Source organism: Miscanthus floridulus, chromosome 10, assembly GCF_019320115.1.
Source record: "Miscanthus floridulus cultivar M001 chromosome 10, ASM1932011v1, whole genome shotgun sequence".
NCBI lineage: Eukaryota > Viridiplantae > Streptophyta > Magnoliopsida > Poales > Poaceae > Miscanthus > Miscanthus floridulus.
Genome location: NC_089589.1, coordinates 89,618,987 through 89,684,877, shown reverse-complemented (window position 1 = coordinate 89,684,877; position 65,891 = coordinate 89,618,987). Strand labels below are relative to the sequence as shown.

Genomic DNA, 65,891 nt, shown 5'->3' with positions numbered 1-65,891 from the left:
TTTCTTGCAATAATTAAATCCTACGGTTAGCCCAATTAACCTCTTGTGCCTAGAAAAGTGTTTCTATCAATCTAACGCACAAAGGACTTGCAACCTACGTTCCAAACTTACTCTAGCATGGCAATTCTATGAATGTAAAAACAAGTATTGAATTGCTTAAAGTAAATGCTCAAAGTAAATAGGGAGAGAGGAATGCGGCGATGTTTTGCCGAGGTATCGGAGAGTCACCACTCCCTAATAGTCCTCATTGGAGCACCCATGCAAGGGTGTAGCTCCCCCTTGATCCACGCAAGGATCAAGTGCTCTCTACGGGTTGATTCTTTGACACTCCGTCACGGTGAATCACCCAAAACCGCTCACAACTTGAGTTGGGTCACCCAAAAGCTCCGTCGGGTGATCACCAAGCTCCCAATCACCACCAAGTCATCTTGGTGATGGCGATCACCAAGAGTAACAAGCACGAACTCTCACTTGACCACTCGAAGCCTAATGAGAACGGTGGATGCACACTTTGCTACTCTTGATTCACTAATGAGGCTACTCTCTTGGATTCTCAAATCTCAATCACCTCACTAGGACCTTGCTCTTCTTGGCACTCACAAACTTGTTTCTCAGCTGTTGGAATGAGCAAAAGTGATTCCACACACGAGTGGAGCTTCTATTTATAAGGCAGCCTGAAAAAATGAACCGTTATGTGCCTCTGCGGGGTGACCGGACTCTCCGGTCATGTTGACCAGACGCTACGGTCAGTTCAACCCGCACACCAGTGTTTAAGTGTTGACTGGACGCTAGCAGGGTCCGATCACCACTGACCGGACGCATCCAGTCGCATTAAACCCTCACTGGATGCTTACTATACTCAACCGGACGCTGGATCCTTAGCGTCCGGTCAGTATTGACCGGACGCATCCGGTTGCAGATTTCCTTCCTGGAACCTTACTGGAGTCGACCAGACGCTGCCTCTCAGCGTCCGATCACTTGACCACTCAGCGTTCGGTCGCACCGAACGCAATCTCCTTGATCAAATGAACTGACCGGACCCTATGGCCAGCGTCTGGTCACACCGGAGCCAGCGTCCATTCAGCATTTGACCCTCCATTCACTTCCAACTCTCTAACATATGTGAATGAAGTTTGCTCCATAGGATCATAGGGCTGTTGTGGAGCTACCTAGTGCTAGTTTTAACAAGTATGCACCACACCTAACTCACTAGACTCATCTAGGTCAAGCTACCCGTCCATACCCCCCTTAATAGTACGGCCAAAGGAAAAACAAAGTCCAAAACTTCTCTAAGTGTCACTCCAACTCCAATCGACACTTAGAACTAGTCATCCTTAACCTTGTCGTCCATCCTTTGAAAACTAAAACGATTTCCATCGTAGGGGCATGACCACCTTGATTGCCCAATTGATCTCCATTACCATGACCCAACTTAATTGCCTCTGCAAAACACATGTGAGTCATAGTAATCTTGTATTGTCATTAATCACCGAAACCCAACTAGGGGCCTAGGTGCTTTCAAATACCCCCTTTTTGGTGATTGATGACAATACCACCTCGAGTATGTGAAAGAGTGAGGTTTTTGATATGCTTGGTTCATATAAGCTTTTGTCAATAAGAACAAGAGCGTTAGGCAAGCTTATATGATCCAAGCCAACACGATGTACTCAAAAGATATGAAATAAGCATGAGTACAAGTAATAAAGCTCATTTACATCGGAGTATAAACGCGGAAGCAAAAGCAAATGAGCATAACACAAGTGATATGACATATCAATGAATTCAAAGTAGAGAGCACACATGTCATATATCACAATCACGTAGATATCACTATCACATAGATATAATAGTATGCATGAATGCATAATAGTAATAATGTATCACACAAATAAAACTCCAAATATATATAAAAGACTAATAGCAAACTAGACTCCCCCTAAAAGTCGCTCCCCCTGAGTCTACAAACTCAAACCCTCTCCCCCTTTGGCGTCAAACACCAAAACCTAAGGGTCGGTCGGCGGGGCTGTAGCGGACGAGTCGGGCGCTGAGGTACGAGGAGCAAGCTGAAACTAGGTGCCATCATCACCTGACCCTAAGCTCTGTACTGACTGACCCTCTGTGGCTGAAAGTGTCTCTAAAGCGGTCTAGGTCAGAGCTGGGGCAGGTGCTACCTGTGATGCTGCTGGTATATCTATCGTAGGATCTGAAGATGCGACAGAAGAAGGAAGCCTCTGAGTAGTCATGGTGATAGGAGCTGCTATAGAGGGACCTAGGGCATACATATGTGGCGGTGTAGGCATCCCTGTCAACTTGCTGAAAGATGCTCCAAGACTCCTGGAGACTGACGTGTCAGGTACAAATAGCGAGGGTGACTGATCCGGTGAGAAGCCCGTATGATATGGTGTGAACTACGGGGCTACCACTGGCGAGGATAACCACTGGGACACCTATACTGTGGGAGAAGCAAATAGAGCTAGAGGCTGTCCCTAACTCTGAAGCCCAATGGGCTGTACTGCTGGAGTCGTCGTAGTGGTGGCAGGCTGAGCAAGCTGGGGTGAAGGTTGTGACTGTGGAGCCCCAAGTGCTATTACTACATGCTGCATAAATCCCATAAGCTGCTACTACATGAGTAATTGCTGCTGATGCATCTGCTGATGCTGCTGGAGGACCTGCTGCTGTCGCTGGAACTCGTCCTGATGAGCCTGAAACTGTGCAAAGTTGGCAGTGGTCTCTTGAGCCTGTCGTGCCTGATCCTGCTGCATCTGCTCAAGGATAGCAATCAAAGCGGGGTCCGTCTGCAATGCAGGTGGAGTAGAGCTGGACTTGCCGGCCTCTGCATCGTGTCTGCGTGGAGGCATCTGAGGAATAGGTAGGTAGTCGTCATCCGAACTGTCACTAGACTCGCTCCTCTCCTCCTAAGCCTCAAGCTGCTCCTCCTCAGTAGCAGCTATGCCTCTGATAATCTCGTTCTACTGAGCTGCGGACTCTAGTAAATCTGGACGACAGTGAGGCTGAGTGGGTGCCTATGGAGTGCTATGCCTGATCCTCTATGCCATGTTATAAGCTAGAAACTCTGTGGTGGCACCTCTATACTCTGCAACCATCTCTGGTGTCCTAACATGCACAGCCTTAAGCATAAGGAATGTGATCCAATGTGCATATGGAAGCTGCCTACGACCCTTGAAGCCCTCAGCTATCGTGTCCTCCATCTCAGACAGAAGAAGATCCCAAATATCGAACACTGTCTGCTGCATCAGGGCGTTGAGGAGCCAAAGCTATAGGCGAGTCAGACCCTCTCTATATCCCATCCTGGGAAGTAGTGTCCTCCTAATGATAGCCTCTAGGACTCTAGCTATAGGAGTAAGGTCGCTAGAGTTCCTCCTCGACCCCTCAGCAAAGGGCTCCTTGAAGCAATGGCGCACAAGATCTGTAGGGGGCACCAAACCACCATGAGGGCACCTGGGAGGCTGTTGCTGTCCATAACATACCTCATGTAACCTAATAGGCTGCTCCTATAACCTTAGTATCTCCCTAGCCCTCTGACTCATCATCCTGTAGTCTCTGCCTCTGACTGCAAAGTGAATATATCTATGGTGTGGGTCAATATAGAGAGATGCATAAAACTGACGAACCTAGGATGGAACATATACTCTAGTCCATCCAATCAAATCTGTCAGCCCCGGCAGATATGCAAGGTAGGGGCGAATATGCTCTCTAGCTGCTGCGACAATAGCCTCAATGCTACAAACCCGCTGAGATCTAAAAACTGCTCCACTGTTTAGATATGCATTGTAGAAGTCTTCCTGGAGCGGTGTATAGAATCCCTCTAAAGCTCTCTCATCCCTCCTGGGTGGAAACCATACATCAAACTCCACAAAGCGAAGCTACTGAACCTGCTTGGCCGTGGCGGCCCTCAAGTCAAGGTGGGTCACTGGAGGCGGGCCCTGTGGATGAGGTGGTGGATGTGATCCCCTCCGCTGTGTCGGCAGCCTCGGTGACACTGGAACCCGGGTACGACTAGAGCGGCGTAGCAGTGGCTGGGGTGCCTGCTCGGTTTCCTCGGCCTGCTAGCCCTCCTCACCCTCTTGAGGCTACTATGACTGCTGTCCCTCCTGTGTCTCTTGAGCTGGTTAAGGCTCTGCTGGTGGGGGCTGCTACTATGACTCCTGCTATGACTCCCCCTGAGGCTGAGGATCCATAATGGGAAGATGTCGTCCTGCCATCATGATAGTCCTAGGTGGACTACCATGAAGATGCTCAATCTGCTCAAGTCTACCCTACGCGTCTGGTGCTAGATGATCTACAATGACAACTCCACTGCAGGCACCTCCTCTCTCGGCACGCTCTATGGCCTTAGCAACTGCTGCTGCTCTCGCTGTCTCTGCATCAGGGTACTTGCGCTTCTTTGATGCAACCTGCTTCGTCGCCTTGCCTTTAGGTCCTACAGGCTGGCGAGACGAGGGCCTCCGATCCTCATCTCCTGGACCACCACCAACATTCTTGGTGCGAGCCATCTGATCTGACTAGAACCACTGTCGCTGAAAAGACCAACTGTCCACTGACACTTTTGAGGCTTGGCCTCGATCCGTACTCGCGAGCTTGGCTCCGAGTTGACTGTCAACTGCCACTGACACCTCAACGGCACTGACTCGCTACACGATGGAATAGAAGGATATACAAGTAAATATGATATATCTAATAGATGCGAAACCCTATAAGAACAAGCAATTTAGATGCGAAATAGAAGCGACTGGCTTGCTACCTGACAAAACGGCGATCCGATGAAAAGAGAAGTGACATGCGGGGAACCACCGAATCTAGGGTTAGGGTTGGCGGTGAGCAGTGAATCGATGGCCCTGTGAAATTGGCATAGTGATGTATAGCTAGGTCACGAGCAAGTTGCAAGGAGGATGCACTGGCATAAGCAGGGTCTTACCAGCGCTGGACGGTAGAAGGTCGGCTTAGGACCACGGCGGCGCAGAACACGGCGGTGCACGGGTGGAGCTTGTGCTGACGCGCGGACTAGGGCATGCATGATGGTGCGGGGAGTGCAGGCGACGGCGTGCGCGCGAGCTGGCGGCGGCGTGCTCGTGGGCTTGCGGCGGCGGGCGCGCTGTGGTGGTGGTGCAGAAGGCGGTGTTGGCATAGCGGCTCAGGAGCGCGGCTTGGCCAGGAGTCACGCGTGAGATTCAAGGCAGCACGGCGAGATGTACGGCAGTGGGGAGATGCGGTGGCTCGGCGATGCTGCGGCGCTGCGTGGAGGCGAGATGCGGTTTAGGTCAAAACGCGATTAGATTTTATAGTGGCCCCCCCCCCACGAATCAGAGAAGGAAAACAGGAAAGAGACCAGATGCCGCATGATATCTACTGACCGGACGCTCCGATGGTAGCGACCGGACGCTACCACCCAGCGTCCTGTCGATTCCAGAGAGGTCCAATTCCTCTGGAATCACAACCCGACGCATCCGGTGGTCCATGACTGGACGTGGCCAGTGTCCGGTTAGTTGCCTTTAACGCCATGTAGATCAACCGGACGCTGGAACCCTTCCTGACCGGACGCTCAAATGTAGAGTTCGATCACTCCTTCAGCTTCTGTTCACCTCCTATGAACTGACCGAACGCTGGACTACAGAGTCCGGTGCAGCGTCCGGTCACTCTTTTCCAGCAAATCTTCAAAGTTCCTCCACGCTGCCTGTTCCCAATCAAGTTCCAACTTGAATAAGATCCAAATAAACATCAATTGGGACTGATGTGAGTGACCTCTCTCAAACCCTCAAGTTTTTCAAAATATTTTACCTTAGGCTATAATTCTTTTTATGAAAATAGGCAATAAAAGGGCAAATAGAACAAAATGACAAAACAACATTCATGCATATGCAATACTTGTAAGTAAATCTAGTTGTTTGTCAAGTTTGATCCAAGGTTAAGCTTCTTCACACGCTTTTTCGGCGGTTATCCTAACCATGTTAGACAAGCCCTATATGCATTATAAAAGCGTTAAACATGTTGTATATTACAATGCAGTGCAAGGGACAACACAAGCTCAATTTTTAGTGAAGTTGCTAAAATCAAGCACATTGAGCTCATTCCGCAATCTACAAAATGTAGCCTCATCTAGCGGTTTAGTGAAGATATCCGCTAATTGATCTTCGGTTCTTACACCTTCTAGTGATATATCATTTTTAGCAACATGATCTCTTAGAAAGTGATGGCGGATATCTATGTGCTTGGTGCGAGAGTGTTGAACCGGATTATTTGCAAGTTTTACCACACTTTCATTGTCGCACAAAAGAGGTACCTTTTCTAGAACTACACCATAGTCTAGCAAAGTTTGTTTCATGTATAATATTTGTGCACAACAAGCACCCACGGCAATGTATTCCGCTTCGGCGGTGGACAAAGCCACACTATTTTGTTTCTTGGAGGACCAAGACACAAGTGATCTACCAAGCAAATGGCACCCTATGGATGTGCTCTTTCTATCAACTTTGCAACTGGCATAATCCGAATCAGAATAGCCAACTAATTCAAATATAGCTCCTTTGGGATACCAAAGGCCAATGCTTGGTGTGTTCTTAAGATACGTAAGGATTCTTTTTATGGCAATTAAATGTGTTTCCTTAGGATTAGCTTGAAATCTAGCACACATACACACACTAAACATGATGTTGGGCCTAGATGCGGTTAAATATAACAAGCTACCAATCATGGAACGGTAGAGAGTTTGATCAACCGGGTTACCTCCCTCATCTAGGTCGAGATGTCCATTAGTAGACATTGGTGTCTTGATTGGCTTACATTCATCCATCTTGAATCTCTTGAGAAGATCTTTTGTGTATTTCTCTTGAGAGATGAAGATGCCTTCTTTCATTTGCTTGACTTGAAAACCAAGAAAGAATGTAAGCTCACCAATCATGGACATCTCGAACTCCTTCGACATCAATTCACCAAATTCTTTGCATGAGTCTTCATTTGATGATCCAAAGATGATATCATCAACATATACTTGACAAATGAAGATATGCCCATCAAGCTTCTTGGTGAATAGTGTGGTGTCGACCTTCCCAATGGTGAAGCCCTTCTTAATGAGGAAGTTCCGAAGGCGCTCATACCAAGCTCTTGGGGCTTGCTTAAGCCCATATAGTGCATTGGACAACCTATAAACATGATTAGGATATCTAGGGTCTTCAAACCCGGGAGGTTGATCAACATAGACTAGTTCATTTATAAAGCCATTTAAAAATGCACTTTTCACATCCATTTGATATAGTTTCATTTCATGATGTGATGCATATGCAAGTAGGATACGGATGGCTTCTAATCTTGCAACCGCTGCAAAGGTCTCTCCAAAATCTAAACCTTCAACTTGGGAGAACCCCTTTGCAACTAGTATTGCCTTGTTCCTCACAACAACACCTTGATCATCTTGCTTGTTACGGAGCATCCACTTTGTTCCAATGACTCTTACACCTTTTGGTCGCTCTTCAAGAGTCCAAACTTCATTGCGAGTGAAGTTGTTCAACTCTTCATGCATGGCATTTATCCAATCCAGATCTTTAAGAGCTTCTTCTACCTTGGTAGGCTCATAGCAAGAGACAAAAGAGTGATGAGCAATAAATGAAGCAAGTTTTTGAGATCGAGTCATTACACCCTTTGATGGACTCCCTATGATGAGATCTTGTGGATGATCTTGTAGGAGAGGTGTATTTCTTCTATTGACCACTTGAGAAGGAGGTTGTGGAACATCAACATCTTGTGCTTGTACCACCATTTGCTCATGGGAGACATGAGTATCTTCATTTTCTACTCTCCCATCTTTTTCACCATCTTGTGGCACACTTGATGAAGAAGGTTGATCAATGGCTTGAACATCATCTTCATCATCTTTTGGCTTGATGTCTCCCACTGGAATATTCTTCATAGCCTCCCTCAATGGTTCATCACCTACATCATCAAGATTCTCATGTGCTCCTTGGGAGCCGTTAGATTCATCAAATTCCACATCATATGTTTCTTCAACCAAGCCGGTGGCATGATTAAATACTCTATATGCTTTGGACTTTGATGAGTAACCAACAAAAAAACCAATATCACAACATCTTTGGAACTTCCCTAGGTGTTGCCGCTTCTTGTAGATGTAGCATTTGCAACCAAACACCCTAAAGAAGGAGACGTCCGGCTTCTTCCCATTGAGCAACTCATAAGGTGTCTTGCCAAGGAACTTTTGAAGGAATAGGTGGTTTGATGTATAGCATGCAGTGTTGATTGCTTCCACCCATAGAGCTTCGAGGGTGTTGTACTCATCTAGCATTGTCCTTGCAAGAGTGATCAAAGTCCGGTTCTTCCTATCAACTACACTATTTTGTTGAGGAGTATAAGTTGTGGAGACTTCATGCTTGATCCCCACTTCATCACAATAAGCTTCAATGTTTGTGTTGTCAAATTCTTTTTCATTGTCACTTCTTATCTTCTTGAGCTTCACTTCAAATTCATTTTGAGCTCTCTTGGCAAACTTCTTGAAGCAAGATGTAACTTCAGATTTGTCATGAAGGAAGAATACCCATGTATACCTTGAATAGTCATCAACAATCACAAGATAATAGAGATTCCCTCCCAAACTCTTGTATGTTGTTGGTCCAAATAAATCCATGTGTAGGAGTTCTAGCACTCTTGTGGTTGACATGAAAGCTTTGGTTGGATGAGTATTTGCAACTTGCTTGCCGGCTTGACATGCACTACAAAGCTTGTCCTTTTCATACTTCACATCCTTCAACCCTCTCACCAAATCATTTTTCATAAGCTTCTTGAGTGAGCTCATCCCAACTTGAGCAAGTCTTCTATGCCATATCCACCCAAGTGTTGTTTTGGTGAATAGGCAAGTCTTCAAATTTGCATCTTCAGAGGTGAAGTCCACTAGATATAAGTTGTTGTATCTAAATCCATTGAATATCACTTGATTATCATCTACCTTGGATACAACAACCTCCTTCTTGGTGAACAAGCATTAGAAGCCAAGATCACACAATTGTCCAACGGATAGCAAGTTGAAGCTCAATGAAGCAACATAAAGCACATTAGAGATGGAATGATCATTTGATATTGCCACTTTGCCCAATCCTTTAACCTTGCCCTTTGAGTTATCTCCAAATGTTATTCTCTCTTGTCCATCTACCTCTTCATCTAGTGAGGTGAACATACGAGGATCACCAGTCATATGTTGAGTGCAACCACTATCAATAACCCAATGACTTCCACCGGTCTTGTAGTTCACCTACACACAAGAGATTTAAGCTTTAGGAACCCAAACTTGTTGAGGGCCCTTCACCTTCTCAACAAGTGACTTAGCCACCCAAATCTTCTTAGGCCTATTCTTGTTAGGGGGTCCTAAGAACATGACTTTCATCTTTCCACTAGAATCCTTTCTAAGCATGTAGTGAGCATTGAAGGCAAAGGGTCTAGCATGCTTGGGCAAGGGTTGTGGTGGTGGAGTTTGGCACTCATGAGCAAAGTGGCCTTCTTGTCCACTCTCAAAATATCTCTTTGGCTTTAGCTTTGGCTTTGATTATTGTTGTTGAACTTGAGCCTTCTTCTTTTCTACACTTGCCACATATCCAATGCCACTTCTATCTATCTTCATGATGGTGTTCATGAGTAGCTCACTTTGGAGGTGCTTGCCTCTAGCAAACTTGCTCAACCCAATCTTGAGATGCTCTTTCTCCAACTTGAGCTTCTTATTTTCTTCCTTTAGAGCATCATCTTTCTTCTCTTCCATGAGCTTCTTGTTTTCTTCTTTGAGCTTCTCATTCTCAAGGATTAACTCTTCATCATGATCAAGAGTTTCTAGCACAATGGCGTTGTGGCTTTTGATCTCTTCAAGATCTTTCTTGAGCTTCTCATTATCACTCTTGAGCTTGATATACTCATCATTGTCATTACACTCAACCACTTGCTTGCCTTTGCCACTAGATCCTTGCTCAATGCTCTCATCAATTAAATCATCACATGATGTAGCTATATCAATCTTAACAACATGGTTAGTAGCATCATGTGGCTCATTTGGTAAAAATTCTTGAGCAATAACAAGAGTATCATGATTGATCTTAAGAGAAGTGTATTCATCTTTTAGCTTGTTGTGGCTAGTGATGAGCTCATTGTGCACCCACTCAAGTTTATTATGTTTATCTTTAAGCTCTTTCTTAGAAGATTTGAGCTCCTTGAGTTTGGATGATATAGCATCATTTGTTTCTTTAAGCTCAACATTAGCCTTTTCCAATGTATCGCATTTAGCATCAAGCTTTTCATTCTTAGCTCTACTCTTTCTAATGATCTTAGTGTATTTTCTTAGTATTTTGACAAGATCATCATATGAAGGTGAATCATCATCATCGCTATCGCTATCATCATCGCTAGCTTGCTCATCATCACTACTATCATCATTATTAGTTACCTTGCGTTCACCCTTGGCCATAAGGCATAGGTGTGTAGAAGATGATGGCGATGGTGGCGGTGAAGATGAAGGATCAATAGCAATGGCGGCCACCTTCTCATCTTCACTATCATCATCGGATGATCCACTAAATGAATCACTGTCCGTGAGCCAATCACCGACGATGTAGGCCTTTCTACTCTTCTTCTTCTTGTGGAAGTCCCTCTTTTTGCCATCTCTCTTCTTGTATGGCTTGTTATTCTTCTTCTCATCTTCATCTTCGTTACTTGAGTCATCTTTCTTGCCCTTGTTCTTGTTCTTGAACTTGTTCTTCTTGGGCTTGGTGCATTGATGTGCTAGATGATCAAGTTCACCACAATTGAAGCAATCCATTTCAGAGATTGGCTTTCTTCTAGAACTTGTGAAGAACTTCTTCTTCTTGCCATCGAACTTGATGCCACTCTTGTTTAGCTTCTTTAGCATTTTGGTGGCTTTCTTCACCATGAGAGCAAGATCTTCATCTTCATCTTCTTCATCACTTGAGCTCTCATACTCAAGTCTTGCTTTGCCCTTATCTTGGCTAGCTTTGAATGCTAAGTCCTTCTCTTTCTTCTTGGTAGAGGATGAGCCATCTTATGGCGTGATGTGCATGTACATCTCATGAGCATTGATCTTTCCCAAGATTTGTGTCGGTGTAGCGGTGGAAAGATCACCTTGGTGTAGCACGGTCACAATATGCCCATATTTGTCAATGGGGAGGACACTCAAGATCTTTCTCACAACGTCGGATGGTGACATTTGAGTAAGTCCAAGCCCATTGACTTCCTCTACAAGAACATTCAAACATGAATACATCTCATTAGCACATTCATTGGGAAGCATCTCAAATGAATTTAGCTTTTTAATCACAAGATGATAGCATTCCTCACGCTCACTCTTGGTTCCCTCATGGAGCGCACAAACATCCGACCATAGTGCATGGGCGTCTTTGTGGTTCCTTACGTGGTTGAACACATCTTTGCAAAGGCCTCTAAAGATGGTGTTTCGAGCCTTTGCATTCCACTTTTCATAATTAACTTCATCGCCTTGTAAGTTAGTAGCATCCCGAGATTTTGGGAAGCCTTGTGAGGTGGCTCTAAGTATACCAACGTCTAAAGCTTCTAAGTACGCCTCCATGCGGATTTCCCAATATGGAAAGTCATCTCCCTCAAAGATAGGAGGAGGTCCATCCCCATGAGACATCTTGCTCTAAGCGATTAAGCTTAAAACATGAGCACAAGGCTCTGATACCAATTGAAAGGATCAAGATGCCCAAGAGGGGGGGGTGAATTGGGCTAATTCTAAATTTTCTTGCAATAATTAAATCCTACTGTTAGCCCAATGAACCCCTTGTGTCTAGAAAAGTATTTCTATCAATCTAACGCACAAAGGACTTGCAACCTATTTTCCAAACTTACTCTAGCATGGCAATTCTATGAATGTAAAAACAAGTATTGAATTGCTTAAAGTAAATGCTCAAAGTAAATAGGGAGAGAGGAACGCGGCGATGTTTTGCCGAGGTATCGAAGAGTCACCACTACCCACTAGTCCTTGTTGGAGCACCCGCGCAAGGGTGTAGCTCCCCCTTGATCCGCGTAAGGATCAAGTGCTCTCTACGGGTTGATTCTTCGACACTCCGTTGCGGTGAATCACCCAAAACTGCTCACAACTTGAGTTGGGTCACCCACAAGCTCCGTCGGGTGATCACCAAGCTCCCAATCACCACCAAGCCGTCTAGGTGATAGCGATCACCAAGAGTAACAAGCATGAACTCTCACTTGACCACTCGAAGCCTAATGAGAACGGTGGATGCACACTTTGCTACTCTTGATTCACTAATGAGGCTACTCTCTTGGATTCTCAAATCTCAATCACCTCACTAGGACCTTGCTCTTCTTGGCACTCACAAACTTGTTTCTCAGCTGTTGGAATGAGCAAAAGTGACTCCACACACGAGTGGAGCTTCTATTTATAAGGCAGCCTGAAAAACGAACCGTTATGTGCCTCTGCGGGGTGACCGGACGCTCCGGTCAGTTCAACCCGCACACCAGTGTTTAAGTGTTGACCGAACGCTGGCAGGGTCTGATCACCACTGACCGGACGCGTCCGGTCGCATTAAACCCTTACTGGATGCTTACTGTACTCGACCGGACGCTGAATCCTCAGGGTCCGGTCCGTATTGACTGAACGTGTCCGGTCACAGATTTCCTTCTCTAAAACCTTACTGGAGTCGACCGGACATTGCCTCTCAGCGTCTGGTCACTTGACCACTCAGCGTCCGGTCGCACCGAACGCAATCTCCTTGATCAAATGAACTGACCGGACCCTGCGGCCAGCGTCTGGTCACACCGGAGCTAGCGTCCGGTCAGCATTTGACCCTCCATTCACTTCCAACTCTCGAATATATGTGAATGAAGTTTGCTCCATAGGATCATAAAGCTGTTGTGGAGCTACCTAGTGCTAGTTTTAACAAGTGTGCACCACACCTAACTCACTAGACTCATCTAGGTCAAGCTACCCGTCCATACCCCCCTTAATAGTACGGCCAAAGGAAAAACAAAGTCCTAAACTACTCTAAGTGTCACTCCAACTCCAATCGACACTTAGAACTAGTCATCCTTAACCTTGTCGTCCATCCTTTGAAAACCGAAACAATTTCCATCGTAGGGGCATGACCACCTTGATTGCCCAATTGATCTCCATTACCATGACCTAACTTAATTGCCTCTGCAAAACACACGTTAGTCATAGTAATCTTGTATTGTCATTAATCACCAAAACCCAACTAGGGGCCTAGATGCTTTCAACGCGGCAGAACAGAGCTGGAACAGATGAAGGGCAGTCAGACTGCGATGCATGCAATGCAGCTACAGGGAGGCACCCTCTTTGGGTTGTCTCTAGGGCACTAGTGTGTATTGAGATTATCATAGCCAAAGCATAAAAGATCACACACCAAAAAAGCTAACTCTCTCTACACCTTTTGGATGAAGATGAATGCCACTATCTACGCTCTACAAATGTCTATTCACGAGATCTGGAAAAACATAAGCATCCAAATAACTAGAAAACCTAAGCATACTACACGCAACATTCCTAATTCAAGAACAACTAGACACCAACTCATGATTTTGTCAAAAAAAAACAGTGGCACATATATCAAAGGACGAGGCCATCTATTGGAATAGGCGTTTTGAATAGCTGAGAGGGAGAGTGGAGTGGAGAGGAGAGGCGGTGGCTAGGGTTTACAAATGAGAGTGGAGGGAGTGAGCCCCTTTGCCGTCATGCTCTTGGCACATTATATAGGCACCAACAATTTACATGCGGACCCTTCGTGGGGGAGGATTTCACAAGCTACTACACTAACTCCTATTGGGTCTCTTCTAGGGGAAAATTGGGTCATATATTATATGGGCTCGCCCAACAGTAGCCCCTCAGCTACTAGGTTATGGCTAGTACTTTATGACCTAGTGGATGCTCATACAAGAATAGACATAATACAACTTAAACCTTAGTTGCGAGGATCGCCCTTCGTAACCTACATGTGCGTGACTCACTATAAACACCATCCCAAAAACCCTATGGGAAAAAAGCATGGAGAAAAGAGCACGCGCACGACTCTACTGGCCTATATATATGTTCTAATTCCCGAGGCTTCTAGCTCTAAGTGCCTTGATCTTCCCGATGTCTTTGTCTTTGGGCTTTGGCTCCTTTCATCGCATCTATGACACGGTTTGTCGGCTTTGCTCAGTGCGCAAGTCTTCAGCTTTAGGACCTTCTTGATGCACAAGTCTTTGTCTTTGAGGCCTTCGTCTTTGTTATCTTCTTAGTATGCAGGCCTTCATCATCGGTATCTTCTCAGCGCGCTAGGCTTCGTCTCTGGGACCTCGCTGGAAGCTTCGCTTTGACGACGCGTCATGGTTGAAGTAGTCGATGTAGTCGAAGTAGTCGTAGCCGAAGGTTACTGTGAGGCTTCCAAATCTTCTCTCATGAATACCGAGCATAAATTGTCAGCCTCCGGAGTGGCTAGCCCTCTAGTATGGTCCCCTAGCCCCTCTTGGCCGGTGCTTGTGACTGAATCCTCAATCATGCTTGGGTAGTCATGGCAGTGGAAGTAGATGTCCAGACCAAAGTTGTCGATGAGCCCCTCGAGTCGAAGTGGCTGGCAAAGGTGTAGCAGACCTTGGTGTTGATGTAGCCCTTCAAGCTCAGCGATGGAGGCGAGTCGTCGTAGGCATCGATGCTGAAGGTATCGATGAGGGCTCTCATGTCATTGTAGTGGGTGAACATGATGGTAGAGCACCTTTTGTCGAACGAACACGGCGGCGAGAAGACCGTTGAGGCGACGAAATGTGACTCGAGTGGTCGGATCTAGATGGCCGGTGGGCGGCGAACTCGTCGGGCCCCTCACTCCTCTGGAACCTGGACGGCCCTCATGTCTCCGCCTCTGCCTCCACTTCAGCCTCCGCGTCAATAGGGAGAACTGTTGGTGCTCCCCAAATCGAGGTCACGCTAGTGTCGACGGAGCTTCCACCTCCACGTTGACAGGGGACACTAGTCGCACTGGCATCGACGAAGCTTCTGCCCCCATGTCAACAGGAGAGATGAACTAGTGCCACACCAAATCGAGGCCGCGCCCGCATCGCCACTCGCTTCCACCTCCACCTCTAAGGAGATGAGAAACCAACATAGAGTAGGGACTTGGGAGAAAGGGAAAAGAAACGGTAGGTGCTGTTTTGAATTTTTTAAATGACCAACACAACGCAATGCGTTTCTGATTCAGAGGGCAAGCGTGACAAAAGCGAGTCGGAAACGGATGGTGGCGGACTGAATGGGAGGCGGCTGCCGAAAATAGGAAGAGCGCGTCGCTAGCCCGCGAGGCGCAGGCGCGCTGAATAAAAGTTTCTTCCAACTTTGTGGAATCCATGAGAAGAGTATATATTCTGTTTGAGAGATCAGCAAATAAATGCTGCCGTTTAGATACATCAATTTTGCAATTTGCACCCACGCCCCAATATCACGGGGCGTACAAAGAAGCCACCAATAAACATTCGTATTAATTCACACATTGATCACTTGTAGTAAATGAAAGGAAGAGAAAAGGTAGAGAAAATGAAAAAAGAAAGAAAGAAAGAGAACGAACAAAAAATACAGTGTTGATCGGACGCACCTATTTCAATTTCACCCAGCCGGCCCCATTGATCCCTCCCGTGCTAATCCAACAACAGAGAACAGACCATACATTTATATATATCTTTATCTTTGTGGCTAACTTGTTGACGAATTCAGTCAGTCAGTTAGCTGCCATGGCGTCCTGGGAGCGGATGGTACTGGGGTAGAGGAACTTCTTCCCGCCGACGGCCTCCAGGATCTTCTTGCTGAGGGCGGCGCCGCTGTCCTGCTCGCCGGACTTGGAGACGTAGAAGGCCCGGGAGAACCAGTCCAGCAGCTCCGGCGCCGCGCACATCACCATGTGAAAGGGCCAGTACCAGCCGGGCCACGTCACGTAGTAGTCCCCCCGGCGCACGCTAGCCACCACCACCTCCGCCAGCGACTCCGTCTTGCCCACCGGCATCGGCCCCACGTTGATCTGCACGCACGCACAAATCAAACGTTAGTTCAACTCCTCAACGGCTAAGGGCTAAGGCCGGCCGACCATTTTGTCGCTGTAGGAGGAAAGGAGGACGGATGAGGAGGAGATGGAGCTCACGTCGCGGGCCTCCTCGTCGATGCCGACATGGCCGTCCTTCTGGAGGCCCTTGCCCTTGGTGAGGTTGGAGACGACGTAGCCGGGCATGAGGATGGTGACGCGGACGTGGGACCCCAGCTCAGCCCTTAGGGTCTCGTAGAAACGTATCACCGCACCTTTGCTTGCCTGCAAAATTATATATACAAAAACCAAAACCTGAGTTTGGAATCCATGGCTAATCTGGCGAAAGAATTTCATTATGTTCATGTAGGGCCGCCGGCACCCTGCTGATTCCTACCGGCTGACATAGCGTGCGACACATGGATCTGACGACCTAGCTTGGTAGCTGAACTACATTATGTAAGCTCGACCATTCTAGATCGCCAACCCAGATTCATCTATCTGTAATTGGTGGTACACCCACAAGGTGTTTGGTGAGCTGAATTTATGCTCACCTCACCTATGTTCTTAGATTGAGTGATAGGATTAATAGGTTGCTTACGTTGTAGAAGCTCATCCGTGCTGTCGGGACCCTGCCGGCGACGGAGGCGGTGACCACGATGTTGCCCCGGCTGGCCTTGAGGTACGGCAACGCGAAGTAGGTCGGGTAGACGGCACCCCAGAAGTTGAGGTCCTGCAGCGGCCAGCCATGCGTAAACAATTAAACGTGCACGGACGGCGACACGCAACAGAATGTTCAGAATTCAGAAAGTTGGCCATGAAAAACAAGTAAGCGCGCAACAAATTCTTGGCAATGAAAATGATTGACCAAACTACTAACTCCAAAAAGAAGTGTTTTAATTAGTCGAATTTGAGAGCTAACTGATTAATTCGCTGTCTATAGCGTTGCAGGCACTAAAGCGAAGCACTGGACCATTAGCACCATTATCAGTATTGGAAAGAATACATATCATGGCGGTTAAGAGAATATAATGCACCATATAAAGAAGGGGTGTGCACGAGTGCGACGCATATCTAATCTAATAAGACTAAATAGGTCAACCTCTCAAAAGAAATAGAGGGGCCATTAGTCTTTTCAGCTTCGGAAAAATCCTACTCTTTGCTTTTGCAATGGAGGGAAATACTTTATATGCGTAGCAATCTGTTATTTTCTCATGTCAAAGTTTCTACATACAGTATAATAATTGGCCGGCCGGACTGATTGAGTTGATGTCTTACAATCACATTATGGAAGGCGGTTATGTTGGTGATCTCTTCAAAAAAGCAGCTGGACCAGATCCCCGCGTTGGCCACCAGGTGATTCACTGCGGAAAATTAGAATTCTTCAAAATCAATATTTGATGAGTACCACGCGTCGCCATATGAATCAAGATATTTTAAGTCAACTATAAATATAAAAGCTATAAACAGAATGTGAAACATGTTTTAACTTGGCAGCTTTGTTTCACTATCAAACAAAGACAAAGCTGCTGGCCAATTATTTTTGCTAACTGTGTATTCAAAACCAGTTTTGTCCATTTGTCCACTAGACTGACAAAGGACAGTGGTCAACGCATAGGTGGTCAATGACAACAGTATTTAGACTATTTCTGATGTTCTTGTTGATAATAATGTTTTAAATTACCTTGACAGAATCAATGGAACAAGAATTCACAAGTTATGTTCAGAAACAAAATAAAAGTTGCAGGAGGTAGCCATGACTTGCTACATTCTGTAAGTAGCTCTAACGTTGCTTTCAACCAAAATAGGCTGCTATGACATTGATTCATTGCACTATCTCTGAAAGCGATTTGCTGTCACGTACATGGTCATGGACCATCAGCTACCAGTGAGAGAACCGTATACATTTGTAAGGTTTGGTATGACTGCTGCGGGGAGGAATTTCATTAGTTAGCTTAATTTCTAACTGCAGATAAAAAAGTCAAAATCTAGAAAGTCAGCTTCTAAGCGAAAAGCCAAAAACTGCAGATAAAAACCAAATAGGCTCGCAGATGTGTCGCATCAACAGGGAGCACTAAATTAACACACTACACAGTTAGTTAGTTAATTATGGACCTACGTGTTTAATTTACATTTTTTTTCCGGTCTGCCAATAACATTATTAGTAGCAGAAGGCTTGATCTAGTGTCTCTCCTCCTGCTGATTCATTCATTTGGCAGATCAAGTGTTCCCCTAAGAAAGAAAGAAAGTAGTCTTGACAAGCTACTGCAGTACCTATCGCTTAATTTAGTGACGACTGGGAGAGAGAGAGAGCGAGCAGCTGGAACGGAACATTCGAGACACTTGCATGTTATGTTGTGCAGTCCAGACGGTCATATAGTAGTGTTATTACTGATCACTGCTGCCTGCAATTAATCCCAGCGCCGGTCATGTGTCACCGACCGGTCATATAGGAGGAGGAGTACTTCTACCGGCCGGCAGTGACACTTCCGGCCGCGGCCGGGCCAGCGTGCATTTACTGCCCACGTGACGTCCTTGTTAGATTCGTAAATGTGTTATTAGTTCCACTCCTACGCACTTGCTTGGAAAGCAAAAGCAAATTAAGATAATATAAAGCACAGTGTCGTCACAGGATATATAAAAAGAGAAGCGTATGCTATGCTACCTTTATACGTATTATATATATATAGTAGTATATAAGTAAGTACTGACGTTTGCCGAAGTGTGCGACGGTCTCCTCGACGGCGCGCTTGGCGTCGTCCACCTTGGTGATGTCGGCTGGGACGACGAGCACGTCGGGGGCGCCCAGGTCGCGCGCCGCCTTGGCCACGGCGCGCAGCGCGATCTCCGTGCGCGCCACCACCGCCACGCACGCGCCGTGCCGCGCGTACTCGTACACCAGGTGCTGAAAATCAATATAAGAACCAGGGGAATTAAACATATATACAAATAGATAGTAGTAAGTGTTGCTGAGTGGGTTCAGGGGGCTATGAATGGGCTTTATTCCAGTGACTGTGGAGCCACGTGCAGCTGGAGCGAACTTCCCGCAGCCACCATGCTCTATATCCTGGCTTCCCGCAGGGGCCGGCGGGGTCCACCATGCAGCGACACTGCAGATAACAGCTGGGCGCAACATGCATCATCTTCCAACATGCACGTTAATTACTCCCACAGTCGACACTTGTTTCGGTTCTTTTGCACACGACAAGAAGCGAAAAAATACATGTGCGACGACGATCAACCTTCGACAAGCTAATAGCAGTTGCCTGCCCGTGTTTTGACACGTACGCTTCCACATAGTCTGTCATGCATGGCCGCCGTGGACCCCACCCTAGCAGCCTTTATTTGTGAAGAGGATAGGAGTCAGCGCGCGTTTAGTTCGCGAAAAGTGCGAAATTTGGCTACTGTAGCAATTTCGTTTTTATTTGGTAATTAGTGTTCAATCATGGACTAAGTAGGCTCAAAACGTTCGTCTCGCAATTTCCAACCAAACTGTGCAATTAGTTTTTATTTTCGTTTACATTTAATGCTCCATGCACGTACCGCAAGATTCGATGTGACGGGTACTGTAGCACTTTTTGGGAAAATTTTTCGCGAACTAAACAAGGGCTCAATTTGTGGTCTTAAAGGGACAACCACCATTTCATTGGCACGCACACACCAGGTGGTATAGAGTTGGTGCATGCTAGCTATACTACAATAGATTTGATCCGGCGCATGCAGTCGCAATCGCTACGGATGCAAATAAATTTTGAATTTATACTACCCTGCTGCAGCTAGGTTGTGTACGTGTCCACAGAGAGTGTTAGTTCTAGGAACTGTACTTGCATTTTCTTAAGACAAATGCGACTAGCTATAGTCGTATCGTACCCACTAGTACAACTTTGTTTAGTTTATTTATCTTCTTCTTCGTCCAGATTCAGAGCGCACAAAAGTAGCCAACCCAACCAATCAGATGCTAGCATGCGATTTGAAAGACGCATGCATTGCACGCAGTTGAACAACAACCACACGCCACCCTCTCTCCGGAAAGGTCACAACCATTTCGTGGCACACGCCCCCGAAGTAACCCAAACACTAGTAGCAAGCACACTCTTGTACCGTATAGTACAGGTGCAATTCGTATGCATGTAAAAAGAAATACCAGCAACGAAAGTAAAAGTTATACACAGGAAAGTTAAACACACAAAGCTAGCTAGATATATACGTAGTTGCCAAAAGAGAAGCGGAAGAGAGATGTACGTTTCGAAATCCATAAAAGGTGTGCCTGTAGTACATGCATGCAGGCGTAGTAAAAACTCGATGGGCCACTGCCATCCGGATGGCAGTCGCGTGCAGCTCGCAGTCAATACTCAATAGTAACTGAGACTCACACAGCAAAAGGCCAAAGGCCAATATCACGGAAGAAGAGTTGAGTAGCTGGCTGGCTGAGACGACTGACCTCGCCGATGCCGGAGGACGCGCCGGTGACGAGGACGACCTTGCCGCGGAGGTCCTCGTCCTTGGCGAAGGGGCGGACGAAGAGGCGGTTCAGGAGGCGGAAGACGAAGGCGACGGGGAGGTAGACGAGGAGCACCAGCGCCAGGCCCACGTGCATGAAGCAGCTCAGCAACGCGTTCACCACACACTCCTTGCTCATCTTCCTTCCTTTCCTTGGCTTGGCTTGCAGGCTTCTTTCTTATCGATCTCTTCTTGTTGCTCGATCGATTGCTTATGGCTGGCTGGCTGGCCGGCCGGGCGGTCTTGTTCCGATCCTTGGATCTTCTCTCCTGCCTGCCTCTACCCTAGCTAGCTCCGATCCCACCAGCTGCGGGCGGGCGGGCCGGGGGTATATATAGCTGCAGAGTAGGCTGGAGGTGGCGGACACGTGGGAGGCCGTGGCGTGGTATTTATGGGTGCCAGTGCCAGAAGAGGTCTGGGCACTGGGCAGGGAGGGAAATTATTATACTGATGACGATGGGTGGGTGGGGGTTGCTGCACCTGTAGGGGAACATATACTATATACAGTATAATATAACAAAAATATGCTAGTATTAGTCCACACTCTTTCTCTCTTCTCTTGATGTTACATACAAGACGAGACTGCTCCTAGCCCTGGACCTGGATGCATACACAGTATGTGCATGTACAGATTTGGTGGCCGATGTGGTCGATGGGATGATGATGCAGCGACCTGGTGGGCGGCTAGCTAGCTAGCTCAGACCGGGTCCAGATGGGTGTGAGCCGGTGGCCGGAGTAAATGCCGGCGCGGCGCCGATGGTATGTACGGTCATCATCCGCCGCCGCTGTCACGAGCCATGCTGTTAGTCCACTACTACTCCTCACCAAGTCACCGTTCGCGCCGCCTGATGATCAACGCGCGCGGCCCATACTCGCCCACGCTAGCTCCAGCTTCAGTGGATCGAAGCTTCAGTGAGTAGTGGCTAGTGCTACAAAAATTAAGCGACCGGAGATCGGAGTAATTAAGAGTCTCTGTATAGTGCCTGCATTGCCTGCACATGCGGCATGGTATATCCAGATCTTGCACTAACTACATTTTTTCCACCCGAGAAGTTCTCATTTCCATTAAACGGAATTAACGGAAATACAGAGTTTGTGACAGACTAGACAGAGTACAGAGGACCATTCTAACAGTTTTAACCTGCAACCAGGATTTAACAGAAAAAGAGACTAAGGCTCTGGCTCAGAGCAACACCTTAAGGGTCTACACCTAATAGCCTGGAACTTCAGAAACCTTCAACAGAGAACAAAAAGAGAGAAGACAGTAACAGTAACAAGGGGATTCCTCCCAGACATACAAAACTGCCTACAACCAGCGAAACTGACGGCAGACATCTTTAATCACCGAACAAAAGACTTCAGGCTATCCAAACTCCTTTAAGCTGACGGTCCATCCTGTCCATCAGGTTCTCCATCCTGTAGACGATTTGCAGCTTCAGCTTCAGTATCTCCACGTTTGCGCTTCAAAATCTTCTCTGCAATCTTCAGCATAGTGTTGATTCCCTCAACAGGTTGTTCCCTGTCCATTTCGCCATACTGACCTGCCCAATATGTCATTAGCGCACATGCATGATATATAATGTCTAAAGGGCTTTTGATGATAACTTTGTCAAAACAAGCCTTGTTCCGCGCTTTCCAGATTGCCCAGAAAATAGCAGTGACTCCACATACATGAAACTTCTTCCCAAAGGGAAGCCACTTATCACGCCACCTCCAGCATTGATTCAGATATCTAGGAACTGTGTCTGCACCAAAACATTTTGCCACCACTACCCAGATGGTTTTAGCCACAGGGCACTAAAAAAAGAGGTGTTGTATATTTTCAGGATTTGAACAGAAATAACAGACCCACCTTTCCACTTTCGTTTAATGAGATTGTCTTTAGTCAGAATTGCCTCATTAGTCATTAGCCAAAGAAAGATCTTTAACTTGGCAGGTACCTTCCTTCCCTTTCCAAATCCTTTTATGATATATTCCGGCATCACTGCTTGTTAAAGCATTATAAGTAGACTTAACAGAAAATTTCTGATTTTTTCTAATGTCTAAATGATCTTATCAGGTTCATTTACCAGAATAAAAGATGAAGCATCACACCAAATTTCCTCCCATCTACTTCTTAATTCTACTGGAAGCCATCTTCTAAATGTAACATGAACTTCTCCACTTCTAATTCTCTCAACAGAGGCATCTTTGCATTCACATAGCTCAAAGAGAATAGGTTCAGTAGTACACAGTGCCTGAGGATACAGCCATCTATCTTTCCAGAATCTAGTTTGACGCCCATTTTTAATGCATATTTCTCTCCCTAGTAAATAAACATCTTTGATTTTCAACAGATCATACCAAATAGGAGAATCAGTCAACTTGTGAGAAACACTAAAGATATTGTCCTTCCTCAAATACTTATGTTTGATAATTGTTTGCCATAAACCCTCTTCTTTTTCTAGTTTTCACCATCATTTGCATAAAAGACTGATATTCATTTTCCTCAAGTTCTTAATCCCCAAGCCACCTTTTTTCTTGCTTTTACATATATTTTCCCACTTAAATAAATGATACTTCTTTTTTGTCCTTCCTCCTTGCCAAAAAAAGATTCTCCTTAATTTGTCTAATTTACCAACCACTGTTTTAGGCTAAAGATAGACAGACATATGATATATCGGTGAATTGTTAAGACTAGCACTAATCAAGGTAGATCTGCCCGCTATAGACATGCAGCTACCCTTCCAAACATCTAACCTTTTACTGCTTTTCTCTACAAGGGGGAGCCAGTCACAAACATGTAACCTACTTGGGCTAACAGGAACACCCAGGTACTTAATTGGAAAGAACCCAACTTGACAGTTGAAAAGATCAGCATATGTCTGCCCCAAATTCTCCTCATCATTGATCATAATGACTTCACTTTTATTAAAATTTATTTTCAATCCAGCCATCATTTCATACATGTACAGTAGAAATTTCATATTAACAGCTCCTTCCATTTCATGCTCAAGACATATGATTGTGTCATCTGCGTATTGCAAGATGGCTACACCATGAGGAATAATGTGTTCTATCAAACCAGTGAACACTCCATTTTGCTGTGCTTTGATGACCATTCTAGTTAAACAATCAGCTACTAGATTGAAAAGGATGGGTGATAGGGGGTCCCCTTGTCTAACACCTTTGTAGCTTTTTATATATGGGCCAATGGTATTGTTCAACTTCACACTTATAGTACCTCCAGTGACCACTTGTTTGATCCAGTTAATCCATTTTTGACTGAAACCTCTTTTCTCAATGCATTCAAAAAGTAGTTTCCAGTTAACCTTGTCGTATGCTTTCTCGAAATCCAGTTTCAAAATGATGCCAACCTCTTTTCTCCTTTTAGTTTCATGTAAAATTTCATGTAAGCATAAGATTCCAGACATAATATTTCTCCCCTTCATGAGCAGTTTGATTGTTGTGGATTAACTTATCAGCAATACTCTCTAATCTGATAGTCAAAGTCTTGGTAATCAATTTGTAAAGACAATTAAGAAGACAGATAGGTCTATATTGCTGAATTTTATTGGCTTCTTTCACCTTGGGCAGCAGAGTTATGATGCCATAATTTAATCTGCTAATGTCAACTTTCCCATTATAGAAATCTTCAAACAGATTCATAACATCAGTTCTTATTATATTCCAACAACATTGGTAAAACTCTATTGGAATCTTATCTGGACCTGCAGCTTTATTTTTCTCCATCTGAAACAAGGCATTTTTTTATCTCATCTTCAGAAAAGGGTTTACATAGGATGTAATTATCCAAGTTATTAACACTTGCTGCCTCTGCCCAGATTTCTGGATCAATTTGAACATGAAATTCTTGCTCAGGTCCAAACAGCTTAGAGTAATATTTTGTAGCATGTTCCAAATAGATTCTTATCACCTTCAATGATTTAATCATCATCTTCCAAAGTAATTATTGTGTTTTTTCTTTTCCTACCATTGGCACATCTATGAAAAAAGGTAGTATTGTTGTCACCTTTGAGCAGCCATGTCTTATGGCTTCTCTCATACAGTAAGTTTCCTCTTGATCTAAGAGTTTAAGATTTTTACACATCAGCCATATTTTCCTTTCCATCTGTTCAATAGACAAACCAACGTTTTCTTCAAAGTTTTCCAAGTCCACAAGTTCAACTTGAATTTATTTCCTCTTCTTTTTCAACTCACCCTGAAGGTTGAACCCCCAGCCTTTAAAGTATTGTTTGCACAGCTTAAGTTTTTGTTGAATTTTGTCCAAAGATGATTTGGCTCTACATGGTTTGAGACATATCCTTTCCACATTTGTAAAGAATTCAGGATTTGTCAACCAGTTTAATTCAAATTTGAATTGGATATAAGGAAGTTTCTCACACTATCCAGAAGATATAATTAGCGGATTATGATCAGATATCTCTCTAGGTAATTTTTTAACTAAAGCTTGTGGGAAAATATCCTCCCATTTCTTAGTAACCAACACCCTATCAAGTTTATCCAAAAAGGGGCATTCCTGATTATTTGTCCATGTATATTTTCCTCCAGTCATGACTATCTCTCTCAACTCATAAAAATGGATCAAAGAATTGAAAACATTAGTATATCTATGAACCCCATCCATAGTGTTTTTCTCATTTGCATATCTAATGATATCAAAATCCCCTCCAACCAATAGAGGATCAGTACTTGCTGAGCAGAATCTGGATAACTCAGTTAAAAAAGCCATCTTGTTCTCTTATTGTGCAGCACCATATACAATCAAAAGATTCCTTTTGATCTTATTATTTTTATCCCATAAGTTTAACTAAATCATAAACTCCCCTTGCTTGAAGGAACCCACATCATATAGATCAATTTTAACCCCAACCAGAATACCACCAGATTTTCGTTTGGAGGGATTCTGTAACGACCCGAAAACCATTACAATGTAGGCAGTCATTTCTGACCATCCTAGTGTGCATATCATAATCGCAATTAGAATCTGACTTGTGCCTACGCCAACCCAAAACCGAGCACCTTGTGAGCATCAGCATCATGAGCATCTTTGCATTTGAAATCCAATAGTTAGAAACTGAATGCTGCATTAAACTGCTCACTGTTGAATTGACGGAGAATCCACCAGCACCACCGGGTTATCCACCAGTTCGCTAGCACGCTGTCAGTCGGTAACCCGACACCACCGGAGAGTCCGCCGACACGATGGATTGACCGATAGGATCGTCCCATGTAGAAATGTGAGGTGTCACTTTGTGAATCACTGGGTCCCACACTTCACCACAGTTGTCCATCTTGTGGACACACTAAGACAGAGTCCACGAGCTCACTCACTCACTCTTACACTCCCACTCTCTCTCTAGTTCATCTCTCTACTCTCTCTCACACTCAAGCAAGGAAGAGGAGAAGGAAAGGAGGAGAAAGGAGAAGGGATTGGAGCTTGGAAGCAGCAAGAGATGGCCGTGGAGATCACCTAGAGGCTGTCGTCCACAAGAGGTAGGGGTTAGAAGGGGGAGGAGCCCTCTCACCCTTGCCATAAGGAGCTAGGAGGAGAAGGAGGCAAGAAGAAGAAGGCTTCAAGTTACCAAGGAGGAGCTCCAGCTGCTCCATCCTCTTGGAGAGCTTGGTACCTTGTGTTTGCAGCCCTTGGTAAGGATCTAACCAAGCCAAAACCTAGGAAACATTAATTTGTGGACTAGAGTTAGTTTGCACCCAATATAGTTAGAACTAACCAGATAGATATGTTCTATAGAACCCTAGTAGTCTACACTGAAGATGGTTTACACATGCAAGCAGCTTGGGTGAAGATTTGGATCTTGAGTTACTACGAGGTGTTCACTGTCAGTATCGATGGAGGGTCCGACATCACTAGCGGAGTGTCCGTCAGTACTGAATGTCTTACTGCTCACCTGCACAGAACACGTCTATAACCCACCGGAGTGTCCGTCACTACATCGGATCGTCCGATGAGTTATACGACCGAGACAGAAGAGTGTCTAGAGAACCTAGATCATAGTTTTGGTACAGCAGAGTGTCCGTCGATATTCCAAAGTGTCCGCTGAATCATAGAACCTGAACCCGAGAGTGACTAGTTCATACCAGATGATCCACCACACACACGGAGTATCCGATGGAACCTGAACACTTAGTAGGAACCAGTATCCTATAGACCTAATTTGACGAATGGTCCGTCATCACGGTAGAACATTCCAATGAATTATAAACTGAACACAGGGAGCTACCCGAGAGCACAAACTTCATACCGGATAGTCCGATCTTAGTTCGGAGGGTCTGATATTCCTAGTATGTCCTTTTCCCACTAAGTCAATATAACATGCTTAAGGGCATAAATGTAATCACCAACGAAGGTCTAGGGGTTTAAACTAATAAATTTCACGAGTTTTGGTGAATCTGTATTTTCTATAGGGTTTATCCAGAAAACCGTCAAGGTGGACCAAGACGTCAAACTTAATCGCGCTTATCGACAGTGAAAACAACCCCAGAAGCTTCCAGAAGACTCGAGAGGAATCCACACCGAAGCGGAGGGCGAGACACTACGAGGTGAGGTTGGTCAGCCCCACCTATAGGCCGGCTGGCCCTTGGGGCCCACCTGTCAGCCCCTGTTGTTATATCGGTTCTCCACCGCCTTCTAGATTGCATTTATGCCGTTTATTCAAGTCAGTTTAATCCGATGACTCAGGATTGACGCTCTGGCCTATATATACCAGCCCCTAACCCCTCCCTCAGGCATTGCATAAGCCATTTGAGAAGACAGAAACCCTAATCATCCTTAGAGCTCCACCATATTCTAGGGCATAGCTATTTAGGCTAGGTCTAGAGGGAGGTAAGCAGGCTTCGCTTGGATTCCTGATCTTGTCAAGAGCGTGGTTTGGTATAATCTTTATACCCCTCTCTTTTTTATCCCCATTACTTTTATATGTTTACTACAATTGTTATGACAACATTGGTATTCACAATATTTATGTTCTTAGTTATAATGTCCATCGTCTACTTTGATTATATACTTAGTATAGCTAGTTTATCATTATGTTTATGCATAAGTTCGTATAGCACTCGCTCTAGTGTACACATGGTGAGTGGTCAACATTGTGTAAGCGTGGTGCTTATACGTTGTTTTCCAGCGGATACACCCTATATTCCGGGTCACGTGGTAGATCGCGGATGTGACACTCCTGTTGAGTCCTTTGTAGTCCACTCCCCGAATATAGGTACAAGTAGGGTCCGGTTACGAAGGAAGAACAAGCTCTGTTCTTAATATTCCATAGTAATATCCCTTATGTGTAGATATAAGGATGACCTTAGCCATGACTACAAGGTGTAATTGCACTAATCAATGTATGCTTTGACTTGTAATTAAGAATGACTTGGGAATTATTCCTCTAATATTCTACTTAACCAAGCTAATGCCATAGAAAGGAGTACTATGAGTGACTAATTATCATTGATCATTACTTATCATATCTATTTATCTCTTGACTTACGCCTGTTATGAGTAGAACATTAGTTATGGTTTACTTCTCCATCAATAGCATAAGTTATCAATACATGTCCTTGCGAGACCTTCTCTATGGTAAAAAAAATATAAATAACGATACCTGGAATACTCTCGGGTAAAGTGCTATAATGATATATTATCTGTACGCTTATAGATTCCTTTCATTCATATATATTCTTCCTAGTCACATAAATTAATAAAGAACTACTTTAGTAGTAATACTAGGTAGTACCAACAAGCATTTCTGGCACCAACACTAGGGATGACAACTTAGTAAAAGATGCTAAGGAATGTGAACAACATTGGGTGACTACTTAAAATAAGTGACACGTTAATAAATACCAACAAGTATTTTTGGCGCAGTTGCCGGGGAAGGTAGTTAGGCAAAGGAAGTATTGATAAGCTTATACTTATTGATGTGATTGAGATAACCATTGACCTTTGCTCAAAGAGGATTACCCTTGTGTTGTCTACTTTTATATCTTATGTAGGGTAATGTATGACCGGGTTTGACCTTCTGACAAACTACGTTGATGATCCAGAAGCATTACTTAAGAGAACTAAGGCTAAACTCAAGAAAGGTTCAGCTTTAGATTCTGAAGACAACCAGATAAGGCGGAGCTTAACACCAAAATTTGAAGCCATGGCTAATAGGACTCTCTGTGAATTCTCTGCTCCAACTACAGCCAACATCCGTACTGGACCAACAGTCAATGTTGGAGACAATGGATTCGAGCTCAAGCCAGCCCTCATCAACATGGTGCAAGCTAGCTAGTTTTGTGGAAATGCACATGAAGGTGCGAGTGCACATCTCCAACACTTCCTAAAGATCTATAACACTTTCACCATCAAAGGAGTGACCCAAGATGCCATACTACTTCGCTTCTTCCCATTCTCACTCTTGGGGAAGGCAAAACAATGGTTCTACGCCAACAAAGATAGAAACACTACATAGGATAACTGCTCCACTACCTTTCTAGCAAAGTTTTTTCCTACAGGCAAGACCAATGCTCTACGTGGGATAATCTCAAGCTTTCAACAGCAACATGATGAATCTGTCCCTGAGGTGTGGGAACGCTTCCAAGATTATATTGCGGAATGTCCTCATTATGGGATGGAGAATTGGCTACTCATGTAGACTTTTTATCACGGGTTGACTAACAGTACCCGTGAGACTATGGATACTGCTGCTGGAGGTGCATTCCTATTACTCACCATACCAGCTGCAATAGCTCTTGTGGAGAAGATGGCCTTCAACCAAGGTTGGAATGAAGAACGTCTTTGGACCCGTAAGAGAGGTGGAGGTATGCATCAACTCAAGGAGGTAGACATGTTGTCTGCCAAGATGGACCTACTGATGAAGAAGCTCGAAGACCGAACCAATGAGAAGCAAGAAGTCATGCACATTCATGACTCTCGCACGACATGTGAAGTATGTGGAAGCGCTAGGCATTTAGGGAATAGTTGTCCTAAAACCCAAGAGGATGTGAACTTTGTCAACAACAACAACTTTCGTCCTCAGCAGAATCAAGGATGGAACCAGTAACAAAGGCCAAACTACTAAGGTAATTACCAAGGTAACCCTCAAGGTAATAATTTTAATAATTTTAATAAGCCACCCTTGAGAGAATTAATTGCTGGCAAATCCAAACTTTTGGAGGGATTATCTAGAAAGGTAGCTACCAATGATAAAATTCTAGAGAACATAAATAATAGAATGGATAGCTTTGCTTCAACCATTAAGAACCAGCATAGCTTTAATAAAATGATAGAAGCACAAATAGCTCAGCTGGCGGCTATTGTTCCTCCGTTCGACAAAGGTAAGATGCCGGGGCAACCGGAAGATCTAGAAACTGCAAATCTTGTCGATATTCACAATGCATCATACTACTGTATACAACCATCATCGGGAAGGTCGATAGATTAAATCTTGCTAGAAAAGAAGAGCAATCCAGGAAGACTTGTCATCCCCATCGCCATTGGACCTCACATTTTCCAAGAAGTTGTCTATGACTTTGGAGCAAGTGTCAACATCATGCCTAAGGTAATCTTTGATAAAATTAATGGAGATACTTTGTTGTACACAAATATATGTTTGCAACTTGCAGATCAGTCACTCTGCTACCCCAAGGGAGTTCTTGAAGACGCCATTGTTTGAGTGGGACAATCATATGTTCCCATAGATTTTGTGGTTTTGGAAACAGGTGGAGATGTAAGGGCACCCATTATCTTGGGCCGACCTTTCCTAAGCATTGCAAAAGCCATCATCTACACGGACAGTGCCAAGATCTGTTTCTCATTCAAGGATAAAAAGGACAAGTTTTCTTTCAAAATTCGCATCTTGCAATCTTCTGGACATCCACAAACGCCATATCTGCCTAAAGGGACAACAGTCACCAAGAAGAAAAACAACAGGAGAAGGAGGAAGACCAAGACCAGGCAGTCACCAGAAGAGTTAGTCAACATAATCAACACACTCAGATCTGAGTATGACCACCTCCTCTCTTCACCATTCCTTGCTAAGAAGGATGATCCAGGCGTACCCATGATCGAGTGTACCATTGGACAAATAATATTCCACAAGACCTTCTATGATATTGGGTCAGGTGTCAATATAATGTCCAAGGAAACATATGAATATTTATTTGGTAACGAACGTTTTTATATATATATATATATATATATGCAATTGCAGATGGTAGACCAATCAATCTGATTTTTGAAAGGAATAGCAAAAGATGTCATGGTAAGACTACATGACCAGTTTGCCCCTGCCGACTTCATGGTTCTGGACATGGGAGGAGAAGAAGACGATACACCCATCATCTTGGGAAGACCGTTCCTCAACACCACCAATGCGATCATCTACATCAAATCTGGATAAGTCCACTTCCAATTTCCTAGAGAAAAGGTATGTTGTTATTTCAATAGTTACACCACTTATGAGCAACCCAAGAAGACCCACTCTAGAAGGAGACATCAATCATCCTAGCACCGGAAGAATCAATCTCTAAAGAATGGTTGGGAGGAAGATGAAGAACCTGAAGAACTTGTGAAAGATGAACCTACTTCGCCAAAGTCAAGTCCATAGACCAAGTAGGTATGGAAGGAAAAGGTGACATCGATAGAGTCACCATCACAAAAGGTGCAACCATCAAGGTCTCCATCTCCGGGACCAATAAATGCACCCAAAGAATAAAGGACTCTTCTCTAGTAAAGTCCTGTCCGGAGGACTTAGAAATCTGAACCCTCACCGGGAGGTAACATCGGTAGTTATCCATATTTACTTTTTCGCATTGCATGATTTATTTTCACTTTTAACATATTTACTCTTCTGCATTAGCATTGCATTAGTAAAAGTCAATAAAATTGCATCATCACATTATAAAAGCCTAAAGACCCATGTGAATAATTTTCTCGGTGTGTAAAAGCCCAAGGGAGAATTCACAGTGGTGGCATAAAAAATATATATAAATATACCATGCATACATTTAGTTATATTTCATTTTCTGCATATTATAAAAAAATATATTACAAAGACATCCTGCTAAAATTCTGCCAAATCAAAAACCTTTCAAATTCCAAGAACTAATCTCCGGACGGCTGACCGCTAACCCTTTTATCATAATCCGTTCCATGAATTTTAGTATTCATGTTGGTATTTTGTAGGATGATATACATATGATCAAGAGAAAGTTCACCCGGTTGACCACATCTTGCTCCACCCGTGGACGAGGAGGACATCAGCTGGCAAAACTACTCTGAAAAGAATCACTCAACTTCAACGTTCGACCACGACAACATCCGGCTTGGGGAAAAAACATCCCCATGTATCTAGCTATGTATTTATTTTCCTTTGGTTTTACTATTAAGTGAGTTTGTTTCATACTAGTTAAAAAGAAAAAAATGCATAATAAACTAAAACAAAATAAAAATTTATCTTAGCTAGAATTATATATTTTAGTAAGGTGTGATCTAAAAAATGAGAAAATAAAATAAAAAGTGTGTGTCTAGTTTTCTATTTTTAAGAGCTAAATAAAAGGACTATGGGAATAATCACTTACGATGAAAATGATGAATAGTTGCTCTGTTGTAATTCCTTTCAAGTACCTAGTTTTCAGCCTCGAATTCTCCTGAGTTTTGGATACGACTATTTTGATATAAGAGTTTACTCTAAACTTAAAACTCGTGGGTAGCATATGCTTGATCTAAGTCTAGATAATTGACGGATATGATACGAGAAGGTCTGAGCTGTTGTTTATCTTATTCTAAGTGATACTAAAGTTCTGGAGATTTATCTTTTGAAAAACATAAAAATCCTACATGATGAGCTCATGTATGACAAAGCTTGAATTCCTACCAAAGCCATACATGATATTTAGATTAAGAAAACTTCCACATATATGTTTCTTGTTTTGCATTGAATTTAGTCAAGCTTTGTTGACCCTTATGAGAGGTTTGTCATGCTCTTAAAATCAAGATCATATACACACCACCCACATATACACTACTCCTACACTAGGGGTAGGTGCAAAAACATGACATTCCATCTAGATCCACCCAAAAATGTTTTACTCCTACACTGGGAGTAAACACCAAAAATATGTTTGATAGGATATCCACCAAATAAATGCTACAAGTTCTTGTTGCTATCTCTCAAAAGTTTTTATTGCAGAAAAGAAGCATTGGGATATGCAAAAGTTATTCATGAAAAAAATAAAAAAATAAAGAGAGTTGGAAAAAATGGATAAGTGTCTGAGATATCTAAAACAATGGATACTCAGATGCCCGCCTGAAAAAAAGAAGATGAATAAGATAGCTCATGTTCTCTTGTAAAGTTATTTTCAAGTTTCAAAAGACAGATATATTTTCGAGGAGCATAGTAGAATTAGGTTAGCCACCATATATCCACACATATGCACATTTTGATTTGATTGTATGACTCAACTCTCTTTGGATCCGAGGTTGGCCTTTACAATATATGTATTGCAAGTATGCTCTTTCATGCTTTTTCCACTCCTATGAGCTCCACATAAGCCTTAGTTGTAGGAAGAGAAAGGCATAACATCACTATTGCCTTAGTGATGATTCACAAATACCACAAATATTGAGAGACTTGAGAGTGTCATATAATGGAAGCTCTGAGTTTTATTTTGAAAATGCATAATAACTCTAGAATAATGGTTGAGCAAAGAACTAGAGACATAGTGCTTGACTTGATCATTTTGTCTTTCAGTTGCTCAAGACCCAAGTGAAGGCTAAGAAGCCCCATGGTTGAAGGTAATATGAGTAAGTTTGAAAGTCAAATTCGGTTTACTCTAATCCGGAGGAGAATTCTTGTTTGAACGCATGTGTACTTTTGAGGAGTGAAAGCATCGACGCAACTCTTGATCATTTACTGAGTTTAGCTTTGCTAAGGGGCTAGCAAAGGTTAAGCTTGGGGGAGTTTGTTGATGGTAGTTAACAACCATTATAAATCATCGACAGAGGGTCCGACATCACCAGCGGAGTGTCCATCAGTAATGAATGTCTTACTGCTCACTGTTGATGGTAGTTAACAACCATTATAAACCGTCAATATAACATGCATAAGGGCATAAATATAATCACCAACGAAGGTCTAGGGGTTTAAACTAACAAATTCCATGAGTTTTGGTGAATCTGTATTTTCTGCAGGGTTTATCCAGAAAATCGTCGAGGTGGACCAAGACGTCAGACTTAATCGTGCTTATCCACAGCGAAAACAACCCTAGAAGGTTCTAGAAGACTTGAGAAGACACCACACCAAAGCGGCCTACAGGCCGTCCGGCCCCTAGGGCCCACCTGTCAGCCCCCCGTTGTTATGTTCGTTCTCCATCGCCTCCTAGATTGCATCTATGCCGTTTATTCAAGTCAGTTTGATCCGAGGGTTCAGGATTGATGCTTCGGCCTATATATACCAGCCTTTACCCCCTCCCTCAGGCATTGGATAAGTCATTTGAGAAGACAGAAACCCTAATCATCCTCAGAGCTCCACCATATTCTAGGACATAGCTAGTTTGGCTAGGTCTAGAGGGAGGCAAGCAGGCTTCGCTTGGATTCCTGATCTTGTCAAGAGCGTGGTTTGGTATAATCTTTGTACCCCCTCTCTTTTGTATCCCCATTACTTTTATATGTTTGCAACAATTGTTATAACAACATTGATATTCATAATATTCATGTTCTTAGCTATAATGTTCATCGTCTACTTTGATTATATACTTAGTATAGCTAGTTTATCATTATGTTTATGCATAAGTTCGTATAGCGCTCAATCTGGTGTACATAGGGTGAGTGGTCAACATTGTGTAAGTGTGGTGCTTATACGTTTACCTACAGATACACCCTATATTCTGGGTCATGTGGTAGATTACGGACGTGACACTCCCGTTGAGTCCTTTGTAGTCCACTCTCCAAATATAGGTGCAAGTAGGGTCAGTTATGAAGGAAGAACAAGCTCTATTCTTAATCTTCCATAGTAATATCCCTTATGTGTAGATATAAAGATGACCTTAGCCATGACTACTAGATGTAATTGCACTAATCAATATATGCTTGGACTTGTAATTAAGAATGACTTCGGAATTATTCCTCTAATACTCTACTTAACCATGCTAATGCCATAGAAAGGAGTACTCTAAGTGACTAATTATCATTGATCATTACTTATGATATCTATTTATCTCTTGACTTACCCCTGTTATGAGTAGAACATTGGTCATGGTTTACTTCTCCATCAATAGCATAAGTTATCAATACGTGTCCTTGCCAGACTTTCCATGTGGTAAAAATATAAATAACGATACCTGGAATACTCTCGGGTAAAGTGCTACAATGGTATATTATCTGTGCGCTTGCAGATTCCTTTCATTTATATATATTCTTCCTAGTCACATAAATTAATAAAGAACTACTATAGTAGTAATACTAGGTAGTACTAACAAGCATTTCTGGAACCAACACTTGGGATGACAACTTAGTAAAAGATGCTAAGGAATATAAACAACATAGGGTGACTACTTAAAACAAGTGACACATTAATAAATACCAACACTCACCTACACAGAACACATCTATAACCCACCGGAGTGTCCGTCACTACACCAGATCGTCTGATGAGTTATACGCCCGAGACAGAAGAGTGTCCAGAGAACCTAGATCACAATTTTGCTATAGCAGAGTGTCTGTTGATATTCCGAAGTGTCCGCTGAATCATAGAACCTGAACTCGAGAGTCACCAATTCATATCGGATGATCCGCCACACACGCGGAGTATCCGATGGAACCTAAACACTTAGCAGCCACCAGTATCCAATAGACCTAATTTGACGGATGGTCCATCATCACAGCGGAACGTTATGTTGAATTTTAAACTGAACACAAGGAGCTACCCGAGAGCACAGACTTCATACCAGAGAGTTTGATCTTAGTTTGGAGTGTCCAATGTACCTAGTATGTCCTTTTCCCACTAAGTCCCAGAACCACCGGACTGTTCGACATTCACGCCGGACTACCCAATGACAAAACCAATAGCCCTTCAATGTATACCTAAACACTCCCTCTTGCATGTTTAATATAATGTCATGCATACATAAGTATCTCATACATGGACATATATATAGGTACATCATATCGGAGAGACGCCCAGCGATGTTCCAAGCTATGGGATCCTTGCTCATCCAACAGGCAGGCACCCCGCTATTATGAACCCTACTTTGGATACTTATCAAGTCGTATTATGAGTTATGCATTACATAGTCTTGGATAATGATATCTTCATACTACACCTAGAGTAGCTTAATAATCTGTTAGAAGCCTCTGATCTTAATAATGGAAATGGGAATGCTTAATGCTTATTGCTTAGTTGCTTGGGCAAGGGTGGAAGTCGAGCATGAGAAGGGAACTCATACTCGCGTGTGTAGGATGCTACACCTGGATAATGAACTACTAAAACCAATGAGGGTATAACTTGACCCACCTTACTAATTTAGCTAAGGAATAATATCCCTAATATGGTAAACTTGATGATAACTTGGATATCTTGCTCAAGCGAGAGGTAGGTCGTCGTGAGTGTGGGATCTCATACGACATAGCTCGTGGAATAGTAAGGACCATGTACTGGGATACGTAAGTCCGAGTAACCACCCGTACCGACTACATGACGCGGATGGGGTCGATAAGCGAAGTAACTAATTGCGACTTGTCTATCTGTGAAACTAGCAAGGAGGATGGCACCGGGAAGATCATGTACGTAATGAACCAGGGACCCGTTATAGTACCGAAGCCTGACCTGAGGAACTGGGAAGATGGTGGAAACCTTACTCGGGCATCCAGTCGAACCTTTCATGTGGCATTCAGGCCAGATTAGGGAAAGGTTGGAAGGCGTGAGGCAACCCTTACTCTCGTGCATGAGGTATGGTGGTTAGTCCCGTCCTTCCATGTGGGTACAGTTGTACACCTCTGCAGAGTCTTGAAATCCAAGAGTCCCTCAAGATGGAACTATTCGGTTGTTCTTTCTTTCTTTCTATACCCATGGTAGCATGAATGATGGACTATGAGCACCTTGCTATAATGATAAATACCTTTACTTCTAATGTTAAGCATAGCATGTAATACTCTTAATGAACATCATTGCTTTCCGCACTTATACAGATGCCTGATAATCACCCTATGCATGCACCAAATATTATATGTTGGAATTAAGTCCTACGAGTACGCAATGTACTCACGGTGCTGCCGTTAAGTTGTTTTGCAGGTATAGGACAAGGGTGGCCATCTCACCCCGTCGTTGGTGGCAAAGTGGGTGAATGGCAGGAGCCGTCCAACCTATGGTGGTGACGCCCATGGGCAGGGCGACCACTAGTTATTAGCTATATGAGTGATCTGTAGCATAGCGGTGTTGGTAAGATAGTAGTTGGTCTTCACTCCATATCATTGCATTGAATCAATGTCTTCTTTAATGTTGTATAATTAACTTGTTAAATTCAATAAGACATGTAATATATGCTTTTCGCTAGATTATTATGTACTCCGATGATGAGATGTAATCTTGAGTTGTGGAGGCTATCATGGTATGATACCCAACCTGATCCTGAAGAGGAGTTGCCAAGTGCACTCCTAGAGGAGTCGTCAAGGTTGGGTTGCTTCAATTGAGCTAGTCAAGTGGATGACACTCGTTTTAGGTGAATTAACATGGTGGGTCCCTCACAGCATCCACATCTAAATAAAATCTTGGTGAGGATCAAATTTTCTTAAAAGAGACTCTTCATAATTTTGTACCATAGTTTCTTGTAATCCCACAAAATGAAATTGATATTCTTGTAATAGGTTTTTCAAAAAAGTAGTGACGCCTTTCTTTTTGATGCCTTTACAGTTCCAAATTAAAGCCTGCATTATCATATTTTTTTCTTTTGAGTTTTTCTTTTCCTGGTATTCAGGGGTACCTTGATACTCCCTAAACCCAGGATTTACAAGCCAAGATCTTATTGGTCTTGTTTTTTCCCTCTTGGGGAGATTTTAACTTTCTTGTTTCCTCCTTTGATATTTTTTTCTTTTTCCTAGAAATAGATTTAATGAAATCTTCTGATTTGGAAGACTCATCTTGGTTCCATTCAATCAGAATAGTTTCATCATGGTCATCAGTATTCATATTTTCATCATGTTGGCCAGTCTGTTTGTTACTATGTTGTTTCTCATACAAATTAGCCCTAGCAAGTTCTAACTCTTTAACAACATCAAAGGTATCAAAATCATCTTCAACAATCACAACACCCATATTCTTGGCAATAAAACACGTGTCATTATTGCTAAATTCAGAGAAGGAAACAGAATGGGATGAATTACCTTCTAGACATCTCTTTTTTGTCATGATTTCATTTCTTTCCTGAGTTGTGAGATGGATGCTCTTCCCTAGCCTCTCACTTCTCCTTCTAACTTGCTGGTCTTCCTTAGGTTGCATTTTCTTGTTGTCTTCCATCTTGGCTTCTTCTTGAGCTTTCATCCCAGTGAGAGATCCCTGATTTTTATCTGGCTCTTCATCCTGGCTTGCTATTTCTATAGTAGTGACTGTGCTTTCCTGGGTATTTATCACAGCATTCTCTTCTTCAGTGTCATCCACTAGAGTAACCTTAGTAACTTTCACAGTAGTCTTCTCCTAAACAATTTGGTTGTCTCTATTTCAACTAGATTTTCCATGCATCAGAGCTGGTGTGAGTCCCCCCCTTCATGTTGTTTACAGCTCCCTTGTCCCAAGTCAGTATAGCCATCAATCCTCCTAATCTTCTCACTTAGAGTTTCACTTTCAGCATTAGAATCTTCAAAAGTTTCACAAATATGCACTTTATCACTCTAGTCATCATGAATCACTATCCCTTTAGCATTTGTCTCCATGACCATTGGGGAAGCTGGTTTCACCAAACACTTTGGGGAGTAGAGGCACAAACTTGCTTTCCACCTTTTGCACCACTGATATTAGGAAGAGGTTGTTCATCAGATGTAATTTGTTTCTTTGCATTTGAAGATTCAGCCTTGTACTTCTTGGATGATGGTTGAGTCTCACTTTCACCAACTCTAATTCCACTTGAAAGAACTCTCACACTTTCAGATTCTTGAACCTCCCTTTCAAAGATGAAATCATGTACTGCTAGACCCAAAGTCCCTTTAGCTTTTCTTGGTACTTTTGTAATGTCCCTACATGCAATCTTCATTCTCACATATTTAGGTCTGATCCATGTCTTTTCATCTATTTCCAAGACTTTTCCAACAAGGCCTCCAACTTTAGCAACTGTTCTTATGGATCTTTGGTTAGTAGGATATCCTTTACCCTAAACCAAGCTTGTTGCAACATCCCTTTTGCCCCCACATTGGCCCATGGTGCAATTTTTAGTTGACCATCAACATTTCTCATGGAATAGTTCCTGAATCCACTCCATTCTTTCACCATCTGTGCTGGGAAATCTCATGACAAACCTGCCTTCACTGAGTTGTCTAGCAGTCCATCTCCATGTAGAAGCCCCCACAAGACCCATAAATTCTTGTTCTATCTACTTGCTAGTGAGCTGACCATTTATAATAGAAATTATGGCAGTGCTGTCTTTCTCTCTAGCTACTCGGAGATCCACCAACTCATCTATATAGAAAAAACTTTGATCCTCAACCTAGGCGGCACACAACTCTAGACCCAAGTTCCATGGCAAACATCTCTTGCAATCATATGTCATATGGTTATTCATGCCACATATCTCACAGATCAGATGCCTATAGTCCCTAGTTGCATGGTTATACATCCCACATATCTCACATGCTACTCTAGGTGGGATAGGAACAAGGATAACTTCACCTTGCTTATCAGGAACATTGATGATCTAATTAGCAGCATTATCTTGATTTCCATCAGCATCCTTTTGTGAATTTTCAATCTCTGCAACTTGTTGTTCTTGTGCTGTAGCATCCTTCTCAGAAGTCTGATCCACCGGCTCCTCCACTTCAGTAGGAATTTGATTCTCAACCTCAGTTGCACCTCCTTTGTTCTCTGCCTCTTGATTGATGCGTCTGTCCCAGACCATACCATGATTGCTATTGATATCACGCCCTCTACCATCTCTCCCACCTCCTGGACCACCTCGCCCAAAACCTCCATCCTGTCCACCTCTACCGAAGCCATCATCTCTACCTCCCCTTCCAAAGTTTCCTACGCCACCACCTCTTCCATAGCCACCATCACCTCTACCATGCCCATAACCACCATCATCAAACCTTCCTCGGCCATAGCCTTCGCTGCCATAGGAGTCACGCCCATAGCCCTACTGGTTCCAGCGCCCGCCTCCGCGATTCATCACCACCTGAACAGTTTGAGCCAGCTCGGCTCTCACTACTATTGCAAAGGATTTCGTCGGACCTCCCTTCCACAAATGACCAACAAATCGAACGAGATTGTGGGATGAAATCGTGGATTTGGGGAAGTTAGGGTTTGAAGGGGAGGAAGTGGCTATGCCCCACTCTAAATTGGATCCGAATCAGATTGATGGGTATTGGAGAGTGTTAGAAACGATAGGCAATATAAATGATGAAGAACAGTAGATCAAACATAGGGGACATGAGATTTTAACGTGAAAAAACCTTCCAAGGAAGAAGGGAAAAAACCACGGGCACCAGCCAGCAAATCTTCACTATATCGGGTGAGGTTACAAACATCGGGGATTTACAACTTTTCTTATCCCAAGACGACAGCTTACAGGAGGTATATATAGAGATGGAAAACCCTAATAGGTATATCTAGAGATGGAAAACCCTAATAGCCAGCAAATCTTCACTATATTGGGTGAGGTTACAAACCCTAATTCGCTTCGGCCCAAGCCTCCCGGCGACGGGCCTCGCTTCGCTCCGGCAGAAGTTAGTCTTTATCATGTACATAACTGAATTTGGATCACAACTCAACAAAGAGCAATGACAGGTGCCCCGACTTAGGGTCACCAATGAAAGCATCTAGGCCCCTAGATGGGTTTCAGTGATTAATGACAATGCGTGATTACTGTGACTAACGTGTGTTTTACAGAGACAATTAAGTTAGGTCATGGTAATGGAGATCGATTGGGCAATCATGGTGGTGATGCCCCTATGATGGAAATCATTTCAGTTTTCAAAGGATGGATGACAAGGTTAAGGATGGACTAGTTCTAAGTGTCGTTTGGAGTTGAAGAGACACTTAGAGTAGTTTAGGACTTTTTTTCCTTTGGCCGTACTATTAAGGGGGGTATGGACGGGTAGCTTGACCGAGGTGAGTCTAGTGGGTTAGGTGTGGTGCACACTTGCTAAAACTAGCACTAGGTAGCTCCAAAATAGCCCTTAGATCCAATGGAACAAACTTCATTCACGTATGATCAAGAGTTGGGAGTGAATGGAGGGTCAAATACTGACCGGATGCTGGCTCCGATGTGATCGGACGCTGGCTCAGAGTTTGGTCAGTTCATTTGACCAAGGTGATTTTGTCTGGTGCGACCGGACACTAAGGGCCAGCGTCCGGTCGACTCCAGTAAGGTTCCAGAAAGGGAAAATCAGGACCAGACGTGTCCGGTCGGTGCTGATCAGACGCTGGCCAGCGTCCGGTCACATTTTGATCACTGGAGTTCGGGGTGAACTGACCGGAGTGTCTAGTCAACATGACTGGAGCGTCCGGTCACCCAGCAGAGGCACATAACGGTTTGTTTTTCAGCCGATGTTATAAATACCACCTCCATTCATGTGTGGGGGTACTTTTGCGCATTCCAATGGCTGAGAAACACCTTTGAGAGTGCCAAGAAGAGCAAGGACCTGGTGAGGTGATTGAGATTTGAGAATCCCAAACAGAGCCCTCATTAGTGAGATCAAGAGTAGCAAAGTGTGCATCCACCCTTTTCATTAGGCTTGTCGTGGTCAAGTGAGAGTCCATGCTTGTTACTCTTGATGATCGCCATCACCTAGATAGCATGGTGGTGATTGGGAGCTTGGTAATCATCTGAAGAGCTTGTGGATGACCCAACTCAAGTTGTGAGCGGTTGTGGGTGATTCACCGCGATGGAGTGTTGAAGAATCAACCCGTAGAAAGCACTTGATCCTTGCGCAGATCAAGGGGAGCTACACCCTTGCGCGGGTGCTCCAATGAGGACTAGTGGGGAGTGGCAACTCTCTGATACCTCGGCAAAACATCGCCGTGTTCCTTCTTCTCTCTTTACTTTGAGCAATTCAATTCTTGTCATTTACATTTCTAGAATTGCCATGCTAGAGTAGGATTGGAACTTAGGGTGCTAAACTTTTGTGCGTTAGATCAATAGAAACACTTTCTAGGCACAAGGGGTTAATTGGGCTAACCGTAGAGTTTAATTATTGCAAACAAATTTAGAATTAGCCCAATTCACCCCCCACTTGGGCATCTTGATCCTTTCAATTGGTATCGGAGCCTCGTGCTCATGTATTTAGGCTTAACCACCTAGTAAAAGATGTTTCACGGGGATGGACCTCCTCCTTTCTTTGAGGGGGATGATTTTCCATATTGGAAAATCTACATGGAGGCGTACCTAGAAGCTCTAGATGTTGGAATACTTAGAGCCGCCTCACAAGGCTTCCCAAAACCTCGGGATGCCTCACACCCACAAGGCGATGAGTTGAATTACGATAAATGGAATGCAAAGGCTAGAAACACCATATTTAGAGGCCTTTGTAAAGATGTGTTCAACCGGGTGAGGAACCACAAAGACACCCATGCACTATGGTCGGACGTTTGTGCGCTCCATGAGGGAACAAAGTGTGAGCGTGAGGAACGCTATCATCTTGTCATGAAAAAGCTCAACTCTTTTGAAATGCTTCCTAAAGAATGTGCTAATGAAATGTATTCACATTTGAATGTTCTTGTAGAGGAAGTCAATGGGCTTGGACTCACTCAAATGCAACAATCCGATGTTGTAAGAAAGATCTTGAGTGTCCTTCCCATTGACAAATATGGGCATATTGCGACCGTGCTTCATCAAGGTGATCTTTCCACTGCTACACCGACACAAATCTTGGGAAAGATCAATGCTCATGAGATCTACATGCACATCACACCACAAGATGGCTCATCCTCTACTAAGAAGAAAGACAAGGACTTAGCATTCAAAGCTAGTCAAGAGAAGGGCAAAGCAAGACTTGAGTATGAGAGCTCAAGTGATGATGAAGTTGATGATGCAAGTCTTGCCCTCATGATGAGAAAAAACACCAAGATGCTAAAGAAGCTAAACAAGAGTGGCATCAAGTTTGATGACAAGAAGAAGAAGTTCTTCACTAGCTCTAGAAGGAAGCCAATCTCTGAGATGGATTGCTACAATTGTGGAGAACTTGGTCATCTAGCGCACCAATACACAAAGCCCAAGAAAGACAAGTTTAAGAACAAGAACAAGGGCAAGAAAGATGACTCAAGTGATGAAGATGAGAAGAAGAAAGACAAGCCATACAAGAAGAGAGATGGCAAGAAGGACTTCCACAAGAAGAAGAGTGGAAAGGCATACATCGTTGGTGATTAGCGCACGGACATTGATTCATCTAGTGGCTCATCCGATGATGATAGTGACAACAAGAAGGTGGCCACCATTGTTATTGACTCTTCATCATCTTCACCGCCACCATCACCATCATCCTCTACACACCTATGCCTTATGGCCAAGGGTGAACACAAGGTATCAAATGATGATGAGAGTAGTGGTGATGAACATGATAGTAATGATGATAGCGATATGATGATGATGAATATGAATCACCTTCTTATGATGATCTTGTTAAATTGCTAAATGAATACTCCAAGATCATTATAAAGACTAGAGCTAAGAATGACAAGCTAGAAGCTAAAAATGATTCTCTTTTAGCTAAATGCGATATAGCCGAAAAGGCTAGTGTTGAGCTTAGAGAAGCAAATGAAGTTATGTCATCCAAACTCAAGGAGCTCAAATCTTCTAAGAAAGAGCTTAAAGATAAACATGATAAACTTGAGAGGATGCATAAAGAGCTCATCACTAGCCATAATATGCTAAAAATGAATATACTACTCTTAAGATTAATCATGATAATCTTGTTATTGCTCAAGAATTCTTATCCAATGAGCCACATGATGCTACTAACGATGTTGTTAAGATTGATATAGCTACATCATGTGATGATTTGATCATTGAGAGCATTGAGCAAAGTTCTAGTAGCAAGGGCAAGCAAGTGGTTGAGGCCGATGATTATGATGAGTTTGTCAAGCTCAAGAATGACAATGAAAAGCTCAAGAAAGATCTTGAAGAACTCAAAACCACCAAGTCTTTAGTGCTATAAACTCTTATTCATGATGATGGTTTGATCCTTGAGAATGAAAAGCTCAAAGAAGAGAACAAGAAGCTCAAGGAAGAGAAAAACAATGATGCTCTCAAGGAAGAAAACAAGAAGCTCAAGTTGGAGAAAGAGCACCTCAAGGTTGGATTGAGCAAGTTCGCTAGAGGATGCATCTTCAAAGTGAGCTACTAATGAACACCGTCATGAAGATGGATAGAAGTGGCATTGGGTACATGGCAAACAAAGAGAAGAAGGCTCAAGCTCAACAACAACAAAAGCCAAAGCCAAAGAAGTGTTTTGAGTGTGGACAAGAAGGCCACTTTGCTCATGAGTGCCAAACTCCACCACCACAACCCTTGCCCAAGCATGCTAGACCTTTTGCCTTCAATGCTCACTACATGTTTAGAAAGGATTCTAGTGGAAAGATGAAAGTCATGTTCTTAGGACCTCCCAATAAGAATAGGCCTAAGAAAATTTGGGTTGCTAAGTCACTTGTTGAGAAGGTGAAGGGCCCTCAACAAGTTTGGGTTCCTAAAGCTTGATCTCTTGTGTGTAGGTGAACTACAAGACCGGTGGAAAGTCATTGGGTTATTGATAGTGGTTGCACACAACATATGACCGGTGATCCTCGTATGTTCACCTCACTAGATGAAGAAGTAGATGGACAAGAAAGAATCACATTTGGAGATAACTCAAAGGCAAGGTTAAAGGATTGGGCAAAGTGGCAATATCAAATGATCATTCAATCTCAAATGTGCTATATGTTGCTTCATTGAGCCTCAACTTGCTATCCGTTGGACAATTATGTGATCTTAGCTTCCAATGCTTGTTTACTAAGAAGGAAGTTGTTGTATCCAAGAAGGATGATGATCAAGTGATATTCAAAGGATTTAGATACAACAACCTATATCTAGTGGATTTCACCTCCGAAGATGCAAATTTGAAGACTTGCCTATTCACCAAAACAACACTTGGGTGGCCATGGCATTGAAGACTTGCTCATGTTGGGATGAGCTCACTCATGAAGCTAATGAAGAATGTTTTGGTGAGAGGGTTGATGGATGTGAAGTTTGAAAAGGACAAGCTTTGTAGTGCATGTCAAGTCGGCAAGCAAGTTGCAAATACTCATCCAACCAAAGCTTTCATTTCAACCACAAGAGTGCTAGAACTCCTTCACATGAATTTATTTGGACCAACAACATACAAGAGTTTGGGAGCAAATCTTTATTGTCTTGTGATTATTGATGACTATTCAAGGTATACATGCGTATTCTTCCTTCATGACAAATCCAAAGTTGCATCATGCTTCAAGAAGTTTGCCAAGAGAGCACAAAATGAATTTGAAGTGAAGCTCAAGAAGATAAGAAGTGACAATGGGAAGGAATTTGACAACACAAACATTGAAGCCTATTATGATGAAGTTGGAATCAAACATGAGGTCTCTGCAACATATACTCCTCAACAAAATGGTGTAGTTGAGAGGAAGAACCGGACATTGATCACTCTTGCAAGAACAATGCTTGATGAGTACAACGCCCCAGAAGCTCTATGGGCAGAAGCTATCAACACCGCATGCTATGCATCCAACCGCCTATTCCTTCAAAAGTTCCTTGGCAAGACACCTTATGAGTTGCTCAATGGGAAGAAGCCGGACGTCTCCTTCTTTAGGGTGTTTGGTTGCAAATGCTACATCTACAAGAAGCGGCAACACCTAGGGAAGTTTCAAAGACATTGTGATATTGGTTTTCTTGTTGGTTACTCATCAAAGTCCAAAGCATATAGAGTATTTAATCATGCCACCGGCTTGGTTGAAGAAACATATGATGTGGAATTTGATGAATCTAATGGCTCCCAAGGAGCACATGAGAATCTTGATGATGTAGGTGATGAACCATTGAGGGAGGCTATGAAGAACATTCCGGTTGGAGACATCAAGCCTAAAGATGATGAAGAGGATGTACAAGTGATTGATCCACCTTCTTCATCAAGTGTGCTACAAGATGGTGATAAAGATGGGAGAGTAGAAAATGAAGACACTCATATCCCCCATGATCAAATGGTGGTACAAGCACAAGATGTTGATGCTCCACAACCTCCTCCTCAAGTGGTCAATAGAAGAAATAAACCTCTACTACAAGATCATCCACAAGATCTCATCATAGGGAGTCCATCAAAGGGTGTAATGACTCGCTCACAAAAACTTGCTTCATTTATTGCTCATCACTCTTTTGTCTCTTGCTTTGAGCCTACTAAGGTAGAAGAAGCTCTTCAAGATCTAGATTGGATAAATGCAATGCATGAAGAGTTGAACAACTTCACCCACAATGAAGTTTGGACTCTTGAAGAGCGGCCAAAAGGTGCAAGAGTCATTGGAACAAAGTGGGTGTTCCGGAACAAGCAAGATGATCAAGGCATTATTATGAGGAACAAGGCAAGACTAGTGGCAAATGGGTTCTCTCAAGTTGAAGGTTTGGATTTTGGAGAGACCTTTGCACTGGTTGCAAGATTAGAAGTCATCCGTGTCCTCTTTGCATATGCATCACATCATGAAATGAAACTTTATCAAATGGATGTGAAAAGTGCATTTTTAAATGGCTTTATTAATGAACTAGTCTATGTTGATCAACCTCTCGGGTTTGAAGACCCTAAATCATGTTTATATGGGCTTAAGCAAGCCCCAAGAGCTTGGTATGAGCGCCTTCAGGACTTCCTCATTGAGAAGGGCTTCACCATTGGGAAGGTCGACACCACACTATTCACCAAGAAGCTTGATGGGCATATCTTCATTTGTCAAGTGTATGTTGATGATATCATCTTTGGATCATCAAATGAAGATTCTTGCAAAGAGTTTGGTGAATTGATGTCGAAGGAGTTCGAGATGTCAATGATTGGAGAGCTTATATTCTTTCTTGGTTTTCAAGTCAAGCAAATGAGAGAAGGGATTTTCATCTCTCAAGAGAAATATACAAATGATCTTCTCAAGAGATTCAAGATGGATGAATGTAAGCCAATCAAGACACCAATGCCAACTAATGGACATCACAACCTAGATGAGGGAGGTAACACGGTTGATCAAACTCTCTACCGCTCTATGATTGGTAGCTTGTTATATTTGACCGCGTCTAGGCCTGACATCATGTTTAGTGTGTGTATGTGTGCTAGATTTCAAGCTAATCCTAAGGAAACTCATTTAATTGCCGTAAAAAGAATCCTTAGGTATCTTAAGCACACACCAAGCATTGGCCTTTGGTATCCCAAAGGAGCAATATTTGAGTTAGTTGGCTATTCCGATTCGGATTATGCCGGTTGCAAAGTTGATAGAAAAAGCACATCCGGAGGGTGCCATTTGCTTGATAGATCACTTGTGTCTTGGTCCTCCAAGAAACAAAATAGTGTGGCTTTATCCACCACCGAAGCGGAATACATTGCCGCGGGTGCTTGTTGTGCACAAATACTTTATATGAAACAAACTTTGCTAGACTATGGTGTAGTTCTAGAAAAAGTACCTCTTTTGTGCAACAATGAAAGTGCGGTAAAACTTACAAATAATCTGGTTCAACACTCTCGCACCAAGCACATAGATATTCGCCATCACTTTCTTAGAGATCATGTTGCAAAGAATGATATATCATTAGAAGGTGTAAGGACTAAGGATCAATTGGCGGATATCTTCACTAAACCGCTAGATGAGGCAACATTTTGTAGATTGCGGAATGAGCTCAATGTTCTTGATTTTAGTAACTTCACTAAAAAATAAGCTTGTGTTGTCCCTTGCATTGCATTGTAATATACAACATGTTTAATTTTTGGTAATGCATATAGGGCTTGTCTAATATGGTTAAGATAACTGCCGAAAAGCGTGTGAAGAACCTTAACCTTGGATCAAACTTGACAAGCAACTAGATTTACTTTCAAGTATTGCATTGCATATGCATGAATGTTGCTTTGATGTTTATCTTCAATTGCCCTCTTATTGCCTATTTTCTTAAAAAGAATTATAGCCTAAGGCAAAATATTTTTGAAAAATTTAAGGGTTTGAGGGAGGTCACTCACATCAATCCCAATTGGTGTTTATTTGGATCTTATTAGAGTTGGGATTTGATTGGGAACAGGCAGCACGAAGGACTTTGAAGATTCACTAGAAAAGTAGTGACCGAATGCTGCACCGGACTCTGATGTCCAGTGTCTGGTCAATTCACAGAAAGTGAACCTGCTGCGAAGGAGTGACCGGACGCTGAAACAATGTTCTCCCAGCGTCCGGTCAGATGGTGATCCTACATCCGGTCGATCGAAGACAATGATGACTGCTTGCACCGGACTCTGGCTGCGTCCGGTCGTGATTCTAGGGGATTTGGACCTCTCTGGAATCGACCGGACGCTGGGTGGCAGCTTCCAGTCGCTGCCACCGGAGCGTCCGGTCAGTAGAAAATGTGCGCGTTCTGGATTCTTTTCCCGTTTCCTTTTCTGACATGTGGGGGACCCCTATTTAATGCCGCGCGCCGTACCCTAACCCTCATCTTGCATCGCGCCGACATCGCCGAGCCGCCACATCGCCATCGCGCCCACGTCGTCGCCCTTCGCGCCTCCGTGCCACGCGCCGCTGCCTGTCGCGCCTCTGCGCCGCGCGCCTCCGCCCGAGCTACCGCACCTGCACTGCGCCCTCCCCATGCCAGCGCCGCCGCTCCCGCTCTACCGCTGTTGCGCCGCCTGCCCCAGCACCAGCGCCATGCAGCAGCATCCCAACACTGCCGTCGTGCCCTACCAGAGTGCCCACATGCCTAGACCCTAGGGGCCTCTGCCACCGTGACATTGCTTCATGCCAGTGCCTCCACTGCAAACCCTAGCCGTTCGATTCATCACAATGCATTGTTGATCCACGCCGAACAGCGCATCGCGAACCCTAGCCTCTCATTGCCGATCCGGTGGTTCCCCGATCCGTTCCTCTTCTCGTTGTTTCGCCGGTTCGTCGGGTAGCAAGCCCTCGATTCAATTTCACATCTAATTCCTTGCTTTCTTAGGGTTTCATATCTCTAGATGAATAATTAAAATTATTTGTATATCCTATCTATTCTATCGTGCAGTGAGTCGGTGCCGTTGAGGTTATATTTGCAGTTGTCAGTCAACTCGGGGCCAAGCTCACGAGTACGGATCGAGGCCAAGCCTCGAAAGTGACAGTGGCTAGTTGTTTCTTGTTAACAGCAGTTGTTCTCTTCAGACCCTTCAGATGGCTCGTGTGAAGAACGTCGGAGGTGGTCCAGGTGATGAGGATCCGAGGCGTCTGCCTCTCTTGCCTGCAGATCCAAAAGGCAAGGCGACAAAGAAGCTGGCAATAAGGAAGCGCAAGTATCTAGATGCAGATACAACTAGAGCAGCTGTAGTTGCAGAGGCTGCAGAGCGTGCCGAGAGAGGAGGTGCTCGCAGTGGAGTCCAGATCGCAGATCAGCTTTCACTAGAAGCGAGGGCTACACTTGAGCAGGTTGAGCACCTTCATGGTGGTCCAGCTGGGACTCTCATGATTGGAGGGCAGCGTGTTGCCATTGATGAGGGTCAGCCACAGGGGAAGTCACAACAGCAGGCATCGTCAGCAGAGCAGACTCAGGAGGGACAGCAGGCCGAGGAGACAGAGCAGGCACCTCAGCCACAGCTTCATCGCTCTGGTCGTACCCGTGCTCTAGTCATGCCGAGGGCAGATACAAAGCGGAGGGGTTATCGTCCATCGCCTAGACCATAGGGTCCGCCTCCAGTGACACATCTAGATCTGAGGGCCGCCATGGCCAAGCAGGTGTAGCAGCTCAGATTTGTGGAGTTTGAGCAGTGGTTTCCACTGAGGAGGGATGACAGAGCTTCAGAGGGCTTCTACACACCACTGTAGGAGGATTTCTACAATGCATATCTTAACAGTGGAGGTGTATTCAGATCTCAGAGGGTGTGCAACATTGAGTCTATAGTTGCAGCAGCTAGAGAGCACATTCGCCCCTACCTTGCATATTTGCCAGGGCTGACAGACTTGATTGGATGGACATGATTATATGTTCCATCTTGGGTCCGTCAGTTCTATGCTACTCGCTGGATTGACCCGCCGCATAGCCCTAGCCTCTCATTGCCGATCCGGTGGTTCCCCGATCCGTTCCTCTTCTCGTTGTTTCGCCGGTTCATCGGGTAGCAAGCCCTCGATTCAATTTCACATCTAATTCCTTGCTTTCTTAGGGTTTCATATCTCTAGATGAATAATTAAAATTATTTGTATATCCTATCTATTCTATCGTGCAGTGAGTCGGTGCCGTTGAGGTTATATTTGCAGTTGTCAGTCAACTCGGGGCCAAGCTCACGAGTACGGATCGAGGCCAAGCCTCGAAAGTGACAGTGGCCAGTTGTTTCTTGTTAACAGCAGTTGTTCTCTTCAGACCCTTCAGATGGCTCGTGTGAAGAACATCGGAGGTGGTCCAGGTGATGAGGATCCGAGGCGTCTGCCTCTCTTGCCTGCAGATCCAAAAGGCAAGGCGACAAAGAAGCTGGCAATAAGGAAGCGCAAGTATCTAGATGCAGATACAACTAGAGCAGCTGTAGTTGCAGAGGCTGCAGAGCGTGCCGAGAGAGGAGGTGCTCGCAGTGGAGTCCAGATCGCAGATCAGCTTTCACCAGAAGCGAGGGCTACACTTGAGCAGGTTGAGCACCTTCATGGTGATCCAGCTGGGACTCTCATGATTGGAGGGCAGCGTGTTGCCATTGATGAGGGTCAGCCATAGGGGAAGTCACAACAGCAGGCATCGTCAGCAGAGCAGACTCAGGAGGGACAGCAGGCCGAGGAGACAGAGCAGGCACCTCAGCCACAGCTTCATCGCTCTGGTCGTACCCGTGCTCTAGTCATGTCGAGGGCAGATACAAAGCGGAGGGGTTATCATCCACCGCCTAGACCATAGGGTCCGCCTCCAGTGACACATCTAGATCTGAGGGCCGCCATGGCCAAGCAGGTGTAGCAGCTCAGATTTGTGGAGTTTGAGCAGTGGTTTCCACTGAGGAGGGATGACAGAGCTTCAGAGGGCTTCTACACACCACTGTAGGAGGATTTCTACAATGCATATCTTAACAGTGGAGGTGTATTCAGATCTCAGAGGGTGTGCAACATTGAGTCTATAGTTGCAGCAGCTAGAGAGCACATTCGCCCCTACCTTGCATATTTGCCAGGGCTGACAGACTTGATTGGATGGACATGATTATATGTTCCATCTTGGGTCCGTCAGTTCTATGCTACTCGCTGGATTGACCCGCAGCATAGATATATTCACTTTGCATTCAGAGGCAGAGATTATAGGCTGACGAGCACTAGGGTCAGGAAGATACTCAGGCTTCAAGAGCAGCCCGTTAGGTTACATGAGGTTTTCTATGGACAGACAACGCCTCCCAGATGCCCTCATTATGGTATCGTGCATCCTATAGACTTGGTTCGTCACTGCTTCACAGAGCCTTTTGGCGAAGGGTCAAGAAGGAACCCCAGTGATCTCACTCCCACTGCTCGCGTGCTTGAGGCTATCATGAGGAGGACATTACTTCTAAGGATGAGATATAGAGAGGGCTTGACTCGTATACAGCTATGGCTTCTCAACTCCCTGATGTAGTAGATCGTATTTGATATTTGGGATTTCCTTCTTTCAGAGATGGAGGATATTATTGCTGAGGGGTTCAGAGGTCACCGACAGTTGCCCTATGCCCACTGGATCATGTTTCTTATTCACATGGCAGTTACAGTGAGGCCACCTGAGATGCTTGCTGAGTACAGTGGTGCTACTACAGAGTTCCCTGCATATAACCTGACTCAGATGATCCGCCATAGTACACCAACTGCACCTAGTCAGCCGCGTCGTCGTCTAGAGGTACCAGAGACTATAGCCCAGCAGGATGATATTATCAGGGGTATTGCAGCTATAGAGGAGGAGGAGCTTGCCCAGTAGTAGGGGATGGTCGAGAGTGACCCGAGTGACAGCTCAGATGAGGACTACTGCGACATTCCTCAGATACCTGCATGTCGACATGATCATGAGGCCGGTAGCTCCAGTTCAGCTCCACCTGCACCGCAGACAGAACCCGCTCTTCTTACCATACTTGAGTGGATGAGGCAGGATCAGGCATGCTAGGCTCAGGAGACCGCTACCACTTTTGCATAGTTTCAGACTCGGTAGGACGAGTTCCAGCGACAGTAGCTAGCTATTCAGTAGCAAACGTAGGCTCTACAGCAGCAGCAGCAGGCCATGCATCAGCAGCAGATCCTCATGCAGCAGCAGCTACTTGGATTTATGCAGCATGTTGTGATAGCTATTGGGGCTCCACCGCCACAGCGTTCGCCTTAGCTTGGTCAGACTGCCACCACTTCTATGACTCCAGTGTTATAGCCTAGTGGGCTTCAGAGTCAGGGACAGCCACCAGCACAGTTTGCTTCTCCTACAGAGCAAGTGTCCTAGTGGTTCGCTTCGCCAGTGCTAGCCCCGTAGTTCACACCTCTTCAGATAGGCTTCACACCGGCTCAGACTTCATCGCTGCTAGTGCCAGAGACTACAGTGTCCAGGAGCCTTGGAGCTTCCTTCAGTGAGTTGACAGGGCAGCCTACTCCTCCATATTTACATGTCCTAGGTCCTTCTATAGTTGCACCTATTACCGGGACTACAGAGACGCTCCCTTCCTCAGTGACATCATCAGAGCCAGCTGATACAGTCATACCAGCACAGCCTACAGCAGCTCTAGTTCCTGATCCGACCTAGACTGCTTTAGCATCACTTCCAGCTATAGAGGATCAGACTACTCAGAGCTCAGGGTCAGATGATGATGGCGCCCAGTTTCAGCTCGCTCCTCGTACCTCAGTGCCCGACTCGTCCGCTGTAGCCCCGCCGACAGACCCATAGGTTTTGGTGTTTAACGCCAAAGGAGGAGAGGGATCGAGTATGTTAGACTTAGGGGGAGTGGGATCGAGTATGTTAGACTTAGGGGGAGCTTAGTTTATCTATTAGCTTATCTATTACATTTGGAGTTTTATGTGTGATACACTATTATGCATTCGTCGTGTATTTACTTTTATGCATTAAACTATATTTATGTGATAGTGATATCTACGTGATCGTGATATATGACATGTGTGCTCTCTACTTTGAATTATTTATATGTCATATCACTTGTGCTATGCTCATTTGTTTTTGCTTCCGCGTTTTTACTCCGATGCAAATGAGCTTTATTACTTGTACTCATGCTTATTTCATATCTTTTGAGTACATCATGTTGGCTTGGGTCATATAAGCTTGCCTAACACTTTTGTTTTTATTGCCAAAAGCTTATATGAACCAAGCATGTTAAAAACATCATCTCTTTCACATGCTCGAGGTAGTATTGTCATCAATCACCAAAAAGGGGGAGATTGAAAGCATCTACGCCCCTAGTTGGGTTTCGGTGATTAATGACAATACGTGATTACTGTGACTAACATGTGTTTTGCAGAGTCAATTAAGTTAGGTCACGGTAATGGAGATCGATTGGGCAATCATGGTGGTCATGCCCCTACGATGGAAATCGTTTCGGTTTTCAAAGGATGGACGACAAGGTTAAGGATGGACTAGTTCTAAGTGTCGTTTGGAGTTGAAGAGACACTTAGAGTAGTTTAGGACTTTGTTTTTCCTTTGGCCATACTATTAAGGGGGGTATGAACGGGTAGCTTGACCTAGGTGAGTCTAGTGGGTTAGGTGTGGTGCACACTTGCTAAAACTAGCACTAGGTAGCTCCAAAATAGCCCTTAGATCCAATAGAGCAAACTTCATTCACGTATGATCGAGAGTTGAAAGTGAATGGAGGGTCAAATACTGACCGGACGCTGGCTCCGATGTGACCGATCACACTTTGATCACTGGAGTTCGGGGTGAACTGACTGGAGCGTCCAGTCACCCTGCAGAGGCACATAACGGTTCGTTTTTCAGCCGGTGTTATAAATACCACCTCTATTCGTGTGTGGGGGTACTTTTGCTCATTCCAACAGCTAAGAAACACATTTGAAAGTGCCAAGAAGAGCAAGGTCCTTGTGAGGTGATTGTGATTTGAGAATCCCAAAGAGAGCCCTCATTAGTGAGATCAAGAGTAGCAAAGTGTGCATCCACCCTTCTTATTTGGCTTGTCGTGGTCAAGTGAGAGTCCGTGCTTGTTACTCTTGGTGATCGCCATCACCTAGATGGCTTGGTGGTGATTGGGAGCTTGGTAATCATCCGGAAAGCTTGTGGATGACCCAACTCAAGTTGTGAGCGCTTGTGGGTGATTCACCGCGACGGAGTGTCGAAGAATCAGCCCGTAGAGAGCACTTGATCCTTGCGCGGATCAAGGGGGAGCTACACCCTTGCGCGGGTGCTCCAACGAGGACTAGTGGGGAGTGACGACTCTCCGATACCTCGGTAAAACATCGCCGTGTTCCTCCTTCTCTCTTTATTTTGAGTATTTACTTTGAGCAATTCAATTCTTGTCATTTACATTCCTAGAATTGTCATGCTAGAGTAGGATTGGAACTTAGGGTGCTAAACTTTTGTGCGTTAGATGAATAGAAACACTTTCTAGGCACATATGGTTAATTGGGCCTCCCTCTCGATCGATGCCGCGTGTCCTATCATCCGGCCCGAACCCTAGGATGCCGGGGACGATTCGCACCTTAGGCGGTAAGCGGAACCACGGTCGCTGACTCGTTGGCCCCGTGTTGCTCAATTTGCGATTTGATTGTCTTCTACCTCCCGCCACCAAGTTCGTCTTCTCGGCGACTCCATGAGTCTCCCAACGGAGCTTAATCGGGATTTGTTTGATTTTCACCGAACTGACCTCAACTGCCTCGAACGGGAAGTGGTTCTTCGCCGTCGCATGCTTGACATCACGTGCTTCATTGTTGATTGGAAAACCAAAGCCCCGCACCTTGGCTCGACGGCGACTGCTCTCGGCAATCGTCGGAAAATCCAACTCGTAGTTTCTCCCCTTCCATCTCCTGGTTGGAGAAGTCGAAGAGGGCCCTGGGATATTTCTCACCCGCCACTGATCATGCTGTGCCACTAGGTCCGCGACCGCCGTGGCGCAGCTCGTCGCCGGCGTCGAAGCAGAGCGTGGGAGAGGTGATATGGCGGCGCCCCGAGGGGAGCTGTCGGAGTCACCCGGAGAGAGACGGTCAGGGATAGAAGTCTCTGACATCTTCCTTCACAAGGACCCTTGCACTAACTACATACTACATAGTACATAGCGCCTAGCTATACACTGAAGATAGCCGATGCTGCACATGTATCATGTATATGTATTATATTTGGTATCTCGCGGACACCATCTACCTTTACACGTACAAACTTGTGTTAACAGCGTACATGTACATGCTTTACCGAAGAAGCTTAGGTTTTCCCCTGGTAGCTAGTACTAGCAATTAACAGACACGCACACGTACGTGCGTGCAACATCGTCATTGCAACTTGCATTGGTGTACGTACGTACGACGACGGATGGATCGGAGGAGCAGTACATCCACCATTCACTGGCCCGTACTCATGCGTCGCGTCACTCCGTCAGTACAGGAAAAAAAATTGTAAGTAATAATCAGTAAAATGTACGTAGTGTACAAGGTGGTGTACGGACGTGGCTCGGCGGCTGTCGTACGTGCTACGTGCAGTGTGGTGGCCAGAGAGAGAACCGAGAACCAATCAAGCCCGTGTTTAGTTCCATGAATTTAGGAATTTGGGCTACTGTAGCACGCTCGTTTTTATTTGGCAAATAGTGTTCAATCATGGACTAATTAGGCTCAAAACGTTCGTCTCGCAATTTTCAACCAAACTGTGTAATTAATTTTATTTTTCGTCTACATTTAATGCTCCATGCACGTATCACAAGATTCGATGTGATAGCTACTGTAGCATTTTTTTTTAGAATTTAGGGTGGCAACTAAACACGCGCAAGTTTCACGGAAGGAACGGCGCGCATCGATTGCCCGGATTGTCAGATGGTTCGGCCACCAAACAACAACAACCGCCCCCAATTGACTGCACCGCCTACAGCTATTGTAGCACTTTCGTTTTTATTTGGTAAATAGTGTTCAAACATTGATTAATTAGACTTAAAACGTTCGTCTCGCAATTTCCCACCAAACTGTGCAATTAGTTTTTCTTTTCGTCTACATTTAATGCTCCATGCACAGGCCGCAAACATTCGATGTGACGGATACTGTAGCAATTTTTTTGGACTTTGGGGTCCAACTAAAAAGGCGTAAAATAAAAAAGTGGAAGGAAGGCCATCTCCTTCGTCAAACCCGCTGCTGCGCTCAGATTTAGCTAATTATTACTACTGGTATATGAATGGCGCTTTACTTTCCTTCTGCAAATAGCTGGGACAAACGGCTCTGAGCGGCCTGTGTGTGTGCGAGGGTGGTGAAGCTACTCCAACGGTCCAACCCCGCGAGGATAGGTCACTGGTGGCTTACGTCATCTCTGAGACACGTCTGGCTCCGTTCGCTTGGAGCAATCTGAATAAATCTGGAGAAATATGTGAGAGGAAAGCAGTTGTGAACAGTAACTTTCAGCCATAACAGTAACTTTTTTGCACCATCCGAACGGGGCAGCTCGCTCGCTCGCGTGATTCAGAGCAATCCATCACTGAATTTTCTCTTTCCAAAATCCGGTATCTCCCCCTCTTTTTACCGAACTCTAGCGGGCTTAGAAGGGGCCGGCTAGGGAGGCAGGGCGCCCAAGCGATGGGGACGGTGGCCGGGCGATTTGGGGCCCTAGCGGCAGTGGAGGCGGCTGGGCCAGGTCGAGGCGGGGGAGTCGTGGCCATTCGCGGGAATTGGAGAAGAAAGTGGCGGCAGGAGGGGGGAGGGGAAGAGGGAGGCCGCCGGGGGCGCGGTAGGGTCTCGTTGGAGCTCCGTGGCTAGTTGCGGTCGTGGAGCTCTGACGAGACCCTACCGCGCTACGGCGGGGCGGTGGGGCACTGGGCGGTGGTGGGCGCGGGAGGAGGAAGATGAACAATGACTGCCAAGAGGAGAAAAATTCGAGAGATGGCTCACTAGGGTGACATATAGTCAGATCCTTGTAAAGATAGGTATCGGTGGGAGCAAAATAAAGTAGCGCATGAGCTGGAGCGTCAGTCTATTAGACTCTAATAGAATTGTGTTCCTTTTTGTTAGTGTTGCAGAGTATGTGCACTCCTTTACACCGCTTAAGTCTAAATAAAGCTCTCTGAAAAAAAGATATTAGTACTAGTATATGGAGCCATGGTATGTTTGGTACAACTTATAAGGTTCTTATGACAAAAATAATTACTCTTTTTGCAGATTCTTCTTGAAGTACTTGGGTCCTATTTTGACTCCTCCGGTTTTTAAGAATCTGGCTTTTGGAAACTGCATGGGATGCAAACAGGCCAGTTTTTGCTAGTTTCTTGTGCCAGTTTTTGTCGGATTCTAAAATACCAGGAAGCTATTGATACCTAGCTTTTGCCAGTTTCTTGTGACCCAAAAAGAAATAAATGAAGTTAGATTCTTAAAAACTCAAGGGAACCAAACACACACGAATTTTTTTTGCTCAGAATCCAGATTTTAGAAACTAGAGGCAAAAATTGTTTTTCAAGAATCCAAAGCAGATCCAAACAGGGACTTTCTTAGCATCTCCATTCATATCTCATTCGGTCATTCTTATAGTGATTATTGACATTGTATAGAAAAATTCTTAAATAGTATATTTCTTATTCCTCGGATTTTAACATAGTCTACACCAAAGTTGTAGTTTTCGACGTGATCTACAATTTTATAGTTGACAAGCTTTTCTGTTTAAGATTGTTTAGACAATAAATTTTTTGTTTAAAATTATTAGATTTTGAAATTAAATTTGAAAGTTTCTAAACCACTTCAAATGTTGACATGATTAATTGATACTGTACCAAAGTTGTAGTGGTCAACGTGATATACAAAAGATTACCATATGATACTAACTGACAAGCAACCGTATAGGAACTCTGTTTTTCCTGTTTTATTCTTATTTAAATTATTAAATGCAAGTCACAGGTCCTACCACTTCCCTTAAAGAAGTGGTCCACTTACTGAAATAAGCATCAGGCGTTTGCGTCGCTTGTTTTTTAGTTATTAAGGACAAAACTACCTCTATTAATAAGCAGCGTGGAAAAAAACAGCAGCGTCTCAGAAACTGAGGTTCAGAGGATGTAAATGATGGCGCAGAGAAACAGGCATGTACTGCTACTAGTACATTCGTATGTATAGCAGCAGAATTTAGAATATAAAGAATACTTACTCCGAGAATATAAATATATTATCTGTAAGCAGCTTCGGACTGTAGTATTGGCTAATTTTTGTGCTTCATTATGGTTACCACCGCTGAGCCAGTATCTTTCATTTTCCTTTTGGTTGTAGGACGCTGGGAATGAGGGTTGGGGCAGGTGAGGTTTAGCTGAGCAGATTCATGAATGGTCGGCGCCGTGCCGTGGCCCGTGGTCAGCGCGGTCACCCCTCCATCCACCGCAGGGCCAGTGAGACGAGGCGCCGTGCCGTGGCCCGTGGTCAGCGCGGTCACCCCTCCATCCACCGCAGGGCCAGTGAGACGAGGTGGCAGGGGATCGACTTCAATGCCTGTGACTGCAAGCCTACACCACTACTGAAACAACAGCAGAAGCAACCTGCACGCAAGCTGCGAACGACGACGGCCTATCGCTATCGGGGACAACGACCATCGTATCACAGCTTGACCTTGACGCCACCGTACCTTTTGGTTTTTTTATCTATACATTTTTTTACTGTCAGTATGGTGAGGTCATGGTGACGTCATCTGATGATCTGTAGTACTCCCTCCGTCCCATTGAGTTTGTCGCTCGGGAAGCGGGATTGTGAGGGGGGCACGGTTTTCAAACGACAAACTCAATGGGACGGAGGGAGTATGTATCACACGCATTCATGCATCAAGAATATGTAATATGTAAAACGTACATTTATTGTTGGCGTGTAAACTTTTGACTGTAATCTTCCTTGGCGTAAACTGAAACCGGCTGGATACATCGTCAGGGACGGATCCATAGGAGAGCGTGGGGCTGTCTGGGTTGGATCATGGATTATTTACTATTGGCTGGTTTGGTTGATTTGGTGTGAGAGAAAAATACTGTTCTAACTTATAAACCACGATCATATACGATCATTTACGGCTGCCGAACAGGCTGATGGACCCCGAAAGAGACCGCTCGGTTGCTTCCTCAGTTGCTCTGTGCCGCCTTGCTGACCGGCCTGAAAAGCACGCAGCAGGGCCGCGAGTTGGACTCAAACTCAACCGCGTAGCAGCCTGCCTGCTGCCCATACCGATACTGGAGTCAGTGACCGATTCAAATTCGACGTATATACCGGGAGCACTAGCAAGCAGCAGCAGGCTTAATTAATTTCACACAGCACACATTGTACAAATTCTAGTATTCATCAGATCAACGGCATAATAGTTCAAGAGCCAGTGATGATGTTGTTTGCCGCGGCGTCACGTCACCCTCCCAAATCTTAATCCCTATAGCTTGAGGTCCTGAGGTAAGAGCTGGGATTTGGGGCCGTCCTCGCACGATACGGATGCCCCGTGCTTGCTGCTTCGAGCCATTATTATTATTGCTAGACACGTAAGACACGACTGATAGCAACCGTGATCTAGAAACGAAGTAAGGAGAGGCTACAAACCTTACTACCTTAAGTCTTCACGAAGAAAAAAAATCGTCAGAAGGTGCTTTTTCTGAAGTAGCCAACCGTGAGTTTGATTTTGATAAGAAATTTAATTGAAATAAAATTTGTATTATGAGTAATTTGTATCAGGTAAGCTTTTTTAATATCAATAATTTATAACATTGCAGTTAACAGCTTTCTTCCTTGCAAGAAAGAGAACAAGTTCGCAAAACTTTGACTTGCCTATTTGATACTTACTTAACAACAAAGGCACTAACCAAGGTTTGTTTGGTTCCCAACCATGCCACAAACTAATTTTAGGCAAATGTGTCAAGCCACAAAATTTAGCTACAAAATTTGATGCCACACTTTGCGATACCTAAGAGAAGCTTCACATACTCCCACCATTCCAAATTATAAGACGTTTTGACTTTTCTAAATGCATTGATTTTACTATGTATCTAGACATAAATATATATCTAGATACGTAGCAAAATCTATATATATCTAGAAATGCCAACATGTCTTGTAATTTGGAATGGAGGGAGTACTAAGCGTGGCAAAGTATGGTTACCAACCTGTTCGAGTTGATGACCAACAAAAGAAAAAAAATCCATTGTAGAAACTTGTTGCGCTTTTAGAGAAGGTTGTTTTAGGAGGCAACAATGCAATGCGATGCAAGTAAGGGAAGTTGCTCTTGGGTAAAAAGTCATTTGCTTTGATAACTCATTGATTTGTAGCAACGAGGCCTACTTTGGGCAGAGGCGGCTCAACGAGGAGGTGCCTTTGCAGTGGCCCCCAAACCAAGTCGCCACTGAAGATGCATTTGTAGAGGCGGCTCTAAATCTAGCCACCAATACAAATGGTTCTGTAGACCTATTTTTAGGCAGAGCCAGCCACATCTGCAGAACCATTTGTAGGATTTGGAGGCACCTCTGGTACAAATAAATGTATACTCATGCCTCTCGCTCACTCCGCCTCCTCCTCTCCTAAACCACATCTCGCCTCCTCCTCTTTCAAACATCGTCACCTCCTTTTTTTCCGAACCCTATCACCTCCACACTTGGTAGCCTATGCGGCAATGTCAAGCGGCAAGCGTGGCTTTAACAAGAAGACCCAAGTACCCAACCGTGCAACTAGCGCGACAAGTTCACCCTATCGGGTGGCGGTGGTGACGGCAGACGGGGTTAGATCCTGGTGCACGATGACGTCCTTTACCAGATCCACTCTGACAAAGAGGTGAAGCCCTCTCTCATGCACCTCGCTGAGCAGATTGAATGGACTGCAATCTGCACTCTACACATGTGGTGGTGGTGGCTGGTGCCGGGCCATGGTCAGCGGCTCAGCGCGGTCACCCCTCACCCAGTCACCCTACACCGCGGGGATCAATGAGGGATCAATGAGACGATCGAGGTGGCAGGCGATCGACTTGACTGCGTGTAGCTGCAAGCTTGCAATACTACTTTGAAGCAAAAGCAGAAGCTGCCTGCCCATCCGAGACATTATCACAGCTTGACCTTGAATTGTGGCACCGTACCTTTAGGTTTATCCACTTACCGTCAGTTTGGTGAGCTCATCTGATGATCCTGTATCACGCGTCCAACAAGTGCTACTAGTACACTTATATATCTACTAGTCCATTAACCCATGCTCCCACACAGGGTAACTTTGAGATATATAAGAAATAGATATTCATATTTAATATATATTGAGCTAATAAAATTAACTTTATAAATTAACTTTTATTTGAATGCAGAGTGACACGCGTGCATAGAATTGGCATTGGCGTGATGGTGAGAGATTCTTGTGGCATAGCAAATGTGATTCTCCAGTTGTCTTTTTTCTTTTCCTTCCTTTGTTTTGTGTCCCAGTATGGTTGACATTGTGTAGTATATGGGCATGTTTGTTTTGAGCAAAGTATATGGGCATATTGGAGGTCCCTCTTTAGGAATCGAACTATGTGGATGACAATATTAAAAGGTTACTTCATGTGGCAGAACCACCTAATCCAATGGCCCCGTTCAGCTTACCCAGAAGACGGCTTATTCGGCTTTTTTTTAGCCGGAACAGTATTTTTCTCTCACAACAATTTAGGCAGAACAATGTGTTCAGCCAGTTTCAGCCAAGTTTCAGCAAGCCGAACAAGGCCAATGCCTCCTATGAGTACTTGTCTTCCTTTATACACTAAGTACTCAAGAGAGAACACTAAACTACGCAGTTCCATCGAGCACACCCCAAGGGAAAACTCAAAAATCCACATTTTTCCATCAGGATCATAAATGAGAGAATAAAGCTTACAACATTCTTAAGTCATTTCTTACATCACTTTATTACAGTAACAGAATATTACCTCAATTGATTATAACAGTGGAATATAACCATGTTATCGGCGTTATAGAGAAAGCAAAGATTAATTTAATGACATGGTGGAGTATTAACATAGGGGACATTTATATACAAGAGCTGCTATCAGATTTTATATCTTTTCTTATAAAAACCTTTCACACTACGGTTGTAGCGTGAAAGGAATTCTCTCTGAACCCACTAGGAGGTTTTCACACACAAGAGTCAGCTCTAAGTATCCTTCGATCACCTGTAACAGGGGAAATAAACCCTGAGTACTCGATTGTATTCAGCAAGACTTACCTGACAGGAGGAAAATAAAAGACTCCAAGGATATGCAAGGCTATCTGGCTTGTGGGTTATTGCATCTGCAGGAAGCATTACTAAACATGCGTCCTTATATTCAATTTTATTAGCAATCATCATTAGTTCATTAACTAACCATTCTATGTAAGCACCTATGCTACTTTCAAGCAGGTGGTGAGCAATCAGAACCATTTTACCATCTGTCATAGTTCCAGTTCTTACTACGGTGCTAGACCATAGCCAAGTCAGTACCGTCTCACAGAAATGGCAATTCACGAATCAATGTATCCCAGCTAGGTACCCCGAAACACATGCCTCGTTTGTACCCCAGGAACAAACAAGACCAACCCATTCCACAACTATCACAGGGTCTAGGTCCCCGTCCAAACTTGGACTCCAAGCCCCCACATTTGAGACCCGGTCTCAATATGGTGCTTAGACCTCCACCTTTCCCTGCCTCCAATCAGTCGGTCCAGAAAGAGCTGGAACCCGCGACAAGGGCGTAACAAGCCTTCCCGCTTCCATAAGCAAGTATGTGCTCAGGATAATAAGTCTGTGATCTGACTAACATCCACAACAACGGATGGTCCTCAATCGACATAGGTGGAACAAGTGCAATCCGAGCCTCGTTCGCATGCCTAACCAAGTCCAAATCCAAAGTACATGTCACACCCAATTTTAAGGATAAAATGGGATGCATAATCTTATGTGCGCCCAGAGATCAGTCACACACATAAGCCGATAAATTATAAATAGTATCATCATAAGTGTTTATTACATCACGACTAATAAGACAGAGTCTTCACATAAATATAGCGGAAGTATAAAGATAAATCTCTCGCGGAAGCTCCATATCACAGGGACATCAACTGGTTGACCACAAGTCTAGTAATCCTCAGGAAAGACGTCATTACCATAGCCATCTGTAACCTATCCGGGATTTTTATCCAAATAATAAAAATAAACAAGCGTAAGTACGTGTCGTACCCAATAAGTGTAACATGGGGTTCATGAGGCTCAAAAGGCTTGACACAAGTTTAACAGCATTCAGCTTTTAGTTGTTATAATTTTAGCATAAGAGTAGCAACAAGTTGTTTCAATCCCAAAGTAAAAAACATGATCAATGTAAACATTAATAATGAATAGCATAAATGGATAATTCTTAGGGATCATCTATTCCGTAAATGTTCTAAGGCACTCGTGACCGTGAGCACGACTGATATGCCAGTTTTACACTCTGCAGAGGTTGTACACTTTCACTGTGAGTTGTGATACCCATATGCTCGGGTTAATTACTCCCAAAACATTTCCAAGGTGAGTAGGCAGGGGTCACTATGAAGCCTTTCAAAGGTTTGTCTAACCAGTTAGGGCCATTAGATTCACTCGTCAAACAAATATAGGAACCCCCTGTCAAATGGCACAATTCCATCATGGCTATACACATAAGAGTCGAGGTTGTCCTATACCCGATTCGGCAAGCCATTCTTATGCCAATAAAGGTAACCTCTAACAAGCAAGAAAAGATCCTCATACTGAGCTAAAGCCAGAGCCATGTAGCCCACACAGATGTACTATAAGTTCCGGATGATCACTTATAGATAAGTCCTTAGGGAGAGGAATCTGAGGCATTTAGAAAGTAGCTAAACACTCTAGCCCCCCTGTTTCCAAGTTGCTAAAAGTCATGTTTTAATGTTTATTGCATATACCATTAGTCAAGTCACCAGATCATGGTCTAATTGAGCACCAGCAAAGCTACCTAATGCATATCCCATAGGAGACAAGGTGTAAATTCAATTCTAGGGAATCCCTATCAAGGTGACACATGCAACATGAATTAAATGTATTAAAGTTGATACGAAACAAGGATAATCCCATGCTATACTTGCCTTGAACTAAGTACTCCTACTGATCCTGCTCGTCAAAGTAGTAGTCTTGATCACCCACGAATTGCTCACCGTCTATACTCGATAATCACATCAACATACATGCATCCGGAAGCAATCATGCATAGCAAACAAAGACTATAAATTAGAACAATACACCAACAACACAAAATCAACATGAAAAAGTTTGTAAAACAAATCTACGTCTTGCTACGGACACACAGACGCGAAGATCACAAAAATCAGAGCTAAAATGAAGAAGTTATGAATTAAACAAGATTTCCTTTATTAAAATAACGGATTAAATCTAACATCGAATTTCAAAAGTTGAAAACATACTTAACAGTAATATGAAAATGTAGATTACTCAATTACGAACCTAACGCAAGTTGAACGGATCAAATCGGAGTCAAAACAAAGATTTTATGGCCTACAGAAGATAGTGCCAATTTTGTAAATAGATGAAACTTAATTTTTGAATTTAAATAAATAAAATCAGATTTTAATCCAAACCAGGGACTGCGGGTATGAAAACGAAAAAATACAGGGGCTCTTTAACAAAGTTGCAGGGACGGCGGGTTGACATCCAAATAATTATAAGGGCCTTTTTGGAAAACGATAGGCGAAGGGGTATGTTCTAATCTCGGCCCTTGATTTTGGATCGAACGGTTGGAAATAAACACAGAGAGAGAGAAAACAGACGGCGAGACCGACGGCGAGCTTCGATGGCGGCGCCATGGCCGGAGACGGCCGGCGCAAGTGATTTATGGCCTACGGTCCATGAGGAAACAAACCGAAGGCACCGGAAGAAAGAGGATTTGATGGCGAGCTCGGCTAGGTAACTTAACAAGGCATGGTGCGGATGGAAGCGGTGCGCGGCTTTGGCAGATTTTGCTCGACGGTGGCGGCTAGGGCTAGCGTGGCTCAGCGCAATGCGAGGGCGGCGGCTGGCGCTTTCGGGTCAGGAGAGGGTGGTGCAACGTAGGGACACTATTTATGGGTAGGGCTGGCTTACAGGTCACGCCAGGCGCGGCGTAGCAGAGGTGGAGTTGAGCTCGGTGTCCGGTTTGGACTCGAGCTGAGGAAGGAAACATGGCTAACAAGCGGGCCCCGGCTATCAGCGGGATAGGAGGCGCAGGCGGCGCGGTGGGAGTCTGGGCCGCCTGTTGGTCTACTACAGGAGAGAGCAGGCCGCTTGGGGGAAAGTAGGCCGCGCAGGAAGCTAGGCCGAGCTGGGCTGCTCGGGCCGAAATCAAGAGAGGGAGAGGAGAAAAAAATAAAACTCCTTTTCTATTTTCTTAACACATTTTCAAATCCAATTTAAACTCAAATTCAAATTCCTTTGCAAATTCCAATCAAACCAAAGAATTAAAAAATAAAGATGCAGCAACATGGATGCACATACATGTATATAGACCTATATTTGATTTTATTTTTAACAAATTTATTATTTTTCTAAATTTAAATGCTCACAAAATGCATAATTAAACCATTTTCTCCTATTTTAAAACCATGCAAATTTTAGGGTGTTACAATTGTACCCCCCTTAAAATGAATCTCGTCCCAGAGATTCGGACGATGCTTACTCAAAAAGCCGCGGGTATGTTTTTCTCAGATCCTCTTCTCTTTCCCAAGTAGCCTCATGTTATATATACTGATTCCACTAAACCTTACACATCTTTATAACTCGGCTCCTCATAACTCTTTCTGCTGTCTCCAAAATTTTTACCGGAAATTCCTCATATGTAAGATCTTCCTTAACTATAAGCTCCTCTAACGGT

At 44.2% G+C, this 65,891-nt stretch overlaps 1 protein-coding gene and 1 non-coding gene across 3 annotated transcripts; both read right to left on the bottom strand.

The window, feature by feature from the left end:
• Positions 1-15,410: 15,410 nt before the first annotated feature.
• Positions 15,411-20,848, bottom strand: LOC136485061 (11-beta-hydroxysteroid dehydrogenase A-like). Of its 2 annotated transcripts, none has more exons than XM_066482013.1 (6): positions 20,494-20,848; positions 18,765-18,957; positions 17,331-17,416; positions 16,654-16,785; positions 16,173-16,337; positions 15,411-16,052 (listed from the first exon to the last, which is right to left on the bottom strand). In XM_066482013.1, exons 1-6 carry the CDS (start codon positions 20,689-20,691, stop codon positions 15,756-15,758), a joined length of 1,071 nt encoding a protein of 356 aa, XP_066338110.1. In that variant the 5' UTR covers positions 20,692-20,848; the 3' UTR covers positions 15,411-15,755. The 2 variants fall into 2 exon arrangements, with proteins under 2 accessions (XP_066338110.1, XP_066338109.1); XM_066482012.1 differs by lacking the exon at positions 20,494-20,848 and adding an exon at positions 19,276-20,475 and having other exon boundaries at positions 18,765-19,175.
• An 8,227-nt stretch (positions 20,849-29,075) lies between these two features.
• LOC136490380 (small nucleolar RNA R71) lies at positions 29,076-29,184 on the bottom strand. The gene has a single exon (XR_010767672.1). It is a non-coding gene; the product is annotated as a small nucleolar RNA R71 (small nucleolar RNA).
• Positions 29,185-65,891: the final 36,707 nt, after the last annotated feature.

Coding starts and splice junctions, on each gene's coding strand:
- LOC136485061 (XM_066482012.1), bottom strand. CDS start 19,360: ATGACAGACTATGTGGAAGCGTACGTGTCAAAACACGGGCAGGCAACT. Junction 19,176..19,275: donor GGTTGATCGTCGTCGCACAT/GTATTTTTTCGC, acceptor TGTTGCGCCCAG/CTGTTATCTGCAGTGTCGCT. Junction 16,786..17,330: donor CCGCCTTCCATAATGTGATT/GTAAGACATCAA, acceptor TGGCCGCTGCAG/GACCTCAACTTCTGGGGTGC.